The sequence below is a fragment of the Misgurnus anguillicaudatus genome, chromosome 19 (assembly GCF_027580225.2).
Source record: "Misgurnus anguillicaudatus chromosome 19, ASM2758022v2, whole genome shotgun sequence".
In the NCBI taxonomy this organism is placed as follows: Eukaryota; Metazoa; Chordata; class Actinopteri; order Cypriniformes; family Cobitidae; genus Misgurnus; species Misgurnus anguillicaudatus.
This window is the reverse complement of record NC_073355.2, coordinates 36,998,201-37,059,148: the sequence shown is the minus strand read 5'-3', so window position 1 is coordinate 37,059,148 and position 60,948 is coordinate 36,998,201. Positions and strand designations below refer to the sequence as shown.

General features: G+C 37.5%; 2 protein-coding genes across 2 annotated transcripts; both read left to right on the top strand.

Moving 5' to 3' along the window:
- The first annotated feature begins 980 nt into the window (after positions 1 to 980).
- ankrd40 (ankyrin repeat domain 40) lies at positions 981 to 8,560 on the top strand. The gene is made up of 5 exons (XM_055194763.2): positions 981 to 1,420; positions 2,616 to 2,764; positions 2,838 to 3,425; positions 3,654 to 3,835; positions 6,591 to 8,560. Exons 1-5 carry the CDS (start codon positions 1,287 to 1,289, stop codon positions 6,735 to 6,737), a joined length of 1,200 nt encoding a protein of 399 aa, XP_055050738.1. The 5' UTR covers positions 981 to 1,286; the 3' UTR covers positions 6,738 to 8,560.
- Positions 8,561 to 13,050: 4,490 nt separating this feature from the next.
- On the top strand, positions 13,051 to 18,089 carry wfikkn2a (info WAP, follistatin/kazal, immunoglobulin, kunitz and netrin domain containing 2a). The gene is made up of 2 exons (XM_055194762.2): positions 13,051 to 13,585; positions 14,841 to 18,089. The coding sequence occupies exons 1-2, from the start codon at positions 13,376 to 13,378 to the stop codon at positions 16,353 to 16,355; spliced, it is 1,725 nt and encodes a 574-aa protein (XP_055050737.2). The 5' UTR covers positions 13,051 to 13,375; the 3' UTR covers positions 16,356 to 18,089.
- The last annotated feature ends 42,859 nt before the right edge of the window (positions 18,090 to 60,948 follow it).

Sequence of the window (60,948 nt, the reverse complement as noted above, 5' to 3'; positions counted from 1 at the left end):
TGGGATGTTTGATCGGACGGTTTAGGAGAACCGTAAGTCAGATCCCTTAGAAAAGATATAGCACACCTCCTCAGATCAGACTGAAGGTCTGTGCAAAGTTTGGTGGCTGTAGCTTAAAAGCTCTAGGAGGAGTTAGAGTTAGAAATTTTGGTCTCAGAAGAAAAAGAATAATAATAATAATAATAATAAGTTTAAGTGCAACAACAGTATGTTGGCTTTCTCAAGCCAACATAATAATAAGTATGACGAATAATAATAGTGATGCTTTGCATAAATGCAAGCACCACTAATAATAATAAGTATGAGCAATAGTAATAGTGATGCCTTGCATAAATGCAAGCACCACTAATAAGCTTAGATCGAAGAACAGTATGTTGGCTTTGTCAAGCCAACATAATAAATACTATATTTTTAGTCTTCCTTCTCAAGTGATTTAAATATTTTGTCTATTAACAATGCTTGAACCCTGACCTATTCAAAAGAAAATAAGAAAAGACTATTGATTATCAATACATGGGACACAATGGCGATGAGGTTGGACTGAACTCCAGTTACTGATCTACAGAATAGTTTCATATTTACATTTCTAAAATACAGTTTACTGTAAACGATTTTAAAAATTATTTACAGTAAGTAGCCTTCAGATTTATTAATTTAGCTGTATATTTCATAACAATGCCAGGTTTCTGTTAAAATATCTGATAATGTATTAACTTACTTTAGATTATTATCTTATAATGTCTATATTAAAATATAATAAAAGTCGTCAAAGCAACTGTGTATAAACTTTTAGTTTGACACTTATGTTAGCTAGTAAAAGGTTTTTATGTGTTGCTGTTGTTTTTTTTTCTAAGCTAAATTACTCTTATCAATAAAGTAAACCAGCCCATCAATGTAACTAGTCATTTTATCTCCCTTTTGAACTCTGCACGGACTCTTATCTTGTTTTTAAACATTTTCAGCGATACGAAGCCGGAACCAAAAATCACGCTCAAGGTGTTGCATCGAAATATGTCCCCAATATGGGCGCTGTGGCGGTAGCGAGAGGAATGTAGTACTCGGCGAAAGATTATTTAAACACAACCGAATATATTACACTGTTTTTTATAGCTAGGATTGGATTATAAAGACTTTAAATACATTTCGTATTCATCCATATCTAAAATCACCCGTAACAGACCACGGTTTTGTCCCCGGCAGAGCAAGTCGAGCGTCTATTTTGGTTCCTACTACACAAGCACAGTGTCGGATTGCATGAAGCTTTTATATTCATAAAGACTTGAATAATGTCAACGACATCGCTGGACAGAGAGCTGCAGGAGAGATTAAGAGAGGCCTGTGCAATCGGAGACATAGATGAGGTGAAGAATTTAGTGGAGAGCGGAGTAAACATCAACTCTCAAAATGAGATTAACGGATGGTGAGTATCAACTCCCACCACGTGACATTTAGTCCTGTTTTATTTGTTTGCATTTGTTTATTTATTCTATTTGTTTACGTTACATATAGTGCTATGAACCATCAGTTGTTGACCTATTAAACCATTAAAATACCTCTATGGGCCTTATTCCAGTAAGATTTGTGATGTTCAATATCCACCACATAACATCCCACTATAATAAAACCCAACACCTTACCAGTAGAAACACACAGAGATTCAGATACCATTACATTCTCCATTATAACCATTAAATCCATTATAATTTCTATAATGGTTTCTATTATTTTCAGAAGTGTCACAGTTTGTCTTTTAATTTTCCCTCCTTTATTTTTAATTGTAACATATAGCTTAGTTTATAGATAGTATATAGATACAGTTTAGTAATGACAAGCATGCCAACCCGAGCATGCAGTAATAGCTAAAACATCACACTGTAATGACAAGATATGTAACCAGGGGGCGCAGTCTCCCACGTCTTTATTATAGAAAAGATGTGGCTGTGTTGTCAATCATGCACCCATCAGTACCCCTCACCCTCAACACTTAAGGTTTTAAATGTCTTCATTATCCAGACACACCCCCATTAGATTATTGATAGGGTGCTGGATGGTCTGAATTGGGTGTGATGGGCTCATTTAATACAGCCTGCTATATTTACAGCTGGGTGCTTTGATTTGCCCATTTCGTATTAAAATGCAGAGACAACACTAAGTAAGGGTTAATTTCTCTGAAATGCGTGAGCATTGTGGTGTTTTCACAACATTGCGAAACAGGATTAACAAGTGGCGTAAGTAGGATGAAGAGATTTGGTCTTCGTTGACGTATGTCTTGAAATAGTTTGGGGTAGATGCAGGCTATTAAATGTGACCCTGCCTGTGAAAACCAAGTTTAAGTCATTTTTTGTGATTACTTAACGTAAAGGGTCTTCTGTGAAAATATAACGTTGATATCTTTAATATTGACTGAGTAAGGTCATGTCAAACATCTAAATCAAATTTTGATGCTCCTTATCTCATAATTAGATTATGACTTTAGCCTGGATTTCACAGACAGGCCACAAATAATCTGTTTTGTGAAAATCGATATCTACAAAAAAATCTGTATGCAAAAATGACTTTATTGCTATTGAAAATGACACCTGATTAAAATGTCCTGATGTCTTCTGTTAATCCAGGACATGTTTGCATTGGGCCTGCAAAAGAAACCACAAACAGATAGTGGCGTATCTTCTGAACGCCGGAGCCGACAAAGAAATTCTGACTGCGAAAGAGGAATTAGCCGTTCAACTCACTTCCAAGCCTGAAATCAGACGACTACTCGGAGGTATGTGCTCAGATCAAAAAGACATCTCGGTTATCATGACAATGCATAATCCCACTCCATCATCTTTCTCTAGTGGAAGAAGAGGATGTTCCCGAACTGAAAGAACCCGAGCTGCCAATCATCCCGAACTATCTGTCCAACCCGCCCTTCCTGTACAGCAAGATGGATAAAAACACTCTAAGTATAGCACAGCATGTGTCGCAGAATGGCACCAACAACCATTCAGATCCTCTGGAGTCTGAACCAGCAACCCTGTCCCCGACACAAGAGCAACAACTTCCGACCCAACATCAACAGCCTAAGAGTCTTTACACAGACAGCCCGAGCCAGCAGGAGTTACCCTACATCCCCGTCGTGGAGCAGAACGGCGTAGTGCCGAGCCCTGTGGTCAACGGAGGTCTGCCAATGGAGCTCTCCCCAGAGACTCATCACGCCAACCACCATGAGTTTTCTCACACTCATGCTATAGCACAGAACGGGCCAGTGTGCCCAACGCTTCCTTCCCCCAGCGGGAACGCCACTAACCAGCCGCAGGTTCCCAACGGCACCATTACCCGTCAGCAGTCCATCCCCCAGCAGATCAACTGCTCCCAGCTCAGCGGCTCTGTGCCGGCCTTCCAGCCCTTCTTCTTCACCAGCACCTTTCCAGTTAATGTGCAAGGTACAGTGAGAACCTTTTTAGATTGAAGAAGATCTGGTCTGGTATCTAAAGATCGGTTTTAAGTTTAAGAAACAGAGATTGAAAATTTTGCATTAAGGTAGATCTACCTTCCTGAAAGGTTCCTCAAAAAGCCTTTAAAATTACTATACGTTACAGCTGAAAATCTCATAGATATTTTCTTTAAATGCACGTGCACCTTATTCACAATCTCTTGTCGTATCTTCTCAGAGTTGGTATTGAAAGTACGGATTCAGAACAGCACCGTTAGAGAGAACGACTTCATCGAGGTGGAACTTGACAGACAGGAGCTGACGTACCGCGCTCTCCTCCGCGTGTGCTGCCGCGAGCTGGACATCAGCGCCGAGCACGTGGAGAAGATTCGCAAGCTGCCCAACACTATGCTCAGAAAGGTAAAGCTTCATATTAGTGACATCACTTACAGTACTGTGCACAAGTCTCACTGTTTATTTTTCCAAGATATGGAATAATAGTAAACTATGGAAGGAAGAAGCTCCTTGACCCGTGTTGAACACACATTTTATTGATATCGAATTATTGTACATCTCTAACACACATGTAACTTAAGAAGTTCTGACTAAATCAATGTTGTTATTTTAGCCTCCTTTTGCCTAGACTCTGGAAAAATGTAGTTGTGCAATCTTAATTTCATGCTGAATTTTGTTCCCAAACATGTTGGAACGTAATTCATATTGCAACACAAGTACACTCTGTGTTTGTTTTCTTGCCCTTGAGCGGACATTTTAACACCAAATTATCTCAAAATGCGCTTATTTTAGTAGTAAAAGTATTTACACATTAAATAAATATAAGCAGTTGAGAAATAAAATGCGTGTGTAACAATGTGTCGGATCAATGCATTTAAAGTGACAGTTCACCCATTTTTAGAGTATAAACCTGATGCTGTTTTTAATGTTACGGTAATCAAACAGACAAAAATAATCATAATATCCTTGTCTTGACTAAATAACTTTAACTTTAATAAGGATTAATCCAATGTACACAGTAAAGACTATGCAGTATTATCTGATTACTTTATTTCGTTACTGTACTGTACCTGAAAACTACAGACCAGCCTGAAAACATGAACAGCACTGTTTATTTCATTTGTATGTTTGTTCTTTTGTATTTATTTGTGTTGTTGCAATTTGAGTTAGTAGTCATTTATAAAAGTTACGTTGGTTTAAAACAATACCCAGGCATATTTTATGTACATTATCGTCTACCATGTTTTAACCAAAGAGATTTGGCGAAGAGTGTAGTCAGGAGATAAGTGATGTTGACAGCATGTAGGATGTCGGTGCCATGAATAATGTGAGCACCAAGTAACATCTCCAGGTGCTCCTTTGAGAACCAGGCCAAAAAAAATTATGTCCACCCCTGATAATATATCTGGTTAAATGGCACGAACGTTTAAATTAGCCCCCTATAGTACTGTTGCCTACACATCAACCCAAGATTGTACATCACCTGCAGGGCAGAGACTAAACTTCTGCAGTTTTGTTTTAGGTTCCCCTGAATAGATATCTGTCTTTGCTTTTACCTTTGCACGACTCACATGTTAATGTATAGACCAGGTTTGTTGAGATGCACATTGGAGCGGTTCTGTTCTTACAGTGAGTAAAAGCAGTTCTCCATAATAATTCGAATTTTTTTTTAAATAGAGATGTTTGTATTTTGGGGCATGTAAAGCATTTTATTTATATCAAACAGTATGCAGTGGTAGAGTTTTGTAAACATAGGACGCGCGTACGCACTGAAATATTCGGATTTATAAAACCGTGCGCACGCACATCCTACGCAGTTTTCCCTTAATAAATCACAATCAATTCTAAATGTAGCGCAGCTTTTGCAGCTTCATGACACGCCCATAGTTGCCTATAAATAGTCCGTGAAACGCCAACAAGTTAATAGGTGTTGATGGCGAAATCATGGCAAACACAGAGAGGAAATCAAAAAACCGTAACTTCACTCAATGTGAAGTAGAAGTTATTGTTGGCGAGGTGGAAAAGGGGAGAAAAATGTTGTTTGGAGGGCACAGTGTGGGCATTACTAATGCCAAAAAGGCACTTGAGAGATTTATTTATCTATATATCTCCTTAATTATCTATCTATGCAATTGCATCTATATCTGCTCCGCCAGACGGACACATTGACGAGAATATCAGTTTTGTACATTATTTCGTTCTGTTAACTATATTCTTTATGAGGATGAATTGCACAACATGCCAATATTATTGCAGAACATATTTCACTTTTCTTTTAGCAAATATATGTTCATTTGAATTTCTGTTGTAATTTTCGATTGATTTTTTTTGTTTCACTGCTGATCGATCAAACGGGTGTTTGTGTAGGCTGTTAATTGTAAGACTTGCTTTGTGAAGTCTTCATGTTATTTATGAGAGGCAGTGTTGTCATTTTCACTTTCACGTGTTTCTTCCATCTGCCGACGGTGTCGCCATTTCTCATTTCACCCGTTTTTGTGCGTACGCCTGGGTCAGAGCTTGCGTGACGGACAGCACATTTTCCCGTCAAGTTTGCTTTTTATAAATAACAAGTATTGCATAGAGAGTGGCGTACGCCGCCTTTTGTGCGTACGCAGCGTTTATAAATGAGGCCCCTGATCTCTGCACTAAATGGCAGTGGCGTGGTTGGATAGTGCCGATTAAGGGGCGGTATTATCCCCTTCTGACATTACAAAAGGAACCAATTTTCAATTACCTATTTTTCACATGCTTGCAGGGAATGGTTTACCAAAACTTAGTTACTGGTTTGATCTTTTTCACATTTTCTAGGTCAATAGAAGCACTGGGGACCCAATTATAGCACTTAAACATGAAAAAAGTCAGATTTTCATGATATGTCCCCTTTAAACTATAATTTAAAACTACATAACTATGCCTTTCAGATTTCATGTTGTTATCTGTAAGTAATCTTTATTTTTATGTGGCTCCCCATCCCAGCTTTAAATATCTTTTATTATAGCAATACTTTAGATAAACTACTAATTTTAGTTTAGTATTCGCATCACCCTAATTCAGACTATTGTTTTGTGCAGATGCTGCTACATATGCAGAATGACGTTATATCAGCTCACACTTTTAAAGATATTGCCCCATTAAGAATGCGTGTCCTTTCTTTTGGCAGGATAAAGATGTGGCAAGACTGCAGGACTTCCAGGAGCTGGAGGTCGTCCTGGAGAAAAGCGAAGGCTTGTCACTGTTCTCCGGAGGTCAGGGGAGTTTGACCGATCGGCCCTGCTACAACATGAAGGCTTCCCGGCTCACCTACTAGCTTCATATTCGTGCTACTGTAAAACAAACTGACTCACTGTTTATCTGGGACCTGCTTCCTTAAATCCCGAACGCTTTACTCAATTCGTTCACAAAATGTGCTCCCGCCTACTTCCCATTTGGGTCGTAATACATAAGATAGCCTTATCCCAGCCTATTTACACATTCCCGTTATTCATTAACAAATGGTTCCTCAGTGCCTCCTCCAGTGCGTTATATGCTTTTAACAGGTTTAAGTCTGGAGTGCGAGCTATTCCCATTGCCTCCCACTGGCCCAATTTGAATATTTAAATTTATTTAGTTCAAGACTTGGGAAAATATTCAAATCCACCACTTTTGCATACTTTCCGGCCCTGGGACGGGTTTGGATCCGTCTCACGACCTTGCCTTCCTATCAGGTCGCTGTGCAAGAGTTGGTGCGTTCCTTCAACCCCGATTGGTCGACTGGTCGTCCACTGTCCTGTCTCGGGATGCTGGCCAAGTGTGTTTCTTGATCTGTTATTGGGATTTTCTGCTTGTTTTGTAAAGGCATAAATGCTTTGATATTAAGACCTTGTTTTGTTGCCAGACAGCTCGCTGTGCACTTTAACCAAATCTTGCCATTATTTGGGAGGTTTCTTTTTTATTTGATCATTAAGAAATTCAGTGCTGTATGTCAAATGCTGTTTAATAAGTCCATGTAAGCCAAATAACTTTTGCAGGCTGTTTTAGCACAGACTGTTTCGGATGAATGATCTTATGTGAAGGTCAATGTCCCTAAATAATGTAGCAAATTATTTTCCCCCAAGAAAAGAGCTAAATAAGATATAAAATAATATTGAACCGCAGAGAGCTTCCATTGATTTTAATATTGACCTCTTTTGAGTTTGGCTCTGTGAATTGAAGATGCTTAATTCTCACATATTGATAAACAAGGTGTGTGTTTCGAGATATAGCAGTAACAGTAGTGCCATCTATAAGCTAATACTGCATTCAACTTTTTAAGATTAGATTTAGAGGAGATGCATAAACACTACATTGTTGTAAACTAGTTTTTCGACTTGATAGAGATTGTGTTAATGTAAGAACAATACTCTGAAGTCATCATTTCTAAAGATTTGTCTTACAATTACAAAGTTTTTGTAGTTTTGTTGGCGGGTTCGGCTTTAACCATGCATATATTATTATTATTATTAACATTTGTTAACACTGCTTGTGTTGTTTAAAGTTAACGTCAGCTGCATATGTTAACTTTGAAAGACACATACTACTAAATTATTGATTTTTTTTATGTGCAATTTTTTTAGTATGGTATAATACTAGAATTTGAGAATTAAAGAAAGTATACACTTTAGTTAAAATGAAATCATCTCTATTTTTATTCCTTCTTTTATCGCTCGCACAATTGACCATTTCCAGGAGTTTATTTTCACTCTCAGAAATAAAGGTACAAAAATTACAGCTTTGCACATAAGGATTTCATTTTAGTACCTCAGAAGTACATACTGGGACCAAAGAGAGCTTATTAGTCTCTCAAAAATACATATTAGTATCTCAAAGGTACATATTGGTACTAAATGTTAACATATCTGTACCTAATGGTCCATACAATTACCTTCTTAACTCATTCACCGCCATTGACGAGTTATCTCGTCAATTATGAGTTAATATTTAACTAATAAATATGCCTTTCTGGACGAATTTCAAAGTGAAAGTGTAATACCGCTTTTATCCACTAGATGGCGCCAAACCGAATTTATCAAAAACGGAAGTTAAAAAGATTTAATGATTGATTTTAAATGCCTTTATGTTGGATAGTCATTCTGAGTCTGATCTCTAACATAAATTCCTTTACAAAAACGCAATTTTTTAAGCTTTTTGCTCAAAATGTTTGAAGAGAATATCCATATTTCAGTGGTTAAATTAAGTGGAAAAAGTAATGAAACGTTTTTCCCCATTTTGTTTGTTTGTTTATTGTTTGTTTGAAAGCAGAGGGTGTGTTCTTTAATTTGATATAATTTGTATGTTTATATATTTATAGAAGATCATTTTGTGAAACTTTGTTAAAATCACAAAAATGCCGGTGGGCAACTTTTCTCAAAAAGGCTGGTGGTGAATGAGTTAAAGGGTGCTGCCCCACTGACAGCTAGGTTACATATTTTGACTTTTTTCTAACAATGTAAGTCCTTAGGGTATGGTACCTTTGTATTCCTGTAAAGGTACCAAACAGAAACTTAGGGTACAGCCCCAGTGACAGAAAAGGTACAGTTTTGTACCTTTATTTCTGACAGTGTTAATTCAGTTTTTATGTCTGTGTTTCTGAACAATTAAGTTGGTAAAGAAGTTTACTTGTTACAAAAATCATTAGACAGGTTCTAGAAATCAAATACAAATTGACTCTGTCTATGCATTTTGATTCCAGATATTTGTGTTCCCTGTAATTTAATTCAAATGTGCATTTACTAAAAATCATGTACTACGCTCTAAAAAAAATGCTGTGTTCTTTAGCCCAGCCCTAGTCAAAAAGGGACAAACCCAGACAGAAAATGTTTATATTTGACCCAACAATGAGTTAAAACAAAACCAGCATTTTGGGTTGAAATTACCCAGCACATAGGTTAAATTACATCATAATGGGCTGAGCTTGTTTCTTTTACGCTGTTTGAAAAAACCCAACGTATACTTCGATACAGCATGGAGCAAAAGTTAGCAAAATGTCAATGCACCATGCCATTGCTAAACATCACCAATAGAGGACAGGCTTCAACTAGTGTCAGTAAGAGATGAGAGTCCTGAACTAATAGGAGAAATATTTCTACTCCATTACACCTTGTTGGACATTCAGTACACAGAGTAAAAATACTGAATTGTTTCAACCCATGTTTGGGTCAAATATGGACAAACCCAACTGTTATTTGAACATATATTGACTTTTCTATATTAATTTTGTTGATATTTTACCCTATCGTGGGATGAAACAACCCAGCATTTTAAATGTTAGTGTTTCTCTGGGCTCTACAGCAGCCAGTGAGATGAGGATTCAGAGAGAATATTAGATTTTATATTTTGTTAAAATTTATGGAAACAATGTTACATGGATTGCATCAAATATAAGTGTGCAAATGTCAGAGTCCAGGACATGCTGAGACTTAAAACGCAGTATTATATAGTACAAAAGGGCCAATTAAAAACAAATAAAATGCTTGTGTTTACAAGTTACCAATGTAACATGTTAACTGGTCAATTTGAGAAATTTAGAAATCTGCTTCACGCACTTACTGGTAAGTAAGCATTTGATCGTCTTTGGTGATATTGGAAACAATCATTTCAAAGTTTGAGATTTCAGTTGATAGTGAATCAAAGAAGAACTTTAAAATCCTTACAAATAACTACATCAAGTTTTCATTTTCTTAAGCAGTTTAGGGTTAATCGACCTCTCAGAGTATAGAGAATTATAACGGTACTACTTGCGGAAAAGATTTGTGAAATAAATACTTTGGATTTGTTTTGCCACAGCCCAAGACAGGAACTCGCTTCACCAACTACCCTTTGACCCTTTTAAAGTTTTAAGGGAACGAGGCCCACCCGGTTCAGCGCTATAGATCACATGAGGCCTCTTACACGAGACGAGATGGAACAAAGCACAGGAAATTACTGGAGAACATTGTCTTCTCAAACCCTGAAGCAATTGCTTATGTTTGCACAAAAAATAAAGAAAAAATGCTTGTGATCCAATGCAAATATTTATTGTTCTCATCAAACTAAAGTAACATCCAAACAATCCCTAAAAACTTTGAGGATATTGTGTTTTTAACTTTTATCACATTTGAATTTGATCTTTTACCCCGTATGGTGAAGTTAGCATGCGCTATGCACCTGTCTTCTCCATGGGCCCATCTTGAGACAAGACATCCAGTTGCACCTGAGAAATGATTGCTGATCTGGGAACAGTTCTCTCATAATCTCACCCAATAGTCACTTTGAGAAACTTACAGAGGAACTCATATCAGCAAGCATCTTTTAAATATCATGGTCAAATTTTAATGATATGATACGCCTGGTATTTATAATAGTGGATAGTTTTCCGAAAATATTTGTACTGATGCCATTTTTTAAAAGCTAAACTGATTGCATGTGACTTTGACAAGGGGTACACATAAAAACCAGTAAAAAAAAAACTACAGGTATAGGCACCTTAAAAAACATGTTATATGTGTTAAAAATCTAACTTTATACAAAAAACTTCCTCTTGACTCCATCATTCATCCCTGCAAGAGTTTTAAAGAAAAACATACCGTTTTTCAATATTTTGCTTTATAAAATATTTGGCAGCACTTTGACCTCAGGTGCAATAATATTAATGGAAGTTTGAGTCGTCGGGAGTGATGATGTTATTGCGTGGCGAGGTCGAAGTGCTGCAAACTAAGTGCTCTTCCGCCATACGATATAGTTCTTATTTTTATCCGCTAAAAAAATCGCCTCGTTTTATTTTGTGCCACCATACTTACTCGTGTAACAGTCTTTAAATAGTGAAAACTTGGAAGTGTTTGGTGGCTTTTAAAGTCATCCCTGTTTGGATCCTAAGGAATGAATGGGGCTTGGCTAAATGATAACACATTCACGACGCGCTGTAAAAGATTAAGTGCACGCATTGAAAAAAGATAGGGATGTATTAATTCTTCCAAGTTGAGGTAAGAACACAGTAAAATATTAAAAATGGTGGTGTTTTCCTTTAAGTTTCTTGAGTATAGAAACAGGATATTTGTGACTCTGGACCACAAAACCAGTCATAGTCTTTTTTATTGAGATTTATACATTATTTAAATGTTAAATAAATAAGCTTTCAATTGATGTTAAGATAATATTTGGTCCAAATACAATTTAAATATCTGGAATCTGAGGGTGCAAAAAATCTATATGCCTTTAATGTTTTCCACATGTAGTCCTAGTCAATTAAATTAAATTCACAATATAACTTCATTGAACATGATATTTATATAATATCCTAATGATATTTGGCATAAAAGAAAAATGTATAATTATGGTTATTGCTATAAATATACCCAAACTTATGGTTTTGCAGGGTTGTATTTACTAGAGGTTCTTCAGGGGGTTTTATTATGACATCTGGGGATCTTAAGTTGTCTCCCCATTATGTTTAAATTTTTAGCTAACTCAACTAATGCAAACCGTATGCTGTTTATTTAGTCATATGCTGTTGCCCCTTGGACCCTATTTACTTTTTCAATACACACTGCCGGTTTTAATATGCATCTGCGCTCATTCGTCTTTGTAATCTGCTGTCAATACGTAATAAATTGCTGCACCTTTGACACAACCCTTCGTTTCAGCTGATGTCAGCAAGCTATCTTGTTTCTCTGGCCCTGGCCAATTAATTAATGCCTGGTAATGCATAATCAGGTTTTTGACTCTCAGTTGAATAGCCCAATACATTTTGAAATATGCCAATAGATGTAAAACAGGCTCAACATTAACTCTGATTCATGGTGACTTTAATTTTTTGTAATGTTTTCAGGTCAGAGCAACCTTCAGCGATTATGGTCTTGAGGGTTCATACAGAGCCAAATGCACTAATATTGATATAAATCCCCCAGATGAAACGCATTTTTATGGTGTTTAAATTGGAATAAAATGTACAAGTTGAATTTCTGGCTTTATGGCTCATATGCTGTTACTTGAGGTATACACTATGTATCTTTAAACCTCATCATGACACTATCCCCTGGTAAAACCAAAGGATTTTGTGTGATTAAGTTTCTGTAGACCGTGTTTGATAAAATAAAAATAAAACATTTAAAATGTGAAGACAGAATAATTAGGTTAACGTTGCAAAAGCGAGCCTTCATATTATTATGCCTGCTGCATATGCAGTATGTATAGGCCTATAATGTATAGTACATTTAATGTATTGATTACCCAAATGACTTGCTACATTTTTCGAGTAGACCAGAATACTGTATCCCGCAATGCAATGCACTTCACCCTCATTTCCAGTGTGATGCTATGTACCAAAGGAAATGAACATTTTAAAGAAATAGCTTTACATTGTACTTTCATGTAGTTTTTATGTTATTATTTATTAATATTGTTTTACACATACTTGCACTATAGATTGCAATATTTAATTTAATTTGTTAAAAATCTAATTTATTTGTTTTCAAGAATAATTAAACATGTAAACCTACATGAAACACTGTAGTAGTATTTACTATAATAAACTGTAGTATACTACTACATAGAAATACTACTGCATACCATATTCATGCAGTATGCAGTACACCAGAACTCCGACGCCTTGTTAGATAGTTAATTGTTTTATAGAGGTGCCACTCCATCTTATAAATATAATTTGATAACTTCCACATAATGGTAGCCTACAAGTCAAGGATGTAGACCGAAACCCTGCGTTATAATCTACTCGATTAAATGTGAAGTATAATGGGGTTGAACGCGCAGCATTAATGAATGTAGCGCGGGGCGCGCGTGGACCCCTCCGCCTCTCCACACAAACACTCGAGACGCACATCAGACGTCCAGCACTTTACCAACGTCCACACTTATTTCTCTCCTGTTTTACGCGTTATTTTGTCGGGCACTGTAGTTTTTCGCGCTCGTGCACGGTTTTCCTCGCGTCTGGAGATGTGGTGGATGCTGTTTCCCAGATGGATTTGGTTTTTATTCGGGCAATTTTGCGTCTCGCGGGTGGACTTGCGCGCGAGAGCGTTGCCAATGCCAATGTCAATGTCCAAAGTGGTTTATTCTCACGCGGGGATGTGTCCAAACGAGATGAACCCGAACCTGTGGGTGGACGCTATGAGCACCTGCGAGCGAGAGTGCGAGTCTGACCAGGTGAGTACATCATCACATGCTGAGACTTTACTTATGAACATTACACGTGATTTTACTACAGTAACCAGTGTGGAAGTATATTTGTAGTGAAATCTTATTATTGTTGGTCTACTAAAAACTAAACAAAACTAAAATATTGTAGTAGCCTATACTTTAGTATTTACTATATTAAACTGGTAAATTGAAGTACTTTATGCTGTAGTAAGCCTACATAAAAGTATTTACTACACTTTGTTAATGTATACTATAGTATTTGTAGTATTAACTAGGCTATATTAAATTGTAAAAACTGTATATTTAAACATTACTTTGGCATCTAGGATTTTTACTACACTTTTTTATTAAATCTGTAGTAGAACTAAAATACTAGTGTACTTCAGTATTTAAATAAATTGTAGTATATAGTCTACTGTACTACTTTATATTATAGTAAATATTACACTTTGTTAATGTATACTACAGTAAAAAATGCTGGGTTAAAAATAACCTTTTAGTGTGGTATTATATTCACATAGTGAATTAATAAAGTAGAGTAAATACCAAATTATATGTCTATTTTAATATTTACTGTGGTAAAACACTATAATTTTTAGTCGGTTTACTATAATAAATACTAAAGTATATTACAGTGTTTTCATATGGCAGTACAAATTGTCAAAAACCGTGGTTACTGCACTTTTACTATATTAAAACTAAAGTTACTTGAGTTATTGGTGCTTTAATGAAATTGTAACTGATAACTTTGCTACCACAAAAATAAAGAAAAAATATAAAATCGCATTTTGTTAAGTAGTGAATCTCATACTAATTTAATAGAAGTTTACTAAAGCAACAACCATTTTGACTTTTTAAAAATAATTTTTAAATTTACAAAATATTGGTAACTATTGTCATTTTAGTAAGGAAAGATTTAGGACAATATTTAGTACAATTTAATTAATTAATTTAATTTAGTAAAACATTAGCATTGTTTACATTCAGAATTTTTTTATTGCAATGCCCTTAATGTTAAATGCTCTCTTTTATTTTTAGGTCGCTTTGTGTAAAAGCATTTGTTAAATAAATAAATGTAATGTAAATGTAGTTTGTCTAATTATTTTTAAATAAAAAAAACATTTACTATAGCCTGAAACCAACACATTTTATTTTTGTAACTACGTCAATCCATTAACTGATCTGCCTGGAGTCAGACAGGCTAATAACTTCTACAAACTTCAAACACACTCCAATCAATGTTCCTCTTTTCTTCCTCCAGGACTGCGAGCCATTTGAGAAATGCTGTTTAAACGTTTGTGGAAACAAGAGCTGTGTGGCCTCCCGTTACATGGACCTCAGGGGTAGGAAAGGTCCTATGGGAATGCCCAAAGGCATCACCTGTGACAAATTCATGTGCACGCAACAAGGTTCAGAGTGTGACATCTGGGACGGACAGCCGGTGTGTAAATGCAAAGACCGTTGCGGACAAGAGCCCCGTTTCATCTGCGCCTCGGACGGCATGACCTACTACAACAAATGCTATTTAGATGCGGAGGCCTGCACGAGGGGCACCACTCTCACCGAAGTCACCTGTAAGTTTCACCTTAGCTTCTCCAACACCAGCCCTCTTCCTGAGGAGACCACCGTTCGACCCACCACAGCTCATCTTCAGACCACCCCTCTCGATATTCAAGCACCTATCATGGTCAGCAATCCGATGAACTACTTTGTGTTTGTGGGCGAAACCGCCAGCTTCCTGTGTGAGGTGACGGGTAAGCCGAAACCGGTGATTACCTGGGAGAAGCAAATTAAAGGCAAAGAAAGCACCGTGATGGGACCCAACCACGTGCTTGGAAACATAGTGGTTACTAACATCGCCCAGCTGGTTATATACAACGCCCAAATCCAGGATGAGGGCATCTACACGTGCACTGCTAAAAACCTGGGTGGCTCCGTCCAGGCTCATTTTCCGCTCTCTGTGGTTCCCAGAGAGCAGACCAAACCTAAACCGGTGATGAATATCACTCGCTTACCGCCTGAGGAATGTTTGAAAGAACCGGATATGGATGTCTGCGGAGAGGAGAGCGTTAGTTGGTACTACGAAGCTAAGGGCAACAACTGCTTTACTTTCACGTACAGCCAGTGCGACAAAAACAAAAACCATTTTGACACGTACGAGTCATGCATGGCATCATGCAAATCGGAGATTGCCGCCCCATGCACTTTACCGAGCGTACAGGGGCCTTGCAAGTCATACAAACCGCGTTGGGCCTACTTTCCTGCGCTTAAGAAATGCCAGCCTTTCGTTTACGGAGGGTGTGCCGGAAATAAAAACAACTTCGAGAGCCAGGAAGCTTGCGAGGAGAAGTGTCCCTTCCCCAAGACCAAGAACTGTAAGCAGTGCAAGCCCAGGCAGAAAATGATCCCCAGCTTCTGCAAGAGTGACTTTGTGGTCCTGGGGCGAATATTGGAGATTAAGGAAGACCACGATTCTGGCCACGCGCTCATCACCATGGAGGAGATCTTAAAGGACGAGAAGATGGGACTGCGGTTCTTCCTGCAGGAACCTCTGGAAGTGACGCTGCTCAATATGGATTGGAAATGTCCCTGTTGGAACGTGACCAGAGCGGAAAGTCAAATGATCATCATGGGAGACGTTCACAACGGCATGGCCGTCCTGCAGCCCGACAGCTTCGTGGTCGCGTCAACCGCAAGGCGCATTCGTAAACTCCGTGAGCTCGTCAACAAAAAGCCTTGCGATATTTTGATGGAGTTCAGCAACGCAAAGTACTAGAGGAGTTTCGATGCAATGCCAACCTTGGACGTCACATACGGATTTGTCTTGCTGTGTAAAAAACTACTACTACAACTACTACAATCATGTCAAATTGCTGCTATTTGGCAGCATGGAGGATGGAGAGATGAATATTGTGAATTGAACTGTGTGAATGACTTTATATGAACATATTATCTTATTTACGTCTACACGTTGTAGTGCGAGTACAGTCGTTTTAGTTTGACTAAAAACCTCAGATCTTGGATAAAACCAGACTCAGAACGAACGCCTTGCAAGGCAGTCGCTGAACTTCAGTCGAAACAGGTGGTTAAACTTTACTAACTATTTATGCTTCATGAAGAAAGCATTCGATTTGAAAGCCATGTCATTCGTAAACTAAAAAAATGACATGTTAAATACTATTGCACCTTATTTTTAATTCATCTTTTAGTTTTTGTTCCATTTATTTATTTTAACACCGTACTTTTACGTTACTACCATAAGTTGAAACAGGTAGTCCTATGTGCATGCTTTACAAAGTATGTCAAACCATACAATGGCAAACATATAATGAGATTATAACTATTATTTTATGAGCAGTTGAAATAAATTAAACTTTTATGGAACACCTTCAGAGATCGGCAATCGAATGTCTTTCTTATTCGTCGTTGTGGTCGTGGGTTACGAGGGTTTTTTAAATGAGCTTTGATAGGAGGGGGGATACTTTATGATAAATCTCCGGTCCCACCCCTCACCCCATTGGATCCTATTGTCAGTCAGTACAGGCCTTGATTTCGGAACGGGTCACATTCCAGCTGTTCTCTGGTGGGAAATGTTGTGACGAAGGGGGATGGGGGGCCAGTCTGATCCCTTGTGTTGTGTCTGGCTTAAGACTCTCTCCTCGGCCACCGAGCTTTCATGTGAGAACCTCCGCCTCCCCCCAGCTTCCCGGCCATCTCATCTCCACAGCTCCATCTCCAGCCAAGCTGTGACCCGGCATGGGAGGGGAGCCAACACACACACCGCTCTCGGTTTTAAAGGCACGGCTTCGAACTTTTGACTGGAGCTGGATGGGAGGGAGAGGGATAACACATGCTTATTCCCTAGGGTGGGCCTCCGTTAGCTGCTACCTCAGGCTGGCTGATGGGGTCTCATCGGTGACCCCGTAAGAGGCTCATGAAAGGAATCAAAAGAGAAGGGGGCGTGGATCTCAGATAGGATTGGTTGGGGGTGCTGGGAATGCCGAGTGGGGAAGTTTCATTAGAGCTGTTGACGAGTGTCAAGTAAAGCAATCAAGCTCAAGTTCAGCCGGCGATGAGTGTTTTTGTCGTTTATGGTATTATTGATGATGGTGTGGCAGGTGGTTTGATACGCAAGCATGTAACTGTCTCTTCTGGGTTTGGTGGGATCGAATGAACGTTTTAAAGCAGAGAGCCCATATCAGAGTAACACTAATCTGAATATTTGGGGGGAACACTGCCCCCACTGATGTCTATAGAGGTTACGGCCCTGTTGAAAAGCGCATCGAACATTATACAAGGTTAATACGGTCTTGACATTATATTTAAACCAACCACAAGATGCATGAAATGAAGATGCATGTGATTAAGCAAATGTTGTTATGTTGGTCCTTAGATATATGCCAGGCCATATAACGTTAACCATTCAAAAATATATATGAGGGTTTGAACACTGTTTTATTCACACCTACATTAAAAACACTGTAGTATAGTCGGTTTCAGCAGTAACAACATAAACAAGCGGCTTTTGTGGAACAAACATAACTTCTGGTAACCTCTGCTAAGAATAAATAACAACAAAGTCCTTTTAAAGTAGTTTATTTATATGACAAGCAAAATAAACCACACGTAGATTACCTAGGAAACCACATTTTTTTTATTTTCAACAATGTATTTGTTTAAGAGTTTAGTTAAGCAACTAGTCAAACCAATAAACAAACAGAAACCGGAAGTAAAGTTCTGACCAGATGCGCAATCGCGTGCGTCTATAGACGGTTTCAGCAGTAACAACATAAACAAATGGCTTTCGTGGAACAAACGTAACTTCCAGTAAATGTCCGAATCCTTTAACAAGCTAAATAAGCAACAAGTAGATAACCTAAGTTTAAGCTTAAACGTTTCAAAAACTACAATAAGCTAACGTTACTGTGTAAAATGTGTACTATATAACTACAGATCGGCTGCCAAACCTCTCTTCGCATAGCGGTAATCCATGATCGCATCTCCCCTCGTCTTTAGAAAACCAAAAGATTTGTTATTTTTAACTAGGTATTTGTTCCAGAGTATGGTTTAGCAACTATTCAGACCATTAAAGAAACAGACCGGAAGTTAAGTTTTGTCCAGACATGTAACAGACAACCAGACTAATCTCATGGAACATTGATCACGTGCCTTGAGCACAAATGTCTTTTTCGTGACACTCGCACAAATTTCTATAAATTGTTTTTTCGTGTGCGTTGCACGACTTTCTTTTTCGTGTCATTTTTTTCTAATAGTTTTTTCCTATTTTCTTACCATTGTCGCTTGGGGTTGGGGGTTAGAATCACTTTCTGTTAAATTTTTAGACATCGTAACCCAAACCCCAACTCCAGGCGAGAATAGTTTTAAAAGCGGAAGAAAAACATGTAGAAACCAATACATAAAAGTACATCACAAACCCCAAATCTAACCCCAACCGACAATTATTTAAAAATAGGGGGGAGGAGAAAACAATACATAAAATGACACGAAAAAGAAAGTCGTGCCACGGACACGAGAAACTATTTATAGAAATCCGTGCAAGTGTAACGAAAAGGAAATTTGTGCTCAAGGCACGAAAAAAAGCTGAATTTCGTACCATGGAAACGAATAAATTGATAAAATTTTGCGTGACTATAACACAACTTTCCATGAGATCATGTTGGCGACAATGCACGTGCATCCAATGAAACCGCCTATACTGTAAGAATTTTACTACAATAGTAAACACTATAAATTGGAGACTACACCATAAAAAACTGGGTTGGTTTAACCCATGGTTGGGTAAATATTACATAGAACCAACTGTAGGGTTTAACAATAACTTTTGCTGCGTTGATTCAACCATGCAATAGGTTTATTTATAACCCAACAGTTGGTTCTATCAAATATTTTCCCAACCAACCCCAATTTTTTAGACTATGTTTTTTATTTACTTTTAAATATTAAAGTACACTGCAGTATTTACTACAGTTTAAAAATTGACTATAGTTAAAGGTGCAGTGTGTAAATTTTAGCAGCATCTAGTGGTGAGGTTGTGAATTGCAACCAACAATGGCTCAGTCCACAGCTCACCCCTCGCTTTTGAAACGCATAGAGAATCTACAGTAGCCGCCACCGGTAAAACATGTCATTGTAAGAGACAACTTAGTAAAAAAAGTTTGTTCGTTAAGGGCTTCTGTAGAAACAAAATGGCGACCTCCATGTAAGGGGACCCTCTATGTATGCAGATAAAAACGTCTCATTCTAAGGTAATAAAAACATAATGTTTCATTATAAAAAGGTCTTTATACACCCCTGATTATATTGTTTTTTATATTATTTTGCATTTCTGTCAAGAGATCCTTCTAAAAATTACACACTGCACCTTTAATACTGAATACTATAGTATACATATAATTGTAGTATACTATGGTAATGTGTTAGCGATGTAAGAAAAACTTTCTTTGCAAAGATCACCAAAACACCATAGTTGTTGCTATTATTATAAGACCATATATAATTATTTTGTTTTGTTTTATCACATTTTTTCATAGTAGCAATAACTATAAATGTTATGTACATTATGATTTCCATTATAAATCTGTAACCGATTCACTGTACCAATATTCTGCATCAAAAGTATATACCATGTAAACGTTCGTTTAAATTACCCAGGTAATAGTGAAATATCTCAAATTCAGTTACTGGATTAATCATTTGTAAATCTGAGGCTTGGATCTTAGCTTGATGCTTGTGTACATAGAAACAACTGAAGTTAGTGGAAACATGTTGACCTCCCCCTTACAGGGCCTCATGCACTTGACAGTGTTGTAGTACTTTAGCATGAGATTTATCCAGCATATTTATTCCTGTCCGCACAGAAGTCACTCTCAAGCACACAGTGTTCTGGCATCCATTGATTTACAGCTCTGACAGGGGCATTTGTTTATTTGACATAAATTATGCAAATGAAATGTATAATTTGGTATGCAGAAGTGGGCGGGAATAGAGTCCATTCACACCGTGATGAGATTCCCACAGCGATCAGGAGTCTGCTCACGTCCTGTGTGTGTGCGCACGCACACGTGTGTGTGTGTGAGACCACACAATCGGTCAACTGATGTACACAATCAGATTACAACTGATAACCAATAGCAGTTATTTGCAACTTAAAGAAAATAAACAATGTTTGTAGGCCTAAATATTTATTTAAAAACTAGATTTTTATCTTATTTAATCAGTTTTGTAGAATAGACTTATAATTTTCAGTAACAGTTTCATGCTCAATTGCATTTTACTTTAATCTGATATTTTTCCACAGTTCATTTAAACATATGGTTTTACATAACTTCAGCTCGCTATAATATGGTAAGCAATTTCAACTTTTTACAGCAACTCATCACTAGTCAAGACGTAACACTACATATTTAGCAGACACTTTTATCCAGGGTAATGTACTGTTCATGAAGTAATACATTTTTATATCTGTATGAATAACAAAACAATTTTTAATATAAAAAAGGAATGACTTTTACAGCCAATCTGATTTAAGGCAACAATACTGTACTGTTTGACTTTCAATTCCCATGAAATCCCATCTATCTCCAGGTATCTCCATATATCTAAAACACTCATAATTATGCATCAAAATCTAAAGGATGTGTTCAGAGTACTTTTACCGCATATTACACAGTATAATGCCAAGGAGTTTAATAATATGTGAAACTATACTGTATGTCATAATTTTAAACAATAGCATATTGTTGTCAGAGGAAAATAAATATGGTCATGAAAGGGAAAGAAAAATTCTTTATCACAGATTATACATTTACATTTAGTCATTTAGCAGATAACTTACTCTGAGAGAGAGAGAGAAAGAATGAAAGAAAGAAAGAGAAAGAGAGACATTAAACAAAGCAAGGGCAGAAATCAATCACACACAGTGAACATTTAAACAAAACGGACAAGTGTTGATTTTTTTTAAAGGTGCGTTGTGTACCTTTTAGAACGAGCTTTTGACAGAAATGCAATATAATATACATAACTTTATTATCGGTTGAGTATAAAGCACTTACAAAATTAACTGTTTTTATGACCTCAGAATGGGTCGTTTTTATCTACCCGTACGTACACTGCAGGTCTCCTTACATGGAAGTGCCATTTTGCACCATTATGTTTCTACGGTAGCCCTTAATGGACAATCTGCTCTACAGAGTGCGTTTTGTCACTACTACGATGTCTCAGACGATGACGGGTTTGTCCTGTGGCTGCTACCGTAGCTTCTCTATACATTTTGAAAGGAAAGAGACTGGGGTCTCTGCAGAACAAAAAAAGGGGCGTTTCCCAATTTTGGGGCATTTTCAAACTGAAATAGGTGTTAAAAATTATTATGTATGGCTTTTCAGGGCTTCCGTACTTTTTTGTTTGGATGGTTAAAAACGCCTAATCCCAGTTCGAAAACGCCCCAAAATTGGGAAACGCCCTTTTTGTTCTGCAGAAGGGGTGAGCTGCGGACCGTGCCATGTGTTGCGATTCACAGTCTCACCACTAGATGTCGCTAAAATCTATTAATGTAATTAAATAACAATATTATGTAACAAAGGTTTTACTTTGAGTTTGTCACTTTGTAATGTAGTTTTTTATGTTTATGTTTACTTTTATGTCATTACTGTAATCTATTAATTCAATATTTATTGTTTCAATATGCATCAATTAATGCAGCATGATGTATATAAATACTTTATATACAAATTATATATATATATATATATATATATATATATATATATATATATATATATATATATATATATATTATTAATAATCCTAATTGTACTAAAATATATTTATTTTCTTTAATCACAGTAGAATCTATATTGTGTTGTTTTGGGGGACCCAGCTACGTTCTTCTGACACACTTTTGGGTTATGAGAGATTTATGGGCCTAAGTTTGAAACTGATGTTACATGAGACATGGTTAATTTGGTTCATTTATCACATTGAAAGAAGGTTGTGTTGATCGCATTACATTGTTGGATACAGTACTTTAAAAATGTGCTTTGGCTGAAGACTTGTACATAAAACTTAATTTGTCTATTCTATATACTGTCAAAAAAATGGTCCCTATAGTCCCTAGTGAATGCATATTAATACCTCAGAGGAATATCTTGTTAGCAAATGTATACATGGTTGTACCTATATGGTACATATTAGGACCTTTTTAAAGAGTATCGCCATAGTAACATCTTGGGACAAATTTTGACCAATTTTTCCTCATAGTGTACTAGTAGTACTTTATAATAGAATGTTATTTCAAACATAGACTATTAGCCTATAAAATCTCTTTAGAGATCAGATCAGTTCATTAACTTTGGGCATTGCGAATGCTTTATCTAAAACTTACAATAGTGAGGATTCATGAACGCAATAATGAGAATTGCAATAAAAAGTTACACAATTTAGAGTTTGCAAAATAAAGCATATAGTCAACAGTTTTGTTACATGTTAGATGGTTTATACATCCTATGTAATCCTGTTGGTTTAAGTCTGTGTAATGAATTGTTATACTGTATTTGTGTCACAATGACAACGTTGGATAAAAAGCTCATTAGAAGTGAGTCATAGATTCTTTGTCCTAAACTGTTAATGTTCAGTTTCAGTCTATTTTGAGCAATGCCGCTAGATTCTCCACTGGAGGGCGCTATTGCATCAGTGCTGGTGTAATTTATATAATGGAGCTTGTTATTCTCTACAGCAAAATATCCAGCAGGGTTCCAATTATCTCCTATTGAGCTGCAATGCATATTAAATCAAGCCCAAACTGCTGTGTGAACATGCAATTCCTCTTTTATTTTAATGAAAAAATAACTATTAACCTGATGGATGAATTATCCTGTAATCAATGTCATACAAGCTTTCAAACCCATCACAGAAACCAGAAGAACGTTATAGAGGCGACGTACAGACATGACGGTCGAGTGCACAGAGTAACAGGAAATTATTATGCTGCAGTCTTTTACCAAACAAGGCCTCTCGGTGCTTGATTCATCAATAAGGAATAATTTATGGGCAACCTTAAGGGGTCAGTAGCTTCTGGATAATTCATTTAGAAAGCAGCTTGAAGTGGATTGGAGGCCAGACATAACATGATACAGCTTTCTTGATTCAAGAAATCTAATTTTAAAAAGCCTTAAGAGGCTCGGCCACATGCTTTAAACATGTCTCATGTAATATCGGTTTCAAACACACGCCCATAAATCTTTTGTAACCCTAAAATGTGTTAAAGAAACACAGCACAGCTCCCCAAAACAACTGAAATAGATGAGTAATTCTATTGTGGTTAAAGAAAATTGATTTTTTTAACAATTAGGATAACTAATTATTCTATTATTAATTTTGTAAATTTTACTCATTTTGTTTCAAAGGTGCCAAAGAACGCATTGGAAAAACATGCAAAGTTGTTCTTTGATATCTATGTAGAAGGCTTGTGGCTTTATTAAGTGCAAAAATGATCCAGAGACAGTTTTACATGTCAGTTTACAACCCTAGGATTTGCCTCCAGGATGAAATGGTCTATTATTACCTTATTTGAAAGGGTCATTAATAATAATGTTGAGCTCTGCTCTGATTGGCTGTTTCACAGAGCAGTTCAGTTCAGTACCTCTGTGTGTTTGGAGATTGTTCATGAACATGAGTGGTAAGTTTGTGGGTTTTCACTTTCAGTATGGACCTGCAAACTTCAGCCTAAATGTTAGCATATAGCATTAATTAGCATATAGTGCTAACTCAGACACAACTTCGTTTATAGTATTGTAACAACACAAGTACAATGTGTAATTTTATGTTGGGGCATACATCTCGACTGTAACGTCACAGTCGGTGTTATTTTGAGACTGGTCTGTTTTCCAGCTGTCTTTTGCATGCGCGAGGTTTACATAAGAAGGAGAAACAATAGTGTTTGATGCTCACGATACGTTATTACCATGTACAGAGCTCATATTATTCATCTATGACTAGATAAATACAGTTTTACATTCTATGGCACCTTTAAGATTTATCACTGTAATACAAACAAATATTATTAATGTAATGCTACTTTTTCATGCATATTAAAATATAAATAAGTAAATATTGAATTAATAACAATAACAATAATGACAAAAGTAAACATAAACATAAACGTAACTACATTAAAAGTGACAAACTCCAAGTTAAACATTAAGGGTGCATTCACACGGGACTAAAACGTTAACGCTTGACGGAAGGCTTGTCTGAAGCGTGGCCAACAGCCAATCACAGTGGCCGCAACACCTGCTCCGGTCTTCCATAAACGTAATTGGTTTACTTGCATAAGGCGATCTGATTGGCTGATGCACGCATTGCTGCTTGAAAAGTTGAGAAATGTTTAACTTCTGCCATGAGCAACGGTGACGCGGCGCCGACAGATCCACAATTCAGTTTGGCAACGTTTTGAAGTCACCCATTAAAAGTGAATGGGAAGCGTTAATGCTGTGAATGTAACGTTAATGTTATTCAGTCAAGAAATTATTGTTGATGAATTACATTAAAAGATTTTTAGCGACATCTAGCAGTGAGATTGTGAATTGCAACCTATTCACATCTCACCGCTCCCATTCGGAACACATAATGAAGCTACGGTAGCCGGCACAGGACAAACAGATCATCATCTGAGACAACTGTCAGAACATGCGCTATAGAGCCCTTCAAGGTTTGTAAACATTGAATGACTATCGGGTGCGTGCGCAGCATGGGGTCAAACCGTTTATACATCCAGGCTATCTAGTTTAATCTAACAGGGCTGAAAAATGATGACTTACCTCAAATGAAGTGAGCACTACAAACACAAGCCTCTTTGATATTTGCATTGTCCCAGTCTGCACGTTTAATTGCTTGCAGCCACTGATGTTGTATTTTTTGTTTTTGAGATTCTGCAGGAATCCCGAAAAACTTAACGGCAGACCTGGTGCGATTTTCACAGCCCACGAAGCAAGCAGACATGTTTGACGATACCTAATAATAGTAAGTTTGTAATGCTGTAATGACTTTTCTGACCCCGACATGCGCAGTGGGAACCGCCTGTGACGTGAACTGTGAAGGGGTCTATGGATGGGTACTAAAGACGTCACTTCCGCCATGCCCGCCGCCCTATTTGTGTCCGTCTTAGCAGTGAACACAGTATATCTAATGCAGTAAATTTATCACATTTAGGAGTTTAATTGAGGGCTTACCAGAGACTAAATACTGATTTTACAATGTGGAGTTAGATGTCGGCTAACAGTCAGTACCTCCAGTTGTTCGCGATTGCGGAAGAGCGCAAAATCAACAAAATTTTGAATTTTTGGTATCCTGCATATTTGTCATTTTCTGTATTAAATATTTCTAGAAATGTAAAATGTCTCATAAAAATAAATTAAATGTTGAATAATTTTGGCTTTAATTTACTAACGCGAATGAACAATCCCTCTCATAGCCCGCTGTATCCCATTATCATAACAGCCATGCACCCTACAGTTAACAGTGAATCACATCTTCTGAGTACACATAAAACTATTATCTCTACTTTATTTCATTAAGTTTAATGGTAAGTTATAATGCATTATTTTCATGACAATACACACATGAAAAGTCCTCGTGAAACCTGCTTGGCGTACCTGCTGTCTCATGAGCAAGGATCTGGTAAAGCAATATCATAATGTATTACAATTTATTGTTTTGTAAAATAAGTTGCTGGGACACAAAATAAAGACTACCGTCCATAACATCTCAGCGGGAACAAATGGGACATGCAGAGCTGTGATCTTTCAGGCAACAGTCACATACGCTCATAATTAAGTCAAAATGTCCTTTGGCATATATAAATGTGTATAAAAAGGTTATGTGTAAAATGCAAAGTTTAGGAAAAAGCGGTTTAGGACGTCAAAATCCATTACTGTAAGCTTTAAAAGTGACAGATGTATATGTTAATCAAAAAACAATCTGTTACTTAATATTATATTTATTTATTTAAAGGAACAGTATGTAAGAAATGTATATCCATTAATCATAAAATGGCCTTGATATGTCACTAGACATTAAGAAAACATTTCAATTTCAAATACTTATATCACTGACAACAGTGGTCCGGCCAGGATATTGTCATTTAAAAAGTGGAGTTGCAGCCCTCAACTGATGTTTATGTTGTCATGTATTGGCCACCAGTTTTGTGATTGCAGTACCAGTTTTGGCCACAATATACATACTGTTCCTTTAACAATAAATTAATTTTGTTTCTCTGTTCTTATATTATTATCACTTACTGTTTACTTGATTATTTAATTACTTGAGAATTTTTTTACTATTCTTTTAATATTAGGCAAGCAATTTAAGTTATCTTTAGTGGTCCCTTGTGATTGAAGGCAATCCTTTATTCTGCCAATTTAATTCCTTTAGAATAAAATAAAATTGTAGTTCGGAGTTCCTCTGATGTTCAATGTCGCAACATATCCCGGGCAAATTGTAATCTTGTTGTGAACCTCCTGGGAGTGTTTATTGATCTTTATCTGGTAGTTGTGGGTGCTGTGACCATAGACTAAAGCAAGGCGCGCAGCTGTGACTGAACTCAAAAATGGCGGCAAAGACACACAGTGACGTCATGTGGTCCGGATCAAGCATGCCGCACAAACCCTGAAAAGTGAAGCCAAAACGTCTCGATCGCCCCCCAGTGACTGGTCCCAGTATAGATCATAAACCCCGCCTCCCCATGTTATTCAATTGGACTTGAGACCAACTAAACAATAATTACACTTCAATTATCTTTTTTCCAAAGCATTTACTTTCAGTTTTTATCAAGCTGATGTAAATACAAGTGTTTGTTTTTAATATAAGTTTGTTTTTGGTTAGATATTTAATGCTATAAAAAGGTGGTGTCACGTCATGATTGACAGCTGTGATATGCCGTTCTGCGAGGGCGGGGCCTTGATTTTGCGGCTTTATTCCCTGCTCACTCCTGCACAGGACTGGTCCCGAAATTGCTACTGCGCAGACTCAAGACCCAAGATGTCAGCGCCGTATTCGGCTTCACTTTTCACCAATGAAAGAGAGCGTACGGGCATCGTCCATCTTTTTTTACAGTCCGGATGAATAGAGCAGTTTGTCCGTTTAGGGCTACTGTAGAAACAGGGCGGCGTGACTTTCATATAAGGAGACCCGCGGTGTATGTAGATAAATACATCTCTCTCTCTCTCTCTCTCTCTCTCTCTCTCTCTCTCTCTCTCTCTCTCTCTCTCTCTCTCTCTCTCTCTCTCTCTCAGATGACCAACAAACTCGATGATGGTCTCAGTCCGCCATCACATCCTATAATTACTTTTAGCCAGTAGCAAGTGGGTAGAAACAGACTGTAATAACCCTGGTGAGGGAGTAATGTAGCGAATAATCAACTGCATAAATCAGCTGCTTCATCCATTCAGATGGCAGAGTGTCTGTCTGTTCAACCTGTACTAGAAGTTCTCAATATCAAACCCTACTGGTTAACACCTAACTCTGACTTTCTCCTACCCCAGGAGCCATCACATCATAAATAACATTTCTCTCAGTGCACACATGCAATATTATTTGCATTTGTCACTGCATGACACAGAATCCATTCCCCTAAAGACATGGTTGGCTGTGCAGAATGAACTGACTGTCAGGTCTCACGGTGAGGCCTTATTTATTGGGATTGTAAAGGCGTGTTTTCCTTCCAAGGCAAAGCTCCAGGCGGGGCAGGAGAGCAGTCCCTGCGAGTATGATGGTAAATATTCCCAAAAGGAAAGAGGGAAAACATGACTATTCAAGTAGGACTACTTCATGACTTAAGTAAGACTTAAACCTTTTCCAGGAACCAAAGATAGATGCCTTTTTGAAGACTGCATATGAGTAACCACATAGAAACCGTACAAAGCACACGGAAATGCACTAAAAACACTTTAGCAACCATAACAACGCGTTGGCAATCATCCATAATGTTCAAAATGAATCCCTGTAACCATTAAGATAATTCAGATTGACAAATATGATTATTTGAAATTTAGCAAAAGCTATGCTTTATGGGTAGCAATAAGAAATTTCATGAGTTTGGATTTGAAGGAAAGCTTATTCTGAGCATGTCCCGATCCACCAGATCTATCCAGACACAGAACAAAAGGCAGTTGTTTGGAGTGGTGCGAGCTTTACACCCCCATGTGAATTACAGCGCCTGTCCTCTGTCCCGTATTGCGAGCCGAGAACAGAAAGGCATAAATTTGGGGAATTTATTGCATCCAATTAAACAAGGTGGGAAATGCTTTATGGACTGACAAAACTGAAAAACCCACTGAATTTTAAAAGTTTAAAAAGAACGCTGACTTAAAAAAAAATGTACAGCATCTTTTTGATAAAAATATTTTCCAGTCTGCTAAGAAACAACACACTGAGACTTTTTTGCATGACAAATTCTCGTCTAGCCCGACTTGAATATATATGAACTCCCTGTAAGATACAGGAGTATTTAGCCTAAAATATTTTAATCCCCTTTGTTGCAGTTTTTAACAGCTTTAATCTGTTTCCTATGAGAAAATAAACAGATTAATCCAGACATTTGTGCTACAGTAATGTTACACTAAATTGTCCCAAGCTGTGCCCTTTAAAAAGATCCAAAAACAGCAGGTACATTACATAGATACATTTAGTATCAATATAAGGTACGAATATGAACTATTTAGGTTCAAAGATGTACTTTTTAAAGTATACTGCCCCAGTGAGAGCTGAAGTACATATTTACCTTTTTTTTCCGACAGTGTACATTGTAACATTGTGCATAGTGTGCATTTAAGTAGTCCCATGCTGAATTACTGGTTTTTAGTGATTGTGTCCTGTCAGTAAGGCCGTAATCAAGACAATGAGAAGTCGGATAAAGAACTGAGCTGTAACATGCAGTGGATTTTTATTTTTACCCCATTCAGGAAGCTAAAACATACATTTATCACAGCACGCGTCAGACATCTACAGAAAATACAGTTATCTCATTCAAAGCATGTCTGCCCTGCAGGGAATAACAGAGGCAGCTAAATATTCATGCTGTTTTATTGTTTCATGTGGCAGAGCTGAGTATTACATGAGTGACTGTGCATAAGTGAGAGAGAGAGCGAGAGATACAATAGAGAGAGAGAGAGAGAGAGAGAGAGAGAGAGAGAGAGAGAGAGCAAAAATGTATAAAGATATTTTGGATCAACAGATTTGTACATTCATCAAGTGTGTGACAGACAGACAGATACAGGCAAATGCTGTAGATAGACAGACATATAAATAAACAGACAGACAGATAAATAGACCGCCAGACAGCTAACGTAGCTACCATAGCTTCCTATTTCCGTTTAGAAATTGAGGTTGGTTGCAATTCGTGAGCTCACACCTATATGCAGCTAAAAACTAAAATAAGTGTTTTATATATAAATAAATGCGTATACATATTTTTTTCTCACCAAAAAACTTCTCTCACCGTACAATCTCGCTGTACACGGCACACCCCCTCCCTCGCACGTGAGGCTGCATAAACGTCATTGTAACTTAGAAGCATTAAATCTTCAAAATATACGGTCATGCGGCACATAGTTTGAAAGCTTAGACTTTCGGGATTCCATTAAGCGCACACACAAAGCATCATATGATTTATAGCAGTCAAAAAACTGTAATCTAGTTGTTAGTTACCTAAACCGGGCGGCGCCGATTTAAAATATTTACTTACCTTCAAAATCTTCCCTTTATCCGCTTTGGTCAAATTGTCCAAAACAAATTGTTCATAAATCCCCAAAAGTCCAAGGAAATGGAATATCCAAGCCTTTTAATCCAAAACGATTTCTTCATCTTGACGTTTATGACCGAATTACGATATAAATACTGTATACAATTAGTTCACTAACGGACATTCGTTCGAATCTCACTTTTCATTCACGATTTATGATGAATATATTTGGATGTCACGTTTATTGTGCAACGTCTGAGGAACAAATACGCCCCCTTGTGGAATTTCAGCCGTTCCATAAGAGGTTAAATCACTTGATAATTATCCAAAATCGTATCAACTTAAAGAGCACCTATTGTCCAATTCATGTTTTTACATTTTCCTTGTGTGTAAGTGTGTATTAGTACATGTTAACGATATGCAAAATGTACCGTATTTTCCAGACTATAAGTCGCTCTGGAGTATAAGTCGCATCAGTCAAAAATGCGTTTTGAAGAGTGAAAAACATAAAAGTCACACTGAACTATACATCACGTTTATTTAGAAAATGGTTTTACAAAATCCAAGCCGAAAGACATGTATTTAATCTGGAAAGGCAAGTTATTTAACAAAACAATAGCATAGAACAGCAGGCTGAATAGATGTTCGTACATGTTAAAGTAATATAAACATTTACTTATTTACACAATAGCATACAGAACAAACCTGGGAGGCTGAATAGGCTAAATTAACACGACAAGCCAAATCAAGGTCAAAAAAGTCTCGAAGTCATTCCACATCACTGAATCCATTACACAGAATAACATAAATACAGACGCAGCACAAAGCGGACTTTCTGCTGTAGATGGTAATGGTTTCTTTTGGTTCATATGAAATCATTTTGACGTATAAGTCGTACCTGACTATAAGTCGCAGGACCCACCAAACTATGAACAAAAGTGCGACTTAAAGTCCGGAAAATACGGTACATACATAGACCGTAAAAAATATGGACGTAGTGTCCGTGATGTCACCAGGCTGTAAACACATTATTTTCTACTGTAAAGTTGGCCATTTTTAACATGGGAGTCTATGGGAATTGACTCCCTTTTGAAGCCAGCCTCAAGCGGCCAGTCGATGAATTGCAGTTTAAGTCACTTCCGTGTTGGCTTCATTAGAGAGATCGGAAGGTTGCCCCTCGGGTACATACCCTAAAGTAAACTATGACGCGAGTTATCGTCTTAAACGTAAATCTCTTTTCTTGGACTACAACGAACACACGGATTGTAGGAAACTTCCTGGGATCAGTGATGTAAACAAGACTGTTAGCATTGCATTGTGACCGAATCTTTCAAACATGGTAAGGAGCATCACATTTCCAGCTATCACAACGTACAGATTAGCTGGCCAGTCAGGGACACAGAGCTTTTCAAATCCATGCGTTTCAGGAAGAGAGTGAAATCTGGAGCTACAAAAATGTACGGTGTGGAAAATAATGTGTTTTTAACCATAAACCTCACGAACACATTGTATTATACCAAATACACAAAATAAAGTTGTTTTTAGCAATGAAATAGGTGCACTTTAAATGTTATTTTCAAGTAGCTTGGTTAGATTTACTAGCAAAGGACTGTCCAGCATACATACTTAGGTCCTACTTCAAAAAGTTTTAAATCATTAAAAATAATGAAATTGTTTAAAATATGTAAATCTGTGCAGTGGCGGCCGGTGACTTCTTTTTTCGAGGGCGCTCGATGCGAAGTTCGTCACAACATGTATGTAGCCCGTCATGTGTGTGGTTCGTAATTTTAAAATATGTGTTCTGCTCATCGAGAGATCCTGTGTGCATCACGTGACTTGTCAAAATAAGTGCCTGCTGCAGACACGTCTAAAGAGTTTATGATAAAAGAGACGCTCGCGTTTGCCAGATTCTCGCATAATCTCATGCATAATCAGAGTTTACTGTTAAGTAAGTGTCTTGTGTGTATTTTGTGAACAAAAGCGTATTTTTTATCATAAACGGTTTTGATACATGTGCAGCAGGCACTTATTTTGACAAAACACGTGATGCACATGGTTCACATGACGCAAGAAACACATACCTTGAAAACACGAGCAACACACGAAACTCCGAACACTTATTTTGAATTTGCGCCCCTCGGATGAGCAGTCGAGCCGCCACTGAATCTGCGTTTGGAGTCTTGACAAATAGAGGATAGTTTCAGTTAAGTTAGCTAAACGTTCACTGTCTACGTCATATGTGTTATTTTATCTGTTTATTTGTCATTACTTTGACGTCTGTTATTGAGTCGCAGTGTCCAAGCATTTAGCTGACAGTGTATATAATATTTTAAAATCATAACCGTAAGCTGTCAGTGCAGCCATTTATTAACTGAATTATGTTGTGTATATAGCGAGTGTCTAAACACAGTAAAAAGTAAAATGCTGAATAATGCTGTCATGTGTTTTAAATATACACACACACACAAGCGCTGATGGGTGCAGGTATATGTGCTGTGGCCGGGTGCCAGTACGGGTAAGTGGGAGCCCTTTGCAGTGTTGTCACTGTAAAGAAATGAGTGGAACGTGTGTACAGACTGTTCCCTGGCAGCACCCGTATGTTCTGGGATGTGCGGGGCGAGGCAGCTGGTGCTATTATTAGGCTTAGAGTCTATCCGATGCTGTCCTGGCCATGTTTGGTACCTCAGGGATCCCGATTAAAGGAGCCGATGGTAGACAGTGCCCCGGGTCACCGAGGGGTGGATGTACTTAAGCTAAACCATTTACTAGCGGCAGGTTTTAAATTAATTCAGGACTAGGACTTGGGACATTTAAGTCGTTTTTACAAACACACCTTACAAAAAACATTACTGGTATGCTTGTTGGTGAACCCTAAACATTTCTTTAATATTTCCAACCATGAAAACCATGTGAGCATTATTATCCCAAATTAAACCCCATCACTAACCCCTGCATCACAGGACAAAAGCATATTGTACTAAAGTGTATGAATGAGATTTTACGAATTCAAACAAATTATCCACTTATAGGTACTGTGTATTGCCGGATGTCTTTTTTAAACAAATGCTTCCTCATCTCGTCCCATTTTTAGCAACCAGAGCTAGCTATGACTCCTTCTGGGGTTTGAACCTGTAACTTTTGGGTTCCCTTTATAATCTTTTACCACTAAACCACACTTTCCCTTTACCAATGCATAATGTGTGCTTGTTTTTCCCTTTTGAGTTTGGCAATTGTGGAGTCTCCACACATGATTGCACTTCTGACCCCCGTTTCTGTCCGCTGTGCCAAACCCAACGTTAACCTTTTCCCCACAAGACTCAACTCTCAGAGTTACTGTACCATCAAAGAGTTTGACTTTCATATTCTTTTATTCCCATAGTTGCAGAACCTCAAAACATAGTTTTGAAAAAAAGCGCAGTATATTTCATTTTAGCCCAAAACAGCAGCTGGTACTGTGGGATGAGTTATTTCGTATTATCTTCTTCCTCTGCTTCATAACTACCAAATTAGACACTAAGCAAGTTTTGGTGAGAGTCGCAGGCATGGGGCAAAACAAAATTCTCGCTACATATGCCCGATCCCATTATACTTGTCATAAGACACATACCAAATGATCAATCTTCCTGTCCAGACACCAGACAACTAAAATACATTAACAAACTGCTCGCTTCTGTTCCAGCTACAGTCTGAAAATACAAACGGAGCTCTCATGTGGTTTCACACCTACACAGGTCCCAAACTTTTTGCATGAAAGTATATAAATATAGCATCTAAACTAAAGACTTTTTAAACATCAGACAGTTGGTATTAAAGTACATTCCTTTAAATTATATTTATTTGGCAGACACTTTGATCCAAAGCAATGCAACTGACAGTGCATTGAAAATATATTTGTATGAATATGCGTGTTCCCTGGGAATTAAACCCAATGCTAATGCAATGCTACTATATGAGCTATATTCATACTCCAAATGTTGCAAATATTGAAATGAAAGGCATGCAAAATGCTGATAACTTACATCAGTTGAAGATTGAAGTGATATCATTGACCTAGAAAGTTCTGCTTCATTCTGCATAAAGCGGGTCGTCCTTTCTGGGTGGCAGCCATGTTAAGACCACATGACCAGTCACAAGTATTGCAATTAATGTTCATCAGGGTAAATATAAGGCAGCAAGACATGGACAAATAACACTTGGTACATTTTGATGTAAAAGCTTTGGAAATGTAGAAAAAAAGTATTTAAGTATGGTTGTATGCTATAACCAGACCCTTGCTTTCTGGTACAGTATATTGATTAATATTTGTAAAAACATGGCTTTAGACAAAAAACATGGTTAAACTATGCTTACTGTAACAAAACCATAAATAAATTGACCAGTAACCAATGACTATGTTTTTTTCTTAGGGATGCGCCAATATATCGGCCTACAATTTGTATCAGCAGATAAAAGCATTTTTCCCCACTATCAAGCAACAGCCAAAAAACTTATCCAAACTAATGCGGTATGATTATTTTGAGTTGGGTGACAATGACAACAAAATTGCAGTTTGTACGCTTTGCACTTTTAGGATTTTCACAACATGATACTTTGAAACAAGGAGTAAAAAGCAAAACTATCAATACCGAAAGATGTCAACTCTGCACGTTTAGGATTTCACAACATAAAACTTTAAAACAAGGTGTAAAAAGCAAAACTATCGATATTGATTGGTATTGGTAGATGTCCGCTCTGCACTTTTAGAATTTTAAATCATAATACTTTAAAACACAGAGTTAAAGCAAAACTATGGGTATCTATCAGTATCGATATATGTCCGCTCTTACTTTTATGATTTCATGACATAATACTCTGAAACAAGGAGTAAAAAGCAAAACGATCGGTATTGGTAGATGTCGCTCTGCACTTTTAGGATTTCACAACATAATACTTGAAACAAAAAGTAAAAGCAAAACTATCAGTATTTATTGGTATCAGTAGATGTCCAAAGCAAAACTATCTGTATTTTTTTGGTATTGGTAGATCTGCACTCTGAACTTTTAGGTTTTCACAACATAATACTTGAAACAAGAAGTAAAAAGCAAAACTATCGGTATTTATCGATATTGGTAGATGTCCGGTCTGCAATTTTAGGATTTCATGACATAATACTTTGAAACACGGAGTAAAAGCAAAACTATCGGTATTTATCGATATTGGTAGATGTCCGCTCTGCACTTTTAGGATTTCATGACATAATACTTTGAAACACGGAGTAAATACAAAACTATCTGTATTTATCTGTATTTGTAGATGTCCGCTCTGCACTTTTAGAATTTCATGACATAATGCTTTGAAACACGAAGTAAAAAGCAAAACTATCTGTATTTATCTGTATTTGTAGATGTCCGCTCTGCACTTTTAGGATTTCATGACATAATACTTTGAAACACGGAGTAAATACAAAACTATCTGTATTTATCTGTATTTGTAGATGTCCGCTCTGCACTTTTAGAATTTCATGACATAATGCTTTGAAACACGGAGTAAAAGCAAAACTATCGGTATTTATCGATATTGGTAGATGTCCGCTCTGCACTTTTAGGATTTCATGACATAATACTTTGAAACACGGAGTAAAAGCAAAACTATCGGTATTTATCGATATTGGTAGATGTCCGGTCTGCAATTTTAGGATTTCATGACATAATACTTTGAAACACGGAGTAAAAGCAAAACTATCGGTATTTAACGATATTGGTAGATGTCCGCTCTGCACTTTTAGGATTTCATGACATAATACTTTGAAACACGGAGTAAAAGCAAAACTATCGGTATTTATCGATATTGGTAGATGTCCGCTCTGCACTTTTAGGATTTCATGACATAATACTTTGAAACACGGAGTAAATACAAAACTATCTGTATTTATCTGTATTTGTAGATGTCCGCTCTGCACTTTTAGAATTTCATGACATAATGCTTTGAAACACGAAGTAAAAAGCAAAACTATCTGTATTTATCTGTATTTGTAGATGTCCGCTCTGCAATGATAGCATTAGCGTAGCGTTGCGCAAGTTCTACCAGGAAACTCGAATGTTACGTCATTCATTTCACAAGGTGCAATCAATCACCCCTGATACTGAGAGTATATAAACCTCGTACTCACCTGTCTTTGCGTTCGCAGATACTGATGCCAGCATTTACACGCTCGATGTCCAGTGAATATGCTAATGCTAACTAAAGCGTTAGTTACCCGAATTACGCCGATTCAAATGTTGAGTGATTTTATCGGGCATTCGAACTGGTTTCCTGGGATTTTATTATCTCGTTTCGTTTCACCTGCAACATCGCGAGGAGCTCTCACAAAAGGTTAAAGACTTAAAAAGGGAAGTCTGCAAGCTTCCTTAAGTGTGTAACCCTGCAGTACACAGAGAAGGATACCACATGCGTTTCTTTTTATGAACAGTGCAGGAACATTTGGATGATCTGTAAAGTGTAATTCAATTCAATAATTAATATTGACTGTCGCACACTCTGAACGCCCGCAGCAGATGTCAGTAATCATCATTGATTGGCGAAGCGCTGCACCTGCACGGGTTTGGAAGAATGCCGAAGCTTGTTATCTCCCTCATCACAGGATCTTTGTCTTTCGTCTACAATACCAAATGCTCCGCTTATCACTGGTTTTAAACCGTACGCGAATGTTTTGTGAAGCAAAGACATGGAATCGACTTGGGTGAACGACTATTGCTCGCGAAACTTTCACACATTAAATACGGCGTGTATGCTAGTGATGGGCAGTCAGGCTCTTTCCATTGATTCGGTTCTTTCGGCTCAAGCGCTGGCTCTACATTTTAGTGATGGCAGTCCGGCTCTTTTCATAGATTCGGTTCTTCTGGCTCGGCTCCCTTAGAAGAGCCGGCTCCCCTGCATGCGTCTGAAGATTCGGCTCTGCTCGTTCGCTACAAAGAATCAGCTCTTAGAGCCGCTTGTCGCGAGCGACCCATCACTAGTGTATGCAGTGCATGACATGATGCAAACAGGCAAATGACGCGGTCTAATGTTCGTGTGTTTCATTGGAATAAGGAATGCGCAAAGTATACGAGCTTCATCTGAACGGTCCCTTTCAGTGTTTCCCTAAAACATCAATAATATAAGGTACTATTTATTCATGTAACAGGTCTTGCAACGTCCTACCTGCTACGGTACTACAATGCAAGTTGCTTAATGCTTAACAGTATTCATGCAAACTGTTCATATCAAATGCAAATATTCACGTTAGATCTTCACTCACCTGATCCTAATTACAGACTTTAAGGATACGGGGATACGCTATTTTCGAACTTTAAATCTTATGGTAATATAGTTTTCAAGCACACATTTTGTTGCTGAGCAAATCGTAAGTGTGTGTGTGGTCGAATGGCAATAGTAATGCATATTGTCAATTTTATTGAGCACGGGGTTCAGCATAAATGTTTCCATCTAAAGCTTTGTGCTTTAAGATCTTCAGTTATGCACATGTATAAAGTACGAGAATGCATCAGCTTTTAATTGTACTTTTCAAATGAGACTTTATTCCAGATCTCAGTCAACTTCTTATCCGAGCTCGGTTGCGTTGAACATCCCATCTATTTATCAGGATTATCTTCTCCTACGGTAAGCTCTCTTATTCATTATACTGGATTGGCTGATAGTGCACAGTACATGCTTTTACAACCGAAAGATGGCAATGACTATGTTTTACAGGCAATATGGAGACGGAGCTGAGGTTGTGTGGTGTATTTAATACAATTAAAACGTGCATTTGTGTTATTCCTGAGGGCTTGCCGTTGTTTTGATCGGTGTGCACTGCATTCTGCGGATGTCTCAACAAAAGTTGAGCCTGTACACCATGTTGAGTGTGTTTGTTATGCAGTAGACTTCAGTTGAAAAACGCGCGCCTTGCTGCTTTAAGAACACAACAGCTTGCATCAGTTTGAACCATTTAAGCGCATTGTGCTTTGTTTGCGATGCAGGCACCCAGAGCATGCGCATGGGTAGGCTACAGCGGATGTCTGGACACTGGTTTGAAGATGTAATGTGACTGCTAGCTTTTATATCACAGCACGTAATCCCAATTTAAAGTGCTGTTGAACGTTGGTAACGTATGTTTCGCCCGAAATGGTGGTGCCACCAGCTATAAACACAGAATACAAACACAATTTCCTTGTTTTAATATGGAACCCAATGGAAATAATGTCTAAATATTTCTTCAAGTGGTGTTATGTTTGAATATGGTGGTGTTCGATTATCTTATGTGTTTCAACTATTGAATTTCAATTGTATCATGCTGTTTTAATGACGTCCAACATGACTGGAGAATTGGAATGCATCTGAAATAACTTGTTTCTAATTTAATTCTATGTTCTGTTTAAAGCTTGGAATACACTACAGGATTTTTGCACTCCGACAAGATTGTAACAGCAAATGCATTGTGCGGTGATCATGCTGAATTTCTGACACTGTCAGAAAACTATTGTAGGCTATCTTGGACACAAGACCAGGAAAACGTCCATCTTTGAACTTCTCCCATGCACCGTACGACACTTTACCACCGAAGAGCCACGATCATAGAAATCGTGATGATTGTTTCATGATGCAAATCTTCGTCTGGGAAAGCAAAAAATCATGCAGTTATGATTCTAAATGATAACTTTATAAGGAACTTTGTCTGGAATTAGGTGCGTACAATCCACTTACTCTGCATCCTCAAGTAAATAGCGAAACATGCATCAACTTTCCATATAACCACATTACACCGGCTGCTAGGATTTAAACCATTATAACAGCGCGGCTGCATACATGAGGCAAGCTATTTTAAAACTATATACATGTTTTTACTCAGACTACGGACATGCAGTTCTATAAGTGCTTTATTTTCAGTGCCTGCATTACCATCAGGCCTCCTTATCGACTTCCAGGAACTCTTATTACAAACGGCTGCAAGGATTTGACATGCATAATTGCTACACGTACAAGAAATTAGCTTTCGTTAGTATTTGGCCGTGCACACTTGCCGGGTGCACGCAGGTTGTCACGTTTCACGTCCGCAGTCGTGTATGGTGCGGCTTCGATCGCTGCTGGATTGCCAGTGTGGCGGAGGATCTTTCAACAAATAATTTAGAACTTCTTAAGTGCATATCATGTAAGACTATTTGCACAAAATTGTTACGTTTAATCATGCTATTATGGTTAGTCAAAATTTAAGCTGTAAACTTTCATCTAGAAGGCTATTACGTTCGGAGAACGTCCATCTATCAACTGCACAACCCTACTGGTACCGCGCCTCAGTTTTTGGGGGGTCTTAAAGGCAGAATAGGCAGGAATTATCTAAAAAAACTTTTTTACAAATTTGTTTAAACTGACTTTATATATCAATACATAAGTAAAATGTTAGTACTCTGAAAAAGAGAGTATAAAAATCGAGTGTCTGTAGAGCTCTCAGCACTGTTTTAAACACAGCTAACTTTTCCATTCACTCCACCCCCTCCCTTCTGGGTTTCTTCTAAAGCCACGCCCCCAAAACACATGAACGCGCGAATTACCTCAGACAAGCGGAGAGGAAGGAGCGCGGTGCATGTAATAACATCAAGTCACAATCACATGTAATAATACACCTAACTTTATCACTAGGAATATAAACAGATGGCTTTTATAAACGGATGGCTTTTAGTACTCACTCAGCCAGTGTTTTGCATGGAAGAGTTTCTGTGATGAAAGCATTGTTGACTCTGACGAGGACTACACTCCGCAGACAACACCGCTACCGCATCATCGACTCGAGGAAAAGCCACGCGATATTTACTCTCGTTTGATTGCTTCATTTATTCCTTTTTTGCCTTCGCTGACTGGATATGCAGGTACTGTAAGATGTGAATGCAGTTTCTGTGAGTTGTGAGTGCTATTTCTGTGCTGTACTATTGCTCTTTCTATTGCCATGTGCACGTTCAAATCAATCGGGTGTGCGCATGTCTGGGCAGATCCCATAGCAACGGGTGGAGCCATGGTCGCGAGAGAGAGTGATATTTGAGCAAGCTAATCATATGTTTCGTCCCGGATGGAAATAATTAGCTGTGTTTAAAACAGTCGTGAGAGGTCTACAGACACTCGAGTTTTATACTCTCTTTTTTAGAGTACTTACATTTTAATTATGCATTTGTATATAAAGACAGTTTAGACAAACTTGTAAAAAAGTTTTTTAGATAATTCCTGCCTACCCTGCCTTTAATTTACATCGTAAACGGAGAATTGTATATAATCATCTGTGTGTCATGGCCAAGCAAGACAAGGCAATGGGTTATTTCTTAAAACCAAAAGTGCACAAAGCAGAACCAGAATGAAGACCAGAATACAGGACTTAAAAGTGATTGACAGCTAACATAATCGACAAAGGACAACTGAAACACAAGGACTGTATTCACGTTGGGTAAACAAGATATCAAGACACACCTGGAAAACAATCTAGAACAAGGACCAAATAACTACAAGAACTACAGTCATGGACGACATTACAGAACTTCAAATAAAGAGTACAAGACTGGGGAAACCCAAGACACGACAGACACTGTGCAATCTTTAGCATCAGTCAGATTTGTTTGTAACCTTCTAATCTTCTCCCTACTTTTTTAATGACAATATAAAAGCATGTATACGTCAATTGTCTCTCTTCATCAGGAGCCGCGCTCCTAATTTCACCGTATGCAGGAAAACACTATTACATTCAATTCAATTATGGTAAGCAATAATCAAGGTATGTTTAAGCAAATTACTGGTGATGGTGGTGTATTTAACCTTGCTAAATCATGGCCTTTGCCATTTATATAATTTCTTACTCTGGCATATCGTTGCCTTTCAAAGGTCTACGCGGCCTTTTCTCATTAGGCATATCGTTGCTTTCTATGGCCTACGTGGCCAATCTCTGTCTGGCATATCGTTGCCTTCAAAAGCCTACGCGGCATTTTTCTACTAGGCATATTGTTGCCTTCTACGGCCTACGCGGCCTATCTCTATATGGCATATCGCTGCCTGCTATGGCCTACGCGGCCTATTTCTCTGGCATATCGTTGCCTTCCAAAGGCCTACGCGGCCTTTTCCCACTAGGCATATCGTTGCTTTCTGTGGCCTGTGCGGCCTATCTCTGTCTGGCATATCGTTGCCTTCTAAAGCCTATGTGGCTTTTCCCACTAGGCATATCATTGCCTTCTACGGCCTATGCGGCCTATCTCTCCAGCCTATCTCTCTGGGGCATATCGCTGCCTTCTATGGCCTAAGCGGTAATCCCATGGCCTCTTATGGCATCCTTCAATGTCAGTAGATAACAATTTCTCTTATCTGTTTCAGGAACCTCAAAGAAACACTGGTGGGTACCGATCATTGCGATCAATTTTTGGGGATTAGATTCTGGCCTGTCTTCATCTTCAGACAGGAACCGCAAGAATCCGTGACCCCCGGATTTGAACTATGGTCGGGGCCTATGCCAAAGAACTATACTGTGTTACATTCTAACCTTGGTTGCTAACTACTGTTAAATAAACTCATATATCAAGTCTTAACCTATCTTCGAGTCTTTCTGGTAGAACTTTTAGGATTTCATGACATAATACTTTGAAACACGAAGTAAAAAGCAAAACTATCTGTATTTATCTGTATTTGTAGATGTCCGCTCTGCACTTTTAGAATTTCATGACATAATGCTTTGAAACACGAAGTAAAAAGCAAAACTATCTGTATTTGTCTGTATTTGTAGATGTCCGCTCTGCACTTTTAGGATTTCATGACATAATACTTTGAAACACGGAGTAAATACAAAACTATCTGTATTTATCTGTATTTGTAGATGTCCGCTCTGCACTTTTAGAATTTCATGACATAATGCTTTGAAACACGAAGTAAAAAGCAAAACTATCTGTATTTATCTGTATTTGTAGATGTCCGCTCTGCACTTTTAGGATTTCATGACATAATACTTTGAAACACGGAGTAAATACAAAACTATCTGTATTTATCCGTATTTGTAGATGTCCGCTCTGCACTTTCAGGATTTTGAATCATAATATTTTGAAACACTGAAAAAAAATCAAAACAATGGGTATCTATAAGCATCGGTATATGTCCGCTCTTACTTTTATGATTTCATGACATAATACTCTGAAACAAGGAGTAAAAAGCAAAACGATCGGTATTGGTAGATGTCGCTCTGCTCTTTTAGGTTTTCACAACATAATACTTTAAAACAAAGAGTAAAAAGCAAAACTATCGGTGTTGATCAGTATCGGTAGATGTCCGCTCTGTACTTTTAGGATTTCACAACATAATACTTGAAACAAAAAGTAAAAGCAAAACTATCAGTATTTATTGGTATCAGTAGATGTCCAAAGCAAAACTATCTGTATTTTTTTGGTATTGGTAGATCTCCACTCTGAACTTTTAGGTTTTCACAACATAATACTTGAAACAAGAAGTAAAAAGCAAAACTATCGGTATTTATCGATATTGGTAGATGTCCGGTCTGCACTTTTAGGATTTCATGACATAATACTTTGAAACACGGAGTAAAAGCAAAACTATCGGTATTTATCGATATTGGTAGATGTCCGCTCTGCACTTTTAGGATTTCATGACATAATACTTTGAAACACGGAGTAAAAGCAAAACTATCGGTATTTATCGATATTGGTAGATGTCCGCTCTGCACTTTTAGGATTTCATGACATAATACTTTGAAACACGGAGTAAATACAAAACTATCTGTATTTATCTGTATTTGTAGATGTCCGCTCTGCACTTTTAGAATTTCATGACATAATGCTTTGAAACATGAAGTAAAAAGCAAAACTATCTGTATTTATCTGTATTTGTAGATGTCCGCTCTGCACTTTTAGAATTTCATGACATAATGCTTTGAAACACGAAGTAAAAAGCAAAACTATCGGTATTTATCCGTATTTGTAGATGTCCGCTCTGCACTTTTAGGATTTCAAAACATAATACTTTGAAACACGAAGTAAAAAGGTAAACTATCGGTATTTATCAGTATTGGTAGATGTCCCCTCTGCATTTTTAGGATTTCACAACATAATGCTTTGAAACAAGAAGTAAAAAGCAAAACTATCGGCATTTATCGGTATTGGTAGATGTCCGCTCTGCACTTTCAGGAATTCATGACATAATGCTTTGAAACACGAAGTAAAAAGCAAAACTATCGGTATTTATCGGTATTGGTAAATGTCCGCTCTGCACTTTTAGGATTTCAAAACATAATACTTTGAAACACGAAGTAAAAAGGTAAACTATCGGTATTTATCAGTATTGGTAGATGTCCCCTCTGCATTTTTAGGATTTCACAACATAATGCTTTGAAACAAGAAGTAAAAGGAAAACTATCAGCATTTATCGGTATTGGTAGATATCCGCTCTGCACTTTCAGGAATACATGACATAATACTTTGAAACACGGATTAAAAAGCAAAACTATCTTTATCTATCAGTATCGGTAGATGCCGGCTCTGCACTAGGATTTCATAACATAATGTCCGCTATGCACTTTTAGAATATCACAACCTAATAATTTGAAACAAACAGTAAAAAGCAAAACTGTCAGTATTTGTGGTATCGGATGTCATATGTTATCAAATATTTGTATCAGCACAGAAAGTTTGGTGCATCCCTATTGTTTTTTGCTTGTTGTAAAACCATTGTTAATTTTCATAAGGGGAAAAAATAGCAAACAATGAGAATTTTAATTGGCTTGATCCCTGAATGCTTCGTCATTATAATGCTGCTGTAACACTGATATAAGACATTTCCTTTTTTTTTAATGGCCATTTGGTCTTTTGAGAATATAAGTTTACAGTCCTAACCACAGTGTACTGCTTTCCTGCTATGAAGTGATACTGTATTCAGTGCATTCTCCTTTGATGCCAGAGCAAACATTTCACCATTTCTCATTCCACTGCAATGTGCTTCAATGTGTGTGTGTTGACATATCATAACATGCCACCTTCTCCCAGATTGATTACTTCATGCATTAATCTCACATTTAAAAAAAAGATTAAAGCTCTTGAGAGAATCCCAGGGCAATATCCTCTCCAGATGAAGCTGAGAGGATAAGTATTGCAGAGAAACACACTACGCATTGGCACGCAACCTACCAGCCATCTGTCATGAGAAGCACCTCAGCTCTGCACATTACTGCTTACAATCTCTCTGGTTTGATTTCAGAGCCGCCCGAAGGGAAATGAAGAGCAGGTCCAGAAAGGACAAGCTGTTCTGGGACAGGAATTAAAGATGCTGTATAGTGAAATAGTGCCACATCCTAAGTCCTATACATGAAATGTATCATATTAAAGATGAACAGAACAACTCAAAGCAAACACATATAAAATTATTGAAGGCTTTTTTAAGTGCTTACAGCATTGTTTGCATATTTGAGTCCTGCAGCAAAACTTTCATCAAATATTTTAAAGTAAATTAGAGCATTTCTAATTTCTAGGCTTATTGTGCACAAAATGTGAATATTTGAATATTTACATAAACACAACTGTGGGTAAAATCCACTGGTTACTATGTTCCAAAGCACATCTCTTTATAAAATATAGCATCAAAAATGTAATAAAAAGCCTCTGAAATAACATCACATCTGAGCTTTATTTATGTAACACCAGCGTCTAACAATTCAATCCATTCCTGATGAATAAAATCAAATCATCACTAAATTTTTTTCCCTCATTGAATATTATCTTTTCAGAGAATACAGTATGTCAGATTCAGAATATCAAATTAGTATTGACAGTTCATGTCCTTTCATGTTGACTTTAGGTGTCTGGCTAAAGGACACAATAGAAATTGCTTTCAGAGTTTAACCTTTCAACCTTCAGCACAGATATTTAATCACTGCACCACATGATCTATTTTAAGGAACATGAGGTAGGAGCTTTCTGTACTGTAAAATAGCAACTGTATCATTTATAATCTTGATGTTTTCCACACCTATAATAATGGTATAAAAAAGGTCCCTAGCTTTTACTGGGGCAGTACCCTTTGCAAAAATGACACATTTGCACCTAAATAATTAATATTAGTACCAATGGTACCAATTTGAAAACATATCTGCTTTTAAATGGTATATATTAGGACCTTTACTCCCCCAGTGACATCTTGGGACCATTTTCAGACAGTGTACTGATAAGTGATGCGCGGGTCGGGGTCGGAGTTGTTTTTCACACAGGATCATTTTTAATCTTTGGTTATTGTACTCCTATGATATTCTGATTATGTGGTATAATAATAGTTCACTATGTGTAACGTTGGCACTAGAATTGGATTTTTATATAAATAATTAACCTAAATATCAAAATTCTCTCATGATTTACTCTCCCTCATGTCATCGCAGATCTATGTGACTTCTTTTAGTTGAACACAAACAAATTATTTAAATATTAAAAATTCATCTTTTATCTTCTTATTTGGGGGTCAAAATGGCAACGCTTCATCAATAAAGTGATCCAAATGAATCCAGTGAGTTAATATATGACTTCCAAAAGGGAAACAATACATTGTGAATTTTTTTTTTTATTTTATACTTATTTAGTGCTCGATACATTGCAGTCATAGATTGCAGTCATAAGTGGCACAGGTATAGTTGTAGCAATAGCCAACAATACATTGTATGGGTCAAAAATATAAAATGTTTATGTCAAAGATCATGTTCCATGAAAATATATTGTACATTTCTTAATAATTTCTTTAAAAAATATATAAATGTATTCATTGTTAGTACTATGTGTTGCTAAGAACATCATTTAGACAACTTAAATGTGATTTTATTTAATATTTAGATTTTTTGCACCCTCAGATTCTAGATTTTTTTAATAGTTAAATCTCTACCAAATATTGTCCTTTTCTAACAAACCATACATCAATGCAAAGTTTATTTATTCAGCCTCAATAAAAAGATCCCTCATTTTATGGTCACATATGGCAGCATGCTGACTAGTCTCATGACTAGTTGTCATACAGTATACGTGTTTTGACACAAGAGCCAAAGAGATTTAAAGTTACAATGTAAAAACAAAATGCTGTAGATAGCACTGAAAAAAATATTTATTCAATTTACTCAATTTTTTAAGCTAAGTGGTTGCAATCAATTTATTTAAGCTACATTTAAACAAAAGGTTTTTTTTCTTTTTTTAATGTAGCTTGCATAAATTGATTGTAACAACTTACCTTAAAAAAATTTGTAAATTGAATTTATATTTTTTTCAGTATAGATATAAATTTATGTTATTTACTGACAACAGTTTGTTCAAAGTTAAATGAACATTAAACATTAACAAGTCTTTGTCTTTACAGGATAAAACTTTAAAGGACAAGTTCGGTATTTTACACTTAAAGCCCTGTTTTCAGATTGTTTATGATGAAATAGAACGGTTTTGACTGAATTTTCGACATATGCGGCTGCCCTGAGAATTTTCACTTGTTTGCGTTTCACCTCACACCTCTACAATGGGTTTAATGGTGCACTGGAACAATCCTTGTCCTTTAAAATAACAGCCTCATGCAAAGCATTCTGGAAACCAAAAATCCTCGTCAACATTTTCTGTTTTTTTCTTCAGATTTTGGTTCCCAGAATGCTTTGCATGAAGCTGGTATTTTAAAGTTTTATTCTGTAAAGACAAAGACTTGTTAATGTTTAATGTTTAACAGACTTGTGTTCTCGTGGATATCGGTCTTCCCAGGCGACCTCGGAAGAACGAACTCAGTAGATCACGAGAACACACGCACTTGTGAGAATAGAGATGTGTGCGATCTTCCTGTTGGTCACCTGACCTCCGCCATTGTTTTGCCCCAAACTCAACTCTAACCCCAACGCCAGGCAACAATTGTTTAAAGTTTAGAAAATATAAAACAATACATTAGAAAAAATAATATAAACGCAAACACCAAATCTAACCCTAATGGTTTGACAATGGTTTGAAAATAGGAAAAAGCAGTTGAGTAACCAATCCTTGAGAATGCCGCGGAAAAATGAGCAAAAATTCTGTGACTATCCAAACGGAACTTTGTGAGATCATGTTGCATGAGTAAACAGGATTTTTACATTTGCGTTAAAGGAACAGTATGTAGGATTGTGGCTAAAACTGGTACTGCAACCACACAACTGGTGGCCAATACACAACATGACAACATAAACATCAGTTGAGGGCTGCAACTCCACTTTTAAAATGACAATATCCTGGCCAGACCACTGTTGTTAGTGATATAAGTATTTGAAATGAAAATGATTTCTTAATGTCTAGTGACATATCAGAGCCATTTTAGGATTAATTGATATACATTTCTTACATACTGTTCCTTTAACTATTTCTTTAACCAGGGTTTTAAAAAGCTGCACAAAAGCATCTTTCAAAATTACAAATCTGAAACTCTGGTTAACCCAGGGTTAAAAGTAATCTTGACCAGGGAGTTTAAATGACATAAACCTAGTGTAAAACATCCTAAAAACCTACACCTGTCTCCTCAATTTTTATATTTGCCTCTCTTGGTGTGTTATCACGTCCCAAATGTCCCAAAACTATAAGCCAAAAACTGAACGTTACAATGTGCTCCAGTCTTGAGTGAGCGCTTTACTTTCTGTTTCCTAATGATAAAAATTGGCACGAGCTCGGATCGGTCAAAGAAGAGTGAAAGTGCAGGAGTGTGGAGGAGGACAATCACACCCCGGCACGGTTCAAGGCAACCGTGCCTAATATGAGTGCGCCCTTAAACTCCTTACTCCTCTTTTTCCAAGTCATGCGGCCTGCAGCCAACCATACTCAGCATTAAAATACCATCACATTAATTGAAGTGCTCATCTTAGACTCAAGCCAGAGTCATTAGGATTATCAAGCTCCAATTAGACAACTTTTCATAACCAGCACATAAGAATACAAGGACAAATTCACCCGGCAGAATCTCTGTCCTCAGTGTCACGTCACCATGACAACTGCCCAGCGTGCACAAAGGCCAGCAGCATTTGATTTCATTACCACAGTCAGTGTAAACTTGGGTCGGGTTAGCACTTAGCGGAATTGAGAGAGAAAGCTCATTAGCGGTGCGTTTTACCAAACTTGAGAGGTATGGCAGAGAGCAGCTGTTAGAGGAACCCTGCTGCCTTATAAATACCAGGAAACAGTGACACACACCCACATAAAACATGTCACAGACGCCGCGTGCCATGTAATTTTTCTTTTTCTCTTGCCGTTTCGCTGCGGTACAGTAAATCATATTTATTGATTACTGTAATATGGCTTTAGGTGGGGGTGGGGTGGCACAGTGGTTAAAGCTCAGGGCTGCTAACAGAAAGCCTGCTGGTTCAATCACAGCTGTATCCTTGAGCAAGACCCTTAACCTCAGGTTGCTCCAGGGGTCTCGTCTTTGTATTGAGTGAACTGTAGGTCACATTGGATAGTAGCATCTGTCAAATGACTCTTTGCTTAAATCACTCTCCTTTGACAAAAATGTTTTTCTGATCCTTTAAATATATTAATATTTAAATATTTTAAAAACATGATCAATTCACTTAAATTATCTTATATAATGATTTGTGACCCTGGACCACAAAATCAGTCTTAGCGTGAGTATATTTGTAGCAACAGCCAAAAATACATCGTATGGGTCAAAATGATCGATTTTTGTTTTTTCTCAAAAATCGTTAGGATATTATGTATAGATCATGTTCCATGAAGATATTTAGTAAATTTTATACCGTTACATTATCAAAACTTAATTTTTGTGGGTGGATGCAGTTGCTAACGACTTCTTCCTGACAACTTTAAAGGTGGAGTGCACAATGTTTGAAAAACGCTTTGGAAAAGGAGACGGGGCGACTACCAAAACACACTTGTAGCCAATCAGCAGCAAAGGGCGTGTCTACTAACCGACATCCTTGCCGGGTTGCGTATGTGTGGGGCGGGTCTTTTAAAAGAAGGTCCAGATTGGGTAGGGTCGTGTTTGTTTAGTAGATTTCAAATATCAACACTGGCTTTCAAACATTGTGCCTTTAAAGGAGATTTTCTCAATATTTCTTTCTTTTTGCACCCTCAAATTTTCAAGTAGTTGTATCTCAGCCAAATATTGTCTATATACTATCCTAACAAACCATATATCAATGGAAAGCTCATTTATTCAGCTTTCAGATGATGTTTAAATCTCAATTCCAAAAAAATTACCCTTATGGTCCAGGGTCAAGTTAAAGTGATAGTTCACCCCAAAAATTACAATTCTGTCATCATTTAGGCTTCTCACCCTCATGTTGTTCTAAACCTGTATGAGTATTTATTTTATTTTGATAAACACAAAAATATTTTGATACATAATGGTAAGCACACAGTTGATTGTAACCATTGACTTCCATAGTAGGAAAACAAATATTGTGGAATTATTGTGATATATGATGAAGATTTTGTTTTGATAAATGATGGTAAGCACACAGTTGATGATACCCATTGAATTCCATCGTATTTGTTTTTCATACTATGGAAGTCAATGGTTTCCATCAGCTGTGTGCTTTTCTATCATTTATCAAAATATCTTCTTTTGTGTTTATCAGAAAAAAGAAATTCATACAGATTTGAGGATGAGAAAATGAAAATTCTGTCATCATTTACTCACTCTCATCTTGTTACAAACCTGTATACATTTTGTTGTTCTGATGAGACCCCATTTACTTCCATAATATTCTTTTTTCCTACTATGAAAGTGAATGGGGTCCACGAACAGTTATGTTACAAACATTTCTCAAAATATCTTTCTTTGTTTTCATCAGAACAAAGAAATGTATACAGGTTTGTAATAACATGAGGGTGAGTAAATTTTTGGGTGAACTATCCCTTTCAGTAAATTTCTTTATACATTTTTCTTTATAAATTATTTTCACTTAATTTCTTCAGTCAGCAGGCTAAAGGACAAAACATTGTTTACTTTATATTTTAAAAATCCAAATGTTATTAAAGGTGAAGCTTTTATTTCCACGCAGGTGATTTTTGGTTAAATTTGACTTTTAAATAAGTAGAATTTAAATGAGTAAAACACGAAGAACCAAAACGTTCAAAAACTTTCATTCTCTGTACACTGTCAGAAAAAAAGTTCAAAACTGTACCTGTAATCTGTCGCTGGGGTGATACCCTTAAAGGTTCCTTTTTTATCTTTATGGGTATACAACACATTTAAATGTTTTTGGGTACAATATTATATCCTAACGACCTACTGTGTACCTTTAAGGTCCTATTGTGTACAAGTTAAATGTTAGAGATACAAAACCAACATGATCTCACGATAAGTTGTGTTATAGTCACAAAAAATTAAATTAATTTATTCGTGTCCATGGCACGAAATTCAGCTTTTTTCATGCCTTGAGCATGAATGTCTTTTTCGTGTCACCAGCACAAATTTCTATAAATAGTTTTTTGTGTCCATGACATGACTTTCTTTTTCGTTTCATGCATTTTCTCATAGTTTTTTCTTATTTTTAAATCATTGTCACTTGTGGTTAGATTTGGGGTTTGTGATGTACTTATATGTATTGGTATCTAAATGTTTTTCTTCTGCTTTTAAAACTATTCTCGCCTGGAGTTGGGGTTTGATTAGGATGTCTAAAAATGTAACAGAAAGTAATTCTAACCCCAACCCCAAGTAAGAAAATAGGGGAAAAAACAATGAGGAAAACAATACATAAAATGACACGAAAAGAAAGTCGTGCCATGGACACAAAAAACAATATGTAGAAATTTGTGCGAGTAACACGAAAAAGACATTCGTGCTTATGGCACAAAAAAAGCAGAATTTCGTGCCATGGACATGACTTAATTAATAAAATTTTTCGTGACAATAACATGACTTTATGTGAGATCAGTCTGTACAAAACACTTAACTGAACCTTTAACGGTACACAATAGGTACAGTAATGTACCCTAAAAGGTACAACATTGTACTATCCTTTGTATACCTGTAAAGGTACAAAACGAAACCTTACCAGGGCTCCAGTCTGCCACCAAATGGTGGCATTTTGCCACCAAAATTTGAGAGTGTGCCACTGAATTTTACATCCAGTCGCACATGTCCGACCAATACATTTTACCTTTTTTTTGTGATGTGATTTGACACTAAATTTGAAAGAGCACATTGTACTTTCTGCATCTATCATCAAAGTATTTACAGTGGAAATTAGTAGAAATATGATTATTTGTTTAGCATGTTGATTTACGGTGTGTGCCCCTAAATTTTCTGGTTGCGCCCCTAAAATTTTCAGTTGGGGGCCACTGTGCTCCTAGTGAAAAAAGTTAGTCTGGAGCCCTGCTTACATTTAAAAAAAATATGCAGCACTGTCAAATCAGCATATATTTTTATAAGTTACGTTGTTTTTATAAGTTATGTCAACTTATCACAAGTCAAAACTTAAAATAGCAGGTTAAATTGACTTGCAAAACCAAGTTGTTTTAACTTCATGCTGCATATTTTTCACAGTGTAGTACAACACCCCAGCGACTTTTTTGACATTGTACCTTTCACACCCCTTTGTACACTACAGATATATATTTTCATGACATGTTATTTGATAGATTCTTCCTTTTTTTTTAAACTTAATCATGGTTTTATTAAAAACGAAAACACATGGTTCACACAAATTAACCATGGTTTTACAAATGAAATCACTGTCAGAAATAAAGGTACCCTTAAAAAGGTCCTAATATCTAGCATTTAGGTACTCTCTGATGTACCAATATGCACTCTTTAAATAGAAGGGTAATTAATTTTCATAAGGGATCAAGTTGTGTTTGAAAATGTAATGCCATGTGACAGTCACGTTTTCCCTCTTTGCAAATAATCACACACGAGCAAACGCACATTGCCTTCACAATGCCTGCTTGTTTACTTTGAGTGTTGGGCAGTTTGCCCATAGGACCTGTGGTTCTGACCTCACCCTTCACTCACACACACCATAACAATGCCAATGCCTAATGTACAAGTAGGCTGCACAGAGGAAGGGCTGCCTTTGTCAACACATTTCCAGAACAGACCTTGTTTTCACTGGTTTTGTGTACAGAACAAACCATTATGGCCTGTTTGGCGTTTTGTGTGCCGTGTGTCCTTAAAGGGGTAGTTCACCCAAAAATGATTGAAATTCTGTCATCATTTACTCATCGTCATGCTGTTTGAGAAATTTCTTTATTCTGTTATACACAAAAGAAGATAAATGATGGTAACCACACAGTTGATAGCACCCAATGGCTTCCATAGTAAGAAAAACAAATACTATGGAAGTCACTGGGTACTGTAAAAAGGCTTGTTTTAGGCCAAATTTACATTGCATGTTTGAAGTGACTCAATTCCAATTTCCCAAAGATTGGATATTAGCCATGAACGTGTAAGCAGGAAAAAATGCATAGATTCCGTTTAAGGCGTCATTAATATGTGGAAATAAATCGGATATGAACCGGATACATGCATTCACATCTGCAATGTAAGCAGACAGATCTCATATACCCATCTTAAGACTTGTCGTGCGTAATTAAAAATGGGTTGCCGGCAAATGACGCCAACTCCACCCGCAATCACATGACTCTTCTAAGCAGCGCAATGAAGGACGACGGTTTCACTTATGTTAAAGTTTTATGTCTTGTTACAGAAATAAATCTCTAGGATCTTGTATAATAATTTTGTCTGTGTCCAATGCATATCGCGACATTTTATTTCCTGTGTGGTTTAAGCTGTTCCGGGTCTGTATGTCTACCCTGAATTGTTTTACCAAGTTTTTAGTGTAAATGCAGATATCGGATACAAGTCGCTTTTAAAAGATGAGCGAGTCATATATACAGGCAACAAATCAGAATTGGGATTTGTAGTGTAAATCCAGCCTTAGATTATACCTATTAAGGGCCGTTCACATATCGCGTCTTTTGCGCGCTCAAGTTCGTTATATCAAATGTATGTTAGTTTTTTCCATGCGCATCCGCACCGCATCGTGTTAAAAACATCTCAACTTTCAGAATGCCGCAAGCGTTTCAGTTTTTCCACGTGTTTTAGGCGGTGACATTTGAAAGGCCCCTTACCCTATAGTCACATTAGCTACAAAAGTGGTCTCATACACACTGCAAACTTTCGGGAGTGACAACCGCATTAAAATGCGGGAGTGAATCCCCTAAATGTTCGTTTCATGTCTGTTAGTCTGTACGGAACAAGACTCACTCCCGAAAATGTGGCTGACACAGAAATAACCATAGCAACGTTCTGCCGTCTCGCGTGCTTTTCACTCACAGCTTTGACCAAAATAATAACAGCATTTTGTTTTGCAATAAACCTCCGTCTTCGTGTTGTGTATTTTACGCTCTTGTGAGGCTGCTTTACGCGCGATCTTGCAGTGTTGCCAGGTCCTCGTCTTTTTTGTACGTAAATACCGTTTTGGCGCTTAAGTGTTTATGGCTTTTGGCTCATGAAGCGATCAAGTTTTTGATGTTAATAAAGTGTGGTGCCGTTCCCAATATTTTGATCTTTGAGGTAAAGCATTTAGATTTATTTCGGTTTATTATTGGATTTTTCTTGTTCGCTGTTTTTTTAGTGCAAGATCTGGCAACACTAGTCAGCAAACGCTTGTGCCTCTGTCATTTTCTGAATCGCACATACAGAAGACTTTTCAGAAGAGAGACCTGTCTTGTTTATGATGAACGTTTAAACACTTGATTAACTACTAGTTGTTCAGTTCGGTTATGTACACACTGTGCAGAGTTTTTGTAAATTCAGTTGTCACTACCTGCATTTTGCGGGAGTTAATTCGGTTGTAGAATACAGTTGTGAGTCCCGTAAATTACTGAACTGTGTGTGTACAGAACAGGATTAATCATTAAAAGGTGAAATGACAACCGAATTAATGTGCGACACGCACGCGTGTGATGAGCGTTCCTTGGTTAGTATCTAAAAGCGGTATCAAAAGTCACTTCAGAGGTATTGTTAAGTTACAAGAACGATGTTTTTCAATTTAAAAGTATTTATTTCTCGATAAAAGTAAAAAAATATATGAGATAAAATGCCAAACTTATCAGATATATACAGAAATACCCATTTTCCGCCATCTTGAATTTTTTCTTCGATTCGAGCCACAGACCTACGTCACGCTGCCCGTACACTCCGATTGGCAGTCGCTTTGTCGCATTGCTCAGCATTTGCATAAAATAGCCTTCTCAGCGCTCGTCGCTGGCAAACTCCCATTGAAAATGAATAGTAGCCTGTCGCTCTGTCTCTTGTAGCTAATGTGACTGGGGGGTTAAGGTACATTCACATTATAAGCGACTTTGTCGCTCGTTTCTTTTAAAAGAGGCATTTCTATATCTGGTTGTCATAAACAAATGAGTAACGTCCACTCCAGTAACTGACGAGATGCAGATGACGTGACTCCACTGCTTCGTTCTCATTGGTAGTCGCTCCCGAATGTTGCACATAATTTGCATAAAGTTAAACATTTCTCAACTTTGTTGCGCGACTGGACACGCCCATCCAGCCATCAACGGTCACTGTCGCTCATGTCGCTGGATGCCGACAAGCTTTCATTGAAATCAATGAGATTGCGTCGCTTTGCTACTGCTAGTCGCTTATAATGTGAATGCACCTTTGTTGGATTACAGACATAATTAATTCTGTAAAGTAAAGTCTCTAGCAATGAAGTGAAATGTAAAGAGTATTAACATAAAATTAACATAACGCATTAAAGTGAAAAAATGTATGCACAGTGCTTTTTGTTTCCTTATAAAAATTGATGAGGAAAGTTTCTCTAATTGAAAATAAAGCCTGTTACTCAGACAGAGATACAACAGACTATGTCCTCATTTTAACATTTAATCTGGAGCATTTTTGTCTTGAAAGATCACATTGCTGGACAATCTTGTTGCATATAAGGATTTAAAAATAAAAAATAGTAGTTTGCTAGTTAAAACCTTAACAGTTAACTTAAAGACAATTTGGGTGTATATGTGGTTGCTAGGGCTCTATAATAGAGCTCTTTAGAATTTGGTAGCTATACATTTATCTGTTTAATGGTTTCAACCCATTCAAAAACCTGACTGTTTTGTGATATATAGGTAAATATATCTTGAAGTAGCAAAGTAGTGCATCTAACTATTTCATCAAAAGATTAGTTTGACTTCAGTATAACTGCTTTAAATTGTCTTTTACCGCACCCTGGCAGTTTTAAAGCCTCCCCAATAGATATTACAGGGCGTTAAACATATTTACTTCATCCAAGGCCCTTGAGACTTTTCATCTCGAACTCGTTGTGTGTGAGATAGAGGCTGTCTCCTCAGCACAAACGCGTTCGTCCCACCCCTGGCTTTATAATCGTAGTGCCGAGCTAAGCAGAGAGAAAGCACCGGAAACAGGGGCCCGGCCCTCAGCGGTCCATTCAAGGGGGGGTGAGGGTCAGTCCTGCCTCTGAAAGCTCAGATTACACGCGACATAAAGGGAGGCCTGTATCAGCAAGGACACCATCACACTAAACTAAAGTCCTTCTCTGTTGTGTCTGTGGGAAAGCAATGTTGAAAACAAATGCCCACATAGCCACTTCAGCCACGCAACAAACACACGCGCCCAGAAAAAATGTTTGGACTCAAATTTGAGGCCATACTTTTACATTTTGTATTAGCATAAGCCTAAAAATGGAGGTTTATTTTGGGGTCAAATATGGAGAAACCTAACCACTGGGTTTAAATTAACCTATGCCGAGTTGTTTAAACTGAAAATACAGAGTTGTTTCAACCCAAAATAAAGAGTTGTTTCAACAATGTCGCAGTTAACAAAAATATGTTTTCCCAACATTTCCACTGTCAAGAAAATTTTATTTCTGAATGTTTTAAGTGTTCCACTATCAATGTAAGATTTAGTTTTTTTTAACAATGTTTTATACATATGTTGATTAAACGCTCTTTAAAAGTTCCTGCAAGAAGGTTTTGGTATCTTTGAGAGAGCTTTTTAGCTGGGTCATAACATTTTAGCAACTGCATAGCAACATAGTGTCAACCACCTAGAACCTTCTTAAAACTACAAAGTGTATTAACGTTTTTGAATATGAATTTCAGTTTAACCTCAAGCGGCTTGCTCGCCAAACCTGAACACGTTTCAAACAAATGATACATTTCACTGAAATCAACACAAGAATAGATTGTAGCCGTGTAAAGATTTGCGCAAAACTATGTGGCTTCTAAATTCATCCCTGTTTGGATCTTAAGGAATGAAGAGGGTAGGCTAAATGCTAACACATTCACGACGCGCTGTACAAAGATTAAGTGCATGCATTGAAAAATTATAGGTATGTATTAATTTGTCTAAGTTGAGGTAAAACATAGTGAAATATTAAAAAAGGTGGTGTTTCCCTTTAAATTCGCTATTTCAACTTGCACAATTTGAAGGGTATAAACTGCATTTCCATTAAAGATTTGCGTAAAACCTTAGCATTGTTTTTTATATGTCAACAAAAAACTATTGCTAAATAACACTGTTACCACTGACCAATCACATGCAACATGCTAAAATGTAAATTTGTTGTCTCACAGTATTTTTTATTGCAAAAACTAGGGGTGCTCGAATCAATGCCGATCTCCACTAAAAATACGTGGCCGATCACTATTCTGAATCGGACAGCTGATCTTATTCACAGCTTTTTCATGTACTACGGCTTTTGATCAGTACGTTTTTATCGATCTGAAATCGCTGTTAGGTTGAATCATTTATAACATGCATTTGAAAAAGCAACACTCGTCAAAATTATTCTTTATTATCATGAAAATACCTAAAAAAGTTTGAAGAACAGCAATATAAATATATCCTTAAGCCATTTCTGGAGCTGCGTGTCATCATAGCTGCGTGTGTATTGTTCTTCGTCTACAGCGCATTTTAAGTTTCTGCACGAGAGCGCCCCCTGGCTTTTGGATGTAGCGGCATTTCACCATAATTAATTGAGAAACATAGCAAGCACTATCGGCCGATCGATCGATGCATCCCTAGCAAAAACCACACCGACGGGTGTGTTCGACTTCATACGAGGCCATGCAGACCATTGTGCGGATGACATCAAAATACCCCAAAAGCATACAGATGACTCCCAAATCACTCTCACGGTATTTTGATGTCATGCGCTTGTCAATTCTTGTAATGCCACATGACCTCAAACAAACCTCTTCTGTTTTGTCCTCAAACAAAACATACTGTGCCATATTTAAAAAAAGATCACGTCAGGTGATCTGTAAATGCGAAAAAGTTTGCATTGCAGCTTTAAGATATAATCCGTTTTCGAATCACCTCACTCAAGCTTTAAAAAAATTGTGATATAATAGTTCATGCGAAATTGTTGTTCCACTGGGCATTTTTTAAAATCACGCAAAATTTGCTGTGTTCTCAATGGAGACTCGCATTGTTTGTGAAGTTAATCTGGTGTGCGTGGTGTGCTGTCATGACCACATTGGCACTTCACACACTATAAAAACAAAAGTGTTAAATCGTCAATTTTTTCGTCATGTTTGTGGTCTTTTGAAAATCTGATAAGATTAAGAAAATCTTTCGTTGTGGCCCTAGCCTCACACACACACACACACACACACAATGAGATCACCAGAACTGTGATTTGCGGTTCCCTGTAGTTCCTCTGGCTACGGTAAAGAAAGAGATGAGAGCTATTTATACTGGCGGTGTATATTTGACTGCTGACAGATGTGTGATTTGTGTGTTCTATCTTAAGGTACGAACTATCTAGCAGTGTCAAGGCCCGAGTTGGACAAGAGCAATGGAGGTTGTATAGCTGACCTTATTAAGTCCTTTGTGGTGGTTCTGGGCCGAAACAGCACTCTGTGGTGGACTATTGACTGCTTGAAATGGGTCACGTTTTACATTGCTATATGTAAAACAATTTGACAATAATGGAGTTGTTGGTGTCCTGTAGCTCGATTGGTAGAGCATTGGGCAAACAGCGTAAAGATTATGCACTGTAAAAAGTATGACAGTGTGGGTTTGTTTCCGAGGATTGGATAAAAGTGCATAAATGTAAATGCATGATACCACTACATAACACAAAAAGGTGCATTTATTCCAGCATTCACCTTCCTCTTTTTTCTCTTTTTACGCTTGAGTCAGATCTCATCTGCACATGGTTCACAATGAATGTGAATCATTTTCCAGAGTCTTACCTGCCCTTCGGTCATACAGTACCAGCCAAAATTGGTTGATATTTCCAGTTGCTGCCCATGAGTAAAACAAATCAAAAAAATTGTGTCTGCAAAGCAGCAATAAAACCGGACGGACAGCTGATGGAAACAAGTGGGGACTGCTTCTCGGATATCTCAAGACATCTCTACAACATCATGATCAGTTTGGCCTATGCCAAGGTCTGCGTCAAAATTATTTTTGAATTTGACATTGCATAAGCCTCGGGCTAAAAATAACACATCTCCCACTTGTGCAGTGAGCAGCATCTAGCATACATCATTAAATCTCCAGCAGATCCCTTGAGAGCTTGAGAGTGGTCTGGTTGTAAATGTAAGTTCAGTGTGTTGTGGTTCTCCATTTCTCTGTTCACCTCACCGTGAGAAGTCTATGTTTACACCCTCCCTTGCTAAAACTGGCAGTCCTGGGTGCTGACGTCTGCAGAAGCCAAGCTATGGACTGAAGCCAGTAGATCACACCAGCTAATACGAAAAAACATCACAGCCTCTAACCATAACGGTATCGGCAAGACAAACTCACTGACTTGCTAAGTACAGGCTAAATAGGCAAATAAAGGTGTGTGAAATATTTACATTTATGCATTCGGGAGGCATTTTTATTAAAGTGCATTTGGGGTCATTTGGTGTTGCTACTGTAGCAACGCATTTTAACATACGTTTCTTATGTTACATTTATGCATTTGGCAGACACTTATCAAAAGTGATTTACAGTGCATTCAAGCTATACATCACTATGTGGGTTCCCTGTAGATCGAACACATTCGCCTCCAATGCAATCTTCTACCAGGTAAAGAAACACAGGAACATGCATACTGTATAGGCTGCATGAGAACAAATTAGTTGCATGGATAAGCAGTTTCATGTATACTGTAGGGACTTTTCACGACTGATACACAGTTGGCCACACACAAACACAGTACATACATTGACACTTACACATCCTGTCATACATTCTTACACACACACATGGTAATGAGGCAAATTGACATACAGACACCCTCACATCCTTACTGTGTGTGTGTGTGTGTTCCCTCTCTTTGTTTTCTCACGATCTCTCTCACTCACATACACACTCATTTTCTCACTAGATCATCACTAACAGAATCTGAGAGGAAAACCGCATGAGTTCGGGCTTGTGAACTCTAATGATCTGACTCCTAGTCACTTCCAAACAATATTTTAAGGCCGAGACAGTAAAACCACTTCACAACACATACTGGAAGAATGCAAACGGAAATATGTTTAAAATACATAATAATGCAATGTTTTCCTGAATGCCAAGATCCATCCACACTAAGTGACCCAAGATCAGATAAAAAATAAGCCACAACAAGATTCAAGATTTGTCACATACACTGATATACAGACATGCGAGGGTGATTATATAATAGCAGGTACATTTGGTCCAAAGTCAATCTTTTTTCTGCTTTTTGAAATGGTTATACACTCACCTAAAGGATTATTAGGAACAGCTGTTCAGTTGCTTCAATGCATTTAGGGGTGTGGTCCTGGTCAAGACAATCTCCTGAACTCCAAACTGAATGTCAGAATGGGAAGGAAAGCTGATTTAAGCAATTTTGAGCGTGGCATGGTGCCAGACGGGCCAGTCTGAGTATTTCACAATCTGCTCAGTTACTGGGATTTCACACACAACCTTTCTAGGGTTTACAAAGAATGGTGTGAAAAGGGAAACACATACAGTATGCGGCAGTCCTGTGAGCGAAATGCCTTGTTGATGTTAGAGATCAGAGAAGAATGGGCCGACTGATTTAAGCTGATAGAAGAGCAACTTTGACTGAAATAACCACTCGTTACAACCGAGGTATGCAGCAAAGCATTTGTGAAGCCACAACACACACAACCTTGAGGCGGATTGGGCATTGTTTAAATGCCATGGCCTACCTGAGCATTGTTTCTGACCATGTCTATACCTTTATGACCACCATGTACCCATCCTCTGATGGCTACTTCCAGCAGGATAATGCACCATGTCACAAAGCTCGGATCATTTCAAATTGGTTTCTTGAACGTGACAATGAGTTCACTTTACTAAAATGGCCCACACAGTCACCCAACCTCAAACCAATAAAGCATCTTTGGGATGTGGTGGAATGGGAGCTTCGTGCCCTAGATGTGCATCCCACAAATCTCCATCAACTGCAAGATGCCATCCTATCAATATGGGCCAACATTTCCAAAAGAATGCTTTCAGCACCTTGTTGAATCAATGCCATGTAGAATTAAGGCAGATCTGAAGGCGAAAGAGGGGCATACACAGTATTAGTTTGGTGTTCCTAATAATCCTTTAGGTGAGTGTATTTTTACTTAGTACTCATTTTCATGGAACACAAGATGTTACA

What these genes read in the sequence shown, in the direction of transcription:
- wfikkn2a (XM_055194762.2), top strand. Translation starts at nt 13,376, where the DNA reads ATGTGGTGGATGCTGTTTCCCAGATGGATTTGGTTTTTATTCGGGCAA. An exon ending in GAGAGTGCGAGTCTGACCAG is followed by an intron (nt 13,586 to 14,840) that starts GTGAGTACATCA and finishes TTCTTCCTCCAG; the next exon opens with GACTGCGAGCCATTTGAGAA.
- ankrd40 (XM_055194763.2), top strand. Translation starts at nt 1,287, where the DNA reads ATGTCAACGACATCGCTGGACAGAGAGCTGCAGGAGAGATTAAGAGAG. An exon ending in AATCAGACGACTACTCGGAG is followed by an intron (nt 2,765 to 2,837) that starts GTATGTGCTCAG and finishes ATCTTTCTCTAG; the next exon opens with TGGAAGAAGAGGATGTTCCC. An exon ending in CTTTCCAGTTAATGTGCAAG is followed by an intron (nt 3,426 to 3,653) that starts GTACAGTGAGAA and finishes GTATCTTCTCAG; the next exon opens with AGTTGGTATTGAAAGTACGG.